Genomic DNA, 65,469 nt, shown 5'->3' on the forward strand with positions numbered 1-65,469 from the left:
CATTTTATTGCAAGAAAACGGTGCCACGTTCGTCCCGGATCAACCTCGCTTCTATCTCCGCTTCGGTAACGCCGTTCGGTAACGTTTAAGATTCAAAAGGCACGTATATTCTGTTCTTGATGCATCGATCTTGTCATATTATGCGTGGTATTGTTATTTATGCCAAAAATATATGTGTGATGCGTAGGAGTTTGAGCAATCGTGTTTAGATCAAGTTTGAAGCGATTTTGAATCACCAAATTCACGTTTTTACTGTTCTGGCAAAAACTGCGATTTTTCGATTCATATTTTGAGAAAACTTTCAACTAGAAAATTGTAGAACTTTTCGACGCCTTCGATTTGATATAAAATTCGAGATTTTTGGACAAAAATTGAGTGAGTTATGATGTTTTTCGTGAGACTGCTCAAACTGTAATTTTCAGAAAATTATGTTATTGATGCGTTTCTTGAAGTTTTATGTTGCAGGCTTCGTTGGGGATCGACGGGCGATTGTTGCTGCGTATAGGTACATTGTTTATGACGTTGAGATAATTTATGGGTGTCTCTGTTGTGTCGTTAGGCACCGAGTTAAATTAAGCGTCGTAGGAAGGAAATTGGTACCCACATCCGATTTGTGTTGTTGTTTGTGGATCTTGACTTTTGGGGGTTAACTTTAATGCTCACTTGGGTTTGATATAATACCTTAGTGTTCTAAGAAGTGTCTCGTGGTGATGTTCATAGTCCGAGGAATCGAGTCTAGAAGATTAAGCAAAAACATGTTCAGAATTTCGTAAGTTTCGACCGACAGTAGCCACACGGACCCGGACACGGACCATGGCACGGGGTCCGTGCCTTTGTTCCCTCAGCAGTGTCTAGGACCCGAGAGTACACGGACCTTCCCACGGACCCATGCACGGGGTCCGTGCCCTTCCTCCTTTGCGATGTCTTTTCTTTCCAGAGTCTACACGGACCCTCATCCGGACCCTGGCACGGGGTCCATGTCTACCCTTCATTCCGAATCCTTTTACCCGAGTCTACACGGACCCCTACACGGATGTAGGCACGGGGTCCGTGTCATTCATAAATTGGGGGAAATTATTATAGCATGTTTGAGGTTTGATGTCAGAGTTTAGTGTAAGGGTTATCAAGGTCGTGTCACGGGAAATTTTAGAATGTTCTAAGAAATGATTGAGCTTGAGAGTAAGTTTGATAAATACGCCTAAATTATGCAAGTTAAGTATGTGAATTCATGTTAGTATGTGCAGCAACGGCCCCGATCGAAGTCCAACGAATCCCTCAACGCCAAGTAAGTATGTAGACGTGCAAGAAAGAACATATTTTAAGTTTTTGAGGTATGCTAAATGTCTTGTGACCAAATTATGAATGGGTTTGGAAGTCGGTGAACGTGGCCGAGGACCTCTCCGCCCCGTTAAATTATGAACGGGTTAGATCATGGTTGAGAAGCGTTAAATTATGAACGGGGACCAACCATCCCGTTAAATTATGAACGGAGATCTCATGTATGTGGCAGTGGATACGTCCCTGTCAGCCCAGTACTGTGGTTTGTCTGATCAGGCGGTTTATTATGTATGGGTCACTTGCTTTGAAACATCCTCTACGCAAAATGATGAAGTTATGTATGGTCAAGCATGCAGCATGTTTATGAAAAGTTTAAGTTATGGCACGTCGAAGTATGTATGTACGTATATTCAAGTTTTAATACGCAAGTTCAAGTTTCAAGCTATGTATGTCCTATTTTAAAGTTGTATGCGATTTTATTATTTAATACTCGTTATCCCAGTTTATACGTGTTGAGTCTTTAGACTCACTAGACTTGATCGATGCAGGTGAGTATGTTGATGAGGAGACTGGAGGTGGTGACCAAGGGGCAGGCTTGGACTGAGTGAGAGGCTAGACCCGAGGACCGCCTACGTTATTTTAAGATTTTAAGCATGAAAACATCTATACTCTGATTTTATGAGTGGATTGTGATACATTTTGAGACAGCTTTTTCTTTTAGCAAATTTTAATTGTGATGGTTGATTTCAAAGATACTTTATGAATGATGAGTGACGACCGTATGGATGTTTCTATTAAAGAAAATTTTTAATTTTTCCGCAAATTTTAAGTATGAAAATACGGTTCGTTACACAATAAGTCCCAGAGACTTCTAAAATTTGAAAAAAAATTAGATTGGCGCAAACCCAAAAAATCGTGTGAGTTGACATTCTTATTTAACTAGAGACATGTGTTCTAAAACTGACCAACATATATGTATTGTATGTATTTAAAGTTTGATTTCTGAAATCTGCATTTATGAAGCACATGAACATTGTGAACTAATGATATGAATATATATTCTGAACATACATTATTCTTGATTTGTGGTCTCTCCTCTTAGGAGAGAGAGCATATAGGAAACTGATATTAGTTAGCCATGAAATTTATAATTCGTTTAGTGCATAATTCTGATACTTGTTTATTCTTGAAAAATAAGAATATTTTTGCATAAATCTAATGTTACTGTTTTTGTCGAAAAAATGATTTTAAAGGCCGGAAGGAATTCTCATGCTTATTAAGTGACGACCATATCACTCGCCCACTAGCATCCTCTCAGATAAGAATGAAGATCGGTTAGAAGATGAAGAAAAAGCTCAGTTCTAGGGATGATAGAGAAAGAGAAGACTGTTGTCAATGTTTAAGTTTCATTTCATTATCGGTTTATTTCAAGTTATATGCTTTCACGCTATAGTTAATGTTTTACATTCCGCTGCTATAAACATTATGTGATATTTTCGGAGTTGTAAAGACAATGTTTTGTATTTATGAAGAAATAGGCTGGTTTGGAAATTATGTACTTCCAGGTTGTTGTTTTTCAATTAAGTGATTGTGAGACAATGCTGGTGTCACATGTGTCAATCTCGAGCATGACATTTAAGTGGTATCAGAGAAACCAAGTTTATAATCCAGTTGGGAAAAATATTGTCGAAATTTCTCGGATAGTGTGTAGAGCGCATATGTTCCCTGATTTAACGGCCCCGCGCTATCCTAAGGTGCACCCGCACCCACAAGCAAAAAATAATTTTTTTTTCATGATGAGCAGGGTACCTAGCGCCTTCACGTTCATAATTATGTCATTTTTCATCTTTTTGAAGCTACCCAATTACAAAATCCTCCAATTCTCAACTTAAAGGAGAATAGAAGAAATCATATTTTCATACAATATCTTACTTGAATTCTATGTAATGATCAATTTCTTATATTTTTGTAGAGCTCATAGCTTTGCGTAGGACACTCGAAATTCGATTCCGTAAAATGTTCTGGAAACCTTGTGAGTTAGGTTATTCATCTATCTCAAAATCTATAAACTTTCTATTTTTGAAAAATTTCTCAAAAAATCTTTTTCGACCCATGTATTGCAACAAAATATTTGAAATTGCTTGCTTGATGTTGCTTTTGGTCTATTTAAACTTATCCTTATCATTTTGGACTATTCTGTTGGTCCCACTTGCGGTAATTTGAGATAATAAATATGAAAATAAAGAATAAACTGGACACCGAGATTTACGTGGAAAAACTCTAAAAATTATTAGGGTAAAAACCACGGGCAAGATGAAAAGAATTCCACTATAATACTTTGTGGTGTACAATCCACTCACTATGTTTCCAAAGAGAACACGCACTCTGTAATACAGGAGAAAAAACAACTCATAAATATTATAGAATTAAACACTTAAATGTTATAAGATGAGAGAAAACTCAAAAAAGAGATGATTTCAGAATGAGGGGAGGGGGCTCTATTTATAGAGCTTTTCGTCCGTGTGAAGACGCATATAAAACGCGTCTTCTGAAAATTTCTCGTCAGATATGCCAACCTGTCAAATATGCCAACCCCCATGTTTTTCAAAAACATGCAAAACATGTTGTCCCTACCTCATTTAATTTTTGCCGACATTTCTCCTACTTGGATATTTGATTGAGAATCAAACACATCTCCACATATCTTTTCAATCTTGACATTCCTTGATGCTTACGTTTTGCTAGGACGCTTGAGGATTTACACAACTCAAACTTTTCAATGTTCACTGACTTGGTCAGAACATCAGCTATGTTGTCCATCGTATGGATCTTCTGCATATCCACAAGGATACATCCGAGCTGAGTAGCCTCGTGGAAACTCGATGGCTCACCGTCCTCTATTAATAGACAATATGCAATATTTCTTTCAGTTACATAATCTGAAAGCCAACCTGATGGTCTTCTGTCTAGAGTTGACTGCCTAACATTGGAAACTTCAGACTCAACATGTTCTTGTTTTTCGTGCTTTGGTACTGCTTCACAACAAGTTTGACCTTCGTCCGTCTTATTTTCCACCTGAAATATAGTAGTTTCTGAATTCAATGTGCCTTTGTCTCCCTTTACTTTATCTTCCTCGAAGATAACATCTCTACCGATGACAAGCTTGTGACAGTATGATCCCACAAGCGAAACCCCTTTACTCCATCAGCCTATCCCAAGAAGATACATTTTCTAGATTTCGAATCCAACTTCGATCTTTCTTTCTCATTGTACAGAACGTACATGATGCGATCCGGGTGAAATGGATGAGCAAGGTTCGGTGCTCCACCGGATCAAATCAAGAATTTATAATGTTGTTTAGGAAAATGAACAAGGTAGATGGCTTCCACTGTGACCTGCAAACAATGAAAGGAACTCGTGAATGGGCGCCGGAGAGGTGTCCGGCGTGACCACTCCGATGCTTAAGTCAGCAGGGTTATCAAGGAAGAGAACTTGAATGATATGTATGAATGCTTGAGAATGAAGAGATTCTAGCCCCCCTAAATGACCACCATACCTGCTATTTGTAGGAGGGAAGGCTAGGGTTACCTTGATACGCGTGCTCACCTACTACTTGTACCCTCGAACGTTGACTACCTGTCTGGTCCCTTTCTTCCCGATAGCTACGTGGGTACTCCAAGAATAAGGGACGTTGACTGCATGTCTGGTCCCTTTCTTCCCGATAGCTTCGTGGGTACTCCAAGAATAAGGGACGTTGACTGCATGTCCAGTCCCTTTCTTCTCAATATTTTCGGGGATACGTTCAGACTAAAGGACGTTGACTTCCCGCCCAGTCCCTTTCTTCCCTATAATCTATAAGATCCTCTAAGGAAGTTACTCGGGTATTGAGCCCTCGGCTTTGACATGAGAACCCGGGTCCTAGTTAATCATCTCGGGTCATGTAGGAAATATCCGGCCCCTTGGTTCTCACAATGACCCGGGCCCTTTCAAGGGTATCACCACCCATCCCTAAAATAGTCGGGCTAGAGTCTCACTCGCTGTCCCGATTAGTCTAAAATAATCTGCGGCGAATAACAGCATCGAAGCCTTCAAATATCCCAGAGATGGGACGAGGTGCCGAGGCCTCATGTCTCTCGGGCTTACCGGAATAATTTATTATCCCACTTACCTGGATGTCCCGATTGTTATGATGACAAGGGTCAGCCTTAATTCCTTCCTGGAGACGCTTCGTATTTCGGGAATGGATAAGTCTGACACCTTGAGAATCGCGTATGTCCTTTCGTCTTCTGATGACTAGTACTATAGCACCTCGATATTCGTAATAACCTCTTCGCATACCTCAATAATAAATGCTACGTGCTTATAAATACAGGAAGGTAATGGGAGGTAAGAAATAACACCTTCGATATGGCAAGCTCGAGTGAATCCACGGTCTGCAGTGGCATATACGTCCCAGCGTCCAATACACTGCATCCTCATCTGGAGGACCTGAAGAGGACCATTGAAGAGTTGGTCCTGTCGAAGGTAATGTCTACTTGGTATAAGATTCAAGATCTTAATACCACGTTCCAGGAGGGATTAGCCTTCACTCGGGCACAAAGAGCGGTGTCGAGGAGGTATAAACGGGAGCTTGAGGTAAACCATGTTGCAGAGCTAGCTACTGATGAAGTCTTACTTCATGCGATGTTGCTGAAGGAATGGCGTCAACTGGAAAAAATTTCATCTTCTGAGTCTTTCAACATCATCCAGCTTCCTGAACTAACCCACTGGATCCACGAGTGGCAGGATGTCGTAGGTGTACTAATAATCGGTGCTAGGCATGAGCGATTCCTTTATTAATAAAATTTATTTATTTGTTTCATTTTCTTCTTCGCACGTTAATCAATGATGAACCGAATATAGTTCGTAAATCTTCGATTGGATCATGAAGACCAAAAATCTCACCTACTTTAAATAAAGCATTAGGGCTCTGTTTGGAATAAAATGCCGGGGCCTTGAATTTCCCGGACTGAAAATAGCGTGCCGAGGTTTTAAACCTCCCGGACTTAAAATAATGTGCCGGGGCCTTAAACCTCCCGGACTTAACATAATGTGCCGGGGCCTTAAACCTCCCGGACTCGAATAAATTGTTATCTTGCTTCCCTGGATGTCACGATCCTTATGATGAAAGGTGTCAGCATTAATTCCTGTCTGAAAATGCTCAGTATTTCAGGAAATGAATAAGTCTGACATTTCGATAATTGCGCACGTCTTTTCATCTTCCAGCACAATTTCCGAGTATGCATCCTAACCCTTTACACGTTCGTAGATCAACGGTGGTTTTTATCCCCTTGCCTCTATAAATAATCATCCGCTTTCCTTGCAATCATTCCAACAACAACTATCTTCCAAAAAGAAAAGTAATGGCCGATGCAAGCAGTTCAAGAGTTCCAGATATGTCCGAGGAATTCATGGACATGGCTGCGGAAAAGCACAAGGCCGCAATAGAAGATGAGGTCTTCGAAAAGATCCTTGTCTTCTGGGAGGCATTGCAAGGATTACAACTGCTCTACAACTGGGGCGAAGCTACCACTCCCGAGCTGTCGGCAAAGTTGGAGAAATACCGGGAATACCTAAACATTCCCGAGACATCGGATCCTTTAGAAGAGGATCGTATCTACAAATTGATGATTCGCAAGGAGAGGAGCATTTTGAATAACATCACGAACACCGAGAGTTACGCGAGGGGGGCTACCAGAGAAGTAAGACGCTGTATGCATCTGTGGAAAGCCCGTGTAGAGGAGGAGTATCTTGCTGTAATGCGCAATAATTCTTTCAAATAAAATCTTATTTGAATTTACCATCTCTGTATTACTTGATTTAACGCATATTCCCCGAGCTGCATAACTCAACTAACAAGATTAACTAATAATACGTAACAACCGGGGGCGTAAGGGTTTCGTATCACAAACAAAAAGGATGCTCGAGCCTTGCATCTCCCGGGTTTTGGATGGAAGGCCGGGGCATCATCATCCTTTCAAGTTTTATGAAAAAAAAATGACCGGGGGGTGCGATATCCCGGGCGTAAAAAACGTTGCTTCATACTAATTGATGCGTTAATGACACGCGTCTCTCTCATCTAACTGTCACCACCGTTTAGCGTTATGAGAATGGTTATTTATGATACCTTAATAGGTTCGACTCAAGTATATCCGCCGGACTTAAAAACAACATGCCGGGGCGCTGAACTTCCCGGGTTTAAAATAATTTGCCAGGGTCTTAAACCGCCCGGGTTGCCAACCAGCATGCCCGAGTCCCGAACTTGTAATCCTAGAAAAGGAATAAACCGGGAGTGAAAATCTTTTGGTTTGTTGACGTGGTGTTGTGATGACATGCATTTTACTAAACTCCTGTCAAGCGCTAAACGTTCCGTATTCCAAGATACATCAGATTTGACGTTTGGATAACCGCTCAGACCCTCCACCTGCCCCGCACAATTTACGAAGGGCATCCTGATCGTACACATGTCTAGATTCGACGGTTTTAATCAACTCTTACCTTTGAATCATAGAGGGGACGATTCGGCTGGCTGAGACTCTTGTACTTCCTCCGCATTTAAAGACGTTCACCTATAAATAAGAGGGGATAGATGCAAAGTGACCCTCAATTCAAAATGTCGAGTTCAAGCGGTTCCAGTGCCTGCAGCAGTACACATGTCCTGGTGACCCCGGAGATGCGTCCTCATGTGGAGGAACTGAAGAGGGAAATTGAGGAACACATATGGGCGAAGGTCATGGCCGTGCGGGACAAGGCTCATGACTTGGATTATACCTACCGCAATCGTTTGGCCACTACTCGAGCGCAAAGAGCCAGAGCGAGGAAGTATATCCGAGAATTCGTAGTAGACCGGGTGACAGATCTGGTTGATGATGAAGTTCTGCTGCATATGATGCTGTGGAAAGAGTGGCATGCCAGTTATTTGTAATAACCCGATCTTTTTAAAACTGAAACCGCCCTTGTGACATTCCTGATCAAAATATGATTCCCGGATCTGGCACCCCCTGAACTTAGAATATATTCCCGGGCTATTAAATCTCTCGACTGTAATAAGCTGCCGAGGTCTTGGACTACTCGGACTTAAAAATCCCCATCCCGGGACTCTAAGTTTTCCGAGCTATGAAACAAACCTGCCGGGTTCTCCCAAACCTCCCGGCTTACCCACACAGCATTATAACGACACGTGTTCGTCCATCCCAACGGCTAGTAACGTTTCATATTCCGAGGAGATAAGCCATCATGACGTCTCAATCCGTGTAACTGTCTTTTCGTTCTGCCCGTCGCGACTTTCGAGGCGCATCAAAACCGCACACGTGTTCACTCAGTTGACGGTTCAGATCGTCCTTCGTCCCTTATATATAGCAACCCAAGGTTTTTTCAAAAATCACTTTCAAATCACCATTGTCGGCGAAGCCCTTGCCAATTCTTCTCTCGCAGTTTCCGGCGTTCGAAGCCTCCCTATTCCGACGATCTCCCGCCATCTCCGCCCTAAATACTCGTAAGTTTCCTCTTTTCATTATGTCTAATTCTACTTCTTCTACTTCCGGGGCCAATGCTCGAGGCTCGTCAGGGTATGAATCCGCCGCACTTCATTCTGATTCGTCTCCTTCTCCTACTTCTCGTCGCCCTTCTACTCAGACTGTCCAAAGACCTATAAGCTTAAAACCCCAATCTTCTTCGAGACCCTCTAAACCTTCTTCTTCGGGCATATCCCGGATCCCCAAAAAAGATAAGGGTAAGGGCAAGGTCCGGGCTTCCGACCGCCCTTTAACCGAGGTCCCCGAGATTCCATGGTTCTCCTCTCTGAGAAGCTCCTTGCGCCCCGGAGCAGAGAAAGAACTTCGAACCCTAGGGGTCATTCCCTCTTTTTATCCTATTCTCATACCCGGATCTTCTGACCGGGCGGATCAACCCCCCTCGGGTTATATTACCTTTTTTCGGGACCAGCTTCGAAATGGTCTTCGATTTCCCATTGCTCCGTTTTACATCGAGGTGGCCAAATTCTTTGGTGTACCTATTAATCAATTTCACCCCAACTCCTTCCGGATCATGGCTTCGGTTTTTATTCTCTTCCGTACGCATGATCTGGTAATAAATTCCAAAGTTCTGCATTACTTCTTTATTTGTAGATTAGGAGATAATGCCTTTTCCCTTTCTGCCCGGCTTAATGCCCGCTTTCTTGATGACATCCCTTCCTCTCAAAAGGGGTGGAAAGGAAGATATTTTTTCATTCGCCTCCCGGGTTCTCTTGATTGTTCAACGAGTTCCTCCCTTCTCTTCCCCCTCAGCCAGAACTTCCTCAGGCGTACAAATCTGAAGAATTTTATATCCAAAGCCTCGCCTTGGTAGAGGGTAGAAAGTTTTCTTCCTCCGTCCTTATTGCCCAAGACCATCTGGTTACTCATCATTTAAGTGCCCGGGTTGAGGATCCGATTGACCAAGTGATTGATGAAGTTGCTGGCTCGGGCCTTCAACCTGGTAACTTCCCTTTACATGTTATGCGATTGTTCCCTTGCTTTATATTTGCATTTGGATTTTACCCTTTCCTGCTCTTTATGCAGATTTAATGGAAGAGGCTTTTGCCAAAAGATGGGCAGCCGAGAAGGCAGCCAAGGAGAAGAAAAGGGCAGCCCGAAAGACTGCTGCTGAAAAGAGAGCGGAGGATGTGGCTGCCCGGGCGAAGGAGACGGCCCGGGTGCAATTTGAACTTAAGAGAGCGGCGCCTGAATCCAAGGAAGATGATGAGGACCTCCTCCCCCTTAGCCAAAGGCCACGAAGAGTCATGACCATACCGGTGGTGACTCTTAGCGAAGATGATCAAGCGGGAGGCCAGGCTTCCTTTCAAGCGATTCAGTCAGACACGCCTCCCCTTCTGCGCGATGACCAGGCGCCCCTCCAAGAACCTTCCCAGGAATCTCTCCAAGGGCCTCTCCAAGAGCCCTTGCAAGGGCCTCTCCTCTCTGTGCCATCTGCTCGGGCTAGTTTCTTTACTGAAAAAGATTCTAGAGTCGTAGCAAACCTCTTCAAGCAGATGCTCCTTCCTATTGATGAGGCCTTCCTCCAGAGTTTGCCGCCGACCCCTCGATACCAGGAGGGCGTAATCAAGCTCCTGGCTGTGAGCTTCTTTTCTCCTTGTTTATCGTTTTTCTTTATTTACTTATCTTGATCCGTCTTCTCTTTTAAATAGGGTGCTCATATGATAATGTCGGCCCACGAAGAAGTGACCTTCTTAACCAATTGGCAGGCTCCCCAACTTCAAGCCATTAGGGAAGCACATGAGCGCCTCCAGGAGGAACTTTCCCGATTGAAGGGACTTTATGCAGAAGAGGTGGCTGCTCTTCGGGGTTCTGTGGAGTCTGCCCAGGCGGAGTTGGCCAAAGCCCGGGACGAACTAAATGAAAGTCATATCAGGGAGGAAACTCTTCAAAGGCATCAATCGATTCTTGAACGTAAGAACGCCTCCCTGATGGATGCCATAGAAGAACAAATGTCCCGGGCTGAAAGAGCAGAGAAGGCCTTAGCCGAGTCTGAGCGCCAGAAAGGGCAACTGCGGACTTCCTTCCTGGAGTCCTCAGAATTCAAGGCGGCAGTTAAGGATCGAGCCTATCCTCTCTTTAAGACCGGCTTCAACAGATGTCTTCAACAATTCAAGGAAGCCGGGCTTATCCCCAAGGATAGGGCCAAATTTCCGGACTTCGGGCTAGCCATTGCGTCCCTTGCAGGAGCGGGGGCGGAAGATAAAGAAGAAGAATCCGGAGAGGACGAAGGAGGAGAGAAACCTGTAGAGGAGGAAGGAGAAGAAAAAGAGCGACCGACGGAGGAGGAAAAAGAGCCGGGCACTGACCCTGTTAATATAGAATAGGATTGTAATTTCTTTCTTATTTTCAAGTTCACTTCCTGTTTTTCGGTCCTCTTAGTAATGCAATATTCTCTTTCCCCTTATCCTTCTTTGCAATTTTCATAAAAACTTAGCATCTGATCTTAATCATGAATAGGATATTCCTGCTTTAATAATTCTTAGAGATTTTCCAAGTGTTGAGAACTTCACTGAGATAGAAACCTAGGCATCGGTCTCCTGTTCTTTAACTGATTATTTGTGATGTAACTATCTTAAACAAAAATTTAAGCCGGGGAACAGGTGCCGGGACTTTGGAATGGTCGAGGTACGGAGCCCCGAGCCAGGGTGTAATGCCCTGGGCTTATGTAGAGCTAAGGTACGGAACCTTAGGCCGGAGAACAGGTCCCGGGACTTTGGAATGGTCGAGGTACGGAGCCCCGAGCCAGGGTGTAATGCCCTGGGCTTATGTAGAGCTAAGGTACGGAACCTTAGGCCGGGGAACAGGTCTCGGGACTTTGAAATGATCGAGGTACGGAGCCCCGAGCCAGGGTGTAATGCCCTGGGCTTATGTAGAGCTAAGGTACGGAGCCTTAGGCCGGGAAACAGGTCCCGGGACTTTGGAATGGTCGAGGTACGGAGCCCCGAGCCAGGGTGTAATGCCCTGGGCTTAATTCTTCTCGGTTGAATGTATCAATAACTTAAAGTAGACAGAAATATGAGAAAAGCGATCCATTATTATTTCTTGAAAAGCGAAAATTACATCTGCGCGTTGGCTAAGGGTAATATTTCTTTAAATGAAGTACATTCCAAGGTCTCTTAAGAAGCTTCCCCTGAGCATCTTCCAGATAAAAAGATCCTGAACTAACTCTCCTAATGATTTTGTAAGGCCCTTCCCATCGAGCTTCCAGCTTGCCCACATCCCCAGCCGGATTGACCTTCTTCATAACCAAGTCCTCTATCTGTAGATCTCGAACTCGGACCTTTTTGTTGTAGGATTTCATGACCCGGCCTCGATATGCTTCCATCCAAATCATGGCTTGATCCCTCTTCTCTTCTAAAAGATCAAGTTCCACTGCACGGCTATCCTCATTATTGCTCGGATAAGATTCTACTCGGGCAGATGTTTGCCCAATTTCAACAGGAAGGATAGCCTCGGATCCATATACCAAGCTGAACGGAGTTTCTTGAGTCGATGCCCGGGGAGTAGTCCTGTATGCCCACAGTACACTGGGTAATTCTTCTACCCAGTCCTTCCCTTTGCCTTGCAATCTGGCCTTTAAGGCTTGCACAATAATTCTGTTTACAACTTCTGTTTGACCATTGGCTTGAGGGTACGCCACAGAAGTAAAAGACTGGGTGATCTTCATTTCCCGGCACCAAGATGTTATATCCTTTCCCTGAAATTGCCTTCCATTATCTGAGATCAATCGCCAGGGTACGCCGAAACGACAGACTATATTCTTCCATAGGAACTTTAGAACCTCTCGCTCGGTGATTTTGGCCAAGGACTCAGCTTCTACCCACTTAGAGAAATAATCAACAGCCACCAGCAAGAATTTTTTCTGAGCCTGGGCGACCGGAAATGGTCCCACTATATCCATACCCCATTGATCAAAGGGACAAGATGCCCAGATAGGCTTCATAGGAGTGGCTGGGCTGTGTTGAAAGTTGGAATGATGTTGGCATCCCTCACAAGTCCGGACTACTCGGGCGGAATCATGGTGAAGAGTCGGCCACCAGAATCCGGCTAGCATCGCTTTTCGAGCCAAAGATGTTCCTCCCAAATGCTCACCACAGCATCCTTCATGAATCTTTTGAAGAACATAAATTACTTCCTTCCCGCTCAAACACTTCAATAATGGTCCCTGGAATGATCTCCGGTATAGAACATTATTTAAGAGAACAAACCTGGGAGCTTTTCTTTTTATCTTCTGTGCTCGAGCTTTCTCCTCGGGCAATTCACCGTCCCGGATGAATTTTATCAGAGGAACCATCCACGAATCTTCTGGTACTGTCAACATCTCTTCCTCTTCGATGGCTAAAACTACTCGGGAAATAAATAGAACTTCCCGGGTTCTATCTTCTGATAAAGAGGCAGCCATTTTTGCTAAGGCATCTGCCTCTCCATTTTCTTCTCGGGGTATTTGCTCAATACTCCAATCCACGAACACTTCTGCCTGGGCTTTGATGAGGTGCAAATATTTGAGCATCCTGTCATCCTTGACTTCATACGCACCCTTTATCTGCTGAGTGATCAACTGTGAATCGGAGTACAATATAATTCTGGCTGCTCCAATCTCCCGGGTAGCTCGGATACCGGCTAGAATCTCTTCATTCTCAAGCATTCATACATATCATTCAAGTTCTCTTCCTTGATAACCCTGCTGACTTAAGCATCGGAGTGGTCACGCCGGACACCCCTCCGGCGCCCATTCACGAGTTCCTTTCATTGTTTGCAGGTCACAGTGGAAGCCATCTACCTTGTTCATTTTCCTAAACAACATTATAAATTCTTGATTTGATCCGGTGGAGCACCGAACCTTGCTCATCCATTTCACCCGGATCGCATCAGTACACATGACTTCCAAATATATGCAAATGAGAATAATATGTCGGCTTCCCGGTCCACATCTCCATCAGCGTCTTTAGATCAATCGCCACTGAAGGAGAACGATTGATAATATAACAAGCGGTTTTGACTACTTCTGTCCTAAATGACTTGTATAGACCCGCAGTCCTCAACATAGCTCTTGTTCTGTCCAACAAGGTTCTGTTCATCCGCTCCGCCACTCCATTCTGTTTAGTGGTGTAAGCCGTCGTGAACTATCTTTTAATGCCTTCATGTTGACAATATGCATCAAACTCGTCATTGGTATATTATCCTCCATTGTCAGTGCTCAAACACTTGATTTTCTTTTGAGAATCAAGTTCAACCCGCGCTTTGAAAGCTTTGAAGACTTAGAAAACATCTGATTTCTTCTTGATTGGATACACCCAACATCTCCTAGAGAAATCATCAATGAACGAGACAAAGTATATCGCTCCTCCTAAAGATACAACCGGTGCTTGCCAAAAATCCAAATGAATCAGTTCCAATATGTTTTTGCTTCTGGCAGTAGAAGTGCCAAACTTTAATCTATGTTGTTTATTGATAACACAATCCTCACAAAAGGGTAGTGACAATTCTGTAAGTCCCAGGAGCAGCTTCCGTTCTGAGAGAATTTTCAACCCTTGTTCTGACATATGCCCGAGCTTTCTATACCATAACACTGTTAATTTTTCTCCTGAACCAATAGATGCAACAGCTAGTTCTGCCTCTTTGTTTGTTTATCCCAAAAGTAAATACAGATTTGCAGCAAATTTTTCCGCCTTCATAACCACAAGCGCACCATTCACAATTTTCGTGATCCCGTTCTCGATACGGATTTTACACTCGATGTCATCCAATTTCCCCAAGGACAAAAGATTTTTCTTCGGTCCTTTCACATGTTGTACCTCTTGTATGGTGCGAATGGTGCCATAAAACATTTCAATATTGATAGTACTGACCCCAACGATTTCCAAGGCATGATCATTTCCTATGAATACAGATCCTCCTGAGCCTGGTTCATAATGATCAAACCATTCTTTCCAAAACGTCATGTGCCACGTCGCTCCTGAATCCATAATCCATGTGTCACAAAATTTATGCCTGCCTTCTGCAATTGTTGTCGTTTCGCTGAATAATATTTCACCACAACCTGAAGTACTGGCCACATTTCCTTGAGAACTTTTCTCGATACTCGTACATTCTTTCTTGAAGTGCTCTTTACCGCCACATTTAAAGCAATAAATATTTTTCTTCCTACTTCTCGACTTTGATCTACCTCGTATTTGGCTCCACTGGAGTCACGATCTGTAAGGTCCAAAATTAAGACGATGTAATCCAACTGCATGTAAATCTAGAAAATATGAAAATAAGTAATTAATTGATTTAGTTGCTAAATTATTTGGGTGTCATGCATGATTTTATGTTAAATATGATTTAATTGCCATTTTTGCATAAAAATGTATTTTTAAGGAAATTTTCAAGTTGCGATCAAAGAACGGTGACCGAGGGCTGAAAAACGTAAAATGTTTTTATTAAATAATTGTTTTTAATAATTTAAAATATGATTGTGGGTTTTCTTATTTTTGGAAAATACGGAGTTTTGAGATGATTTAATACGTCGGGACGTTAATTTTATCGGTGTTGATTTTTCAACAAAAAATACGAATTTTTGGCAACCCGGCTATTTAATTCACAAAATATTTTTACCAAAACTTTACTAATATTTTATCTAATTCTAATTAAAGACTAATGGGATTAATTTTAGGGGCTTAATAGGCCTAAAGCCTTGTTAGTGTTTAATTAAGTTATATAATATGTAATCCTTTCCCATAACCCTACGATTCTTTCAAAGCACACGGCCACTCTTCTGAATTCACCCACCCTACATGGCACACACATGCTTAAAAATTGAAGGAATTTTCGAGAATAGCCAAGGGTGATTCAAGTCAAAGGTCTTGCTTCGTTCTTCGTCATCTTTCTTCTGAATTCACCCACCCTACAAAGGCACGCCTATTCTTCCCTTCAAACCATCATTACATCATATTATATTTTTATGCATGAAAATTTTGGAAAACATGTGACACTTTGAATTATTTTCGTTTTTATGCAATCCATGAAATTCCAAGAATGATTTTGATTCAAATTTTTGTTGTTTACATGTATATACGGGCTGCCATGATATAGGTTATGTTTAGGAATGATTTTACACGGTATTTAGAGTCCTAGATAATCACCTGAACACCACACACGCAATAGAACACAAGCTGGTGCAGCAACTTGCTGTCATGATCAAGGGGGTTTGGTTTTTACGTTTCAGGGGCTAGGGCTTGGCTGGCTCGTTCCAGGGGCTAGCCAAGGTCGTGAGTGAGTCAAGGAGGGAGTCTTGGCCATGCCAGGACTCGCGCTCAAGGGCTGGGAAGGAGTCATAGCACCCCGAGAATCAAGGGAAATCGTGTGCAGGGTTCGGGCTTGTTGCAGGCTTATAGGCATGGTCCAGGGGGGCCTTGGCTGGGTCAGGTCGAGTTTTAGGGTTCTTAGGCGGTGCACAACAAGTTGTTTTGGTGGCTAGGTTCGTTGGTAGGGGCATGGAAGCTTGTTCAAGAGTCCTTGTCCCGTAAGGATTTCTCGGCCAGCTTATGGTAGAGGTGTAGGGGCTCGTTTTTTTGGTTTGGGGTGTTTTCCGTGGGATCCTTGGGTCCAGTAGGGTACTCTAGTGTGTTGGTCAGGTTTTGGATCAACATGGCTTGGGGGTGACTCGATAAATCAAGAGATGGCTCGGGGGCGAAGATTTTATGTCATTAGGGTTTCCTGAACTTAAAAACTTGAAAAATGGCTCACAGGGGTCGAGTCGTGGTTCACAAGGGCTAAAATAATATAAAAAGACTAAATTTAGAATTTAAGAATTTTATATTAAAGTTTGGAATTTTTCGGAATTAAAACGCCTTCAAAAACGTCAAATTACGAATTAATTAAAAGCCTCATTTTTAAGCTAAATAAAATTATGGGAATTTTATTTTAGGCTTAAATAATTATTTGGGACATGTTAGAGTCAAGAAAATTAAGAAAACGTCAAAAACGAAAAATGTCACGTCCTGGGGTAAAACGGTCTTTTCACACTGGAGAATTTGTAAATGTCATGGCAGTGCCCTATTTGCTGTTTTACATGCTAATATTATTATGAAACATGTTTATGAATTTTTATATGTTAAATTATGATTTTTAAATGTCTATGATTTTTATGATTTAAATTGGACATATAAAAGATATGTTGCATGCTTGGTTTCAAAATAAAATGATATTATATGCATGTTTTTTTAAGTGATGAAGTACGTCATGTTGAAAGATGTGAAGGGATTGTCACTACTGAATATGTTGGAAATATCGTGACGGTTATGGTCCCAGTGGGAGCCCGACGATCGTGTTTTCTTGGATACAGATACGGATACGAATACGAATACGAATATGTTAATACGTTGGCCAGGGCCCAGTTGACCATTGAGAGTGTTGCTGGTGTCCCCCGCCGCCCAGTACTGTGGTTTTTTTAGATGGATCCATCGCCCAATACGATCAAGAATACGAGTCACAATCACGATCTGAAATCAACAAACACGAACATGAATACGAATATGAATATGGATACGAATATGGATATGAATATGAAAACTTTTATGTGATATTTTTATGTTTTGGAAAATGTTTATGTTTAAAGCTTATGCATATTAAGAAAAATGGTATTTTAAATACAAGTATTTTTCATTGTTAAATGTTACGTATTACCTGTTATCAAAGATAGGACGTGTTGAGTCTTTAGACTCACTAGGTGTGTTGATGCAGGCGATATAAATAACTATGACATTGGAGGTCTTGACGAGTGACTTACTGGACTGTCGATGCACATAACCCGAGGACTAGCGCTTCTATTTCCGCATTTAAGTTTATGATTTTAAGTTAAAAAATTTTACGACACTTTATTTATGCTTTTGAGAGGTTTAGTATGTGCTATACTTTTCAACATTTAGTGCTTTTCAGGTTTGGTAAAACGCTTTACGATTTATTGTTTGACTATTCCATTTTCATTTTCAAGTACTAGTTGGATGTTTTATTTTAAAAATGGTGAGAAAATATTTTAAAGTATTTATATATGTATATTTTTAATTATGGATATTAAGGAGAGAAGAAAAAAAAATTTCCTAGTACTTTTTAAGAAAACGAATAAGCAGATGTTTCACGATCCATAAATCTTCCTCTTATCATCGGTAAAGCCTCTGAATGCTTCAAGCTTACCAACATATCTTCCTTATTCTTGCGCCGGCTTTCTTCTCTGAGAACCGCAGTTAAGACATCGTCGAATCTTAGAAAGCCCATAAGAATATTGTTGGTTATGTTGATGATAAGTTGATCATATGAATCTAGTAGACTTTGAAGTAGAAGCTCCGTACGTTCATTTTCCCCTATTTTATGCCCCATGGAAGTGAGTTGGGCAATTAGAGTATTTAGTGTGTTGATATGGTCGGTTATCGATGAGGATTCCACCATCCGAAAAGTATAAAACTTCTCTTTAGGAAAATCATGTTGTGTAGCGACTTGACCTCATACATTTTTGTAAGAGTATTCGAGATAACTTTTGCATTTTTAACCTCAGAGATACTTGACAATACTTCGTCTCCTATAGCCAAGTGTAAATTGGCAACATTCATCTCATTCCACTTTCCATTGTCCGTAATTTCCACCGGTCTATCTCCAATAGCCGCCAAGCAATTCTCCTTTCTTAAAACTGCTTGTATCTTTATTTTCCACAGCATAAAATTGCTTCCATTGAACTTTGCTATCTCGTACCTTCCCGCCATTATGTCTACAAAAATTTTAGTAGACTGAACAAAATAATCTCTTGTTAAATAAAAAATCTCAAAAATTATTTTCTGATGTGAAAGATCAGTCCATGCTGCAACCACAGAACATACTCAGAATGTTAAGAAATTTTAAACCAAGGCTCTGATACCACTTATTGGTCCTACTTGCGGTAATTTGAGATAATAAGTATGAAAATAAAGAATAAACTGGACACCGAGATTTACGTGAAAAACCCTAAAAATTATTAGGGTAAAAACCACGGGTAAAATGAAAAGAATTTCACTATAATATTTTATGGTGTACAACCCACTCACTGTGTTTCTAAAGAGAATACGCACTCTCTTAATACATGAGAACAAACACATGACAAATATTATAGAAGTAAGCACTTAAATGCTATAAGATGAGAGAAAACTCGAAGAATGGATGATTTCAAAATGAGGAGAGGGGGCACTATTTATAGAGCTTTTCGTCCGTGTGAAGACGCATATAAAATGCATCTTTTGAAAATTTCTCGTCAAATATGCCAACCCCATGTTTTTCAAAAACATGTTGTCCCTACCTCATTTAATTTCTGCCGACATATTCTAGGTTTTTCCATTTGTTGATTTCAAGAAATGATTTCTTGCACTCTAGAATTCATATCCAGCTATTGGGATGTTTTACGTTGGTCCCATTGTGTTTCATTTCATTTCATCATTTCCTTTCGAAAACAATAAAACAATATTATGTTTATGAAGTGATTTCAATTTATTCAATTATATCTTTGATATACCTTTACTAGAAAAGCATGTTGAATGTATTTATCAATTGGTAGCAATTGGTTTTGGTCAATACTTCTATAAACTTGTGATGTTATATCAATAATTTTCATGTTTTATTTTATTTTTGTATCCACTCATTCCTTCATACCTTAAAAATTAACTAAAGAGCCCGGGCTTGAACTTGAAACACTTAGTGCCCTTGAGTGGCAATACATTTTGGTAAGGCCATCAAAACAAGACATGTCGAAGATGCAATGTCAGTATCAACGAGCAAATTATATGTGCTGATTTAATCCAACTCAACATGGAAGAGTTTGGTGCCATCCTAGAATGTATTGTCTAGCCAAGAACCATATATTGATGTATTACCAGAATATTAGCTAAAGCTTCAATGCTCTGAATCAAGAAATAGCACACCATGGTAAAGCTAAGAAATATAGACCTTCATATCTGCTACTCAGACTTGGAAAGCCATGAAGAGCAACATATAAATTTTCCTAGCCATAATAAACAAAGTAAAAGAAAAAACTGAAGTCAAACTGGAAGAGATCCCAGTAGTACCAGAATCCATAGAGGTCCTCCCTAAGGAACGGGCAGGATCAGTCCCTGATCGAGTTATAGAATTGGAGATTACCCGATCCCATAAACTGCATCTTTATCCAAGACGGCACGACTTCAAGAGTTGATTGACAAGAAATAAATTTGATCAAGTACATCTCCACTGAATCTTCAATTTATTCGTCAAAAAGAAAGACGTTGTTATGAAATTGGGAATCGACTTCCAATAGCTGAATAAACTAATAATTTCCCCTTACCGAGAATCGATAATTTATTTGACCAACTAAAGGAAGGCAAGATATTTTCAAGACTAGATTTGTGATCAAGATACCCATCAACTGAAAAACATGTGCTGACCGAATTTCATATCGATATTACAGCTGCAAGTTGACTGAATTTTTAGATTCACTCAAATCCGAAAAATCATGTAAGTGAGCTTTCTATTTTAGCTCGAGATATATGTTTTGAAACCGACCAGCATATATGTATTGTATGTGTTTAAACTCTGTTTTCTTAAATCTGTATTTCTAAGTTGGCACTAGAACTTTGTCAACTAATGGTAAGAATATATATTTTGAACATATCTGATTCGTGATTCTTGGCCTCACCCCTTAGAGGACAGAACATATAGGAAACTAATATCAGTTAGTCATAAAATTCATAATTTGTTTTGTTCATAATTCTTATTTTAATTTTTATTATTGTAAAATAAGAATATTTTTGTATATATATGTTATTCTTGTTTTTGTTGAAAAATGATTTTAAGAGCTGAGAGGAATTTTCCTGCTTACTGATTAATGACCATATTACTCACCCACTCATCCTTCTGTCAGATAAGAATGAAGAACAGATAGAAGATGAATAACCAGCCCAGTTCTGAGGATGATAAAGAAATAGAAGATTGTTGTCAATTTTTAAATTTCATTTCCATTATCAGTTTATTTCAATTTATAGTTCTCTCCATAGTTAATGTTTTACATTTTATAGTTGTAAAACATTCTGTGATTATTTCTGAGTTTTAAAGACACCGTTTTCTATTTATGAATAAATGGACCGATTTGTAAATTATGTATTTTTATATATAAGCTCGCTTCTTTTATTATCTTTCGTGGTACGACCCCTTTTTAACTTATTTTATTATCATTGTATTGAATTAAATCATCTGTTTATATACCAGCAAAATAATTTGGTCCCAAGAGTTTCTGAAACCATTGATGTCGATATTAATTAAGATTCAATATTTTATAAATTATTTTTAAAAAAAATTGTTGAAAAAATGATTGAATAAAATTAATTAATGAATTTTAATAATTGGTTTTGAAAATCAACGAGCTAGCTAGCATAATTACTCAAAACGAAATGACATGCAGAAACAATTCATATATTATATAATATTAATATAAAATATAAGGCTGAAGAAATACTTAAATGACGAAATTAAGATATATTGTCCATATATAGAAAAGCTAGCTAGCAAGGGTGGAGAGCATCCACGCATAAAGCGAAGGAGGGGAGCTTCTTTTTGGGTTCTAAAGCTTAATATCTCGAGTGCTTTTGTGGAATGAAAGATTGTCATCCCTCTACTCCCCTTCTTCCTATTCTAGTTCACTTTAAAAAAATATATAAATATATCAGTGTTTAAATTTTTTTTCGAAAAAAAAATTGTGTGTGACTATTAACATTTAGTTTGTCACATGTTGGGCAATTAAAGTTTTGCTGCTTTACAAAATAACATAAGCTGACTAAAATAAGGCTAACTGACTATTTTAAAAAAGTCAAGCCGAATTGAATTCAGGAAAGAAATTTATTTTTAAAAAACGACTTGTGGTTATCTCAAGACTAAATTAGTAAGATATTTCAAACCTCATTGAACACAAACTAGAAGAAAACCATCCAACAAAAACGGATTTTATCTGTTATCTTTGTATGAAAAAACTGTTGTGAAAGGAGTATTATTAAAATTTCGTTAAAAATCTTAGTCTTTAAGTCAGGAGAAATGGTTTTTATCTATCTTGAAACCGTTTTATAATTTGACATAAAAGACAACGGTTTTTATCCTTTGTCTTTCTGAGAAATATTTTTTGTTGAAAGCATTGTTGTTAAAAATACGGATAAAAACCGTAGTATTTTTATAATTAATTTTTTTTTTTGTTTTTTTACCTATTAGTTACAAATCTATTTTGAATACAAATTATGGAAACATGTAGATAATAATAATAAGTACCAACTATTATTATAACCAACAAATCAAAACAATAATTATTTGCAATATCAATAAAAAATTTACATAAGTTTTATATAAAAAACTCCTGTAAATGCAAGTATACAGGACAAACAAAATAAAACAAAAATCGTTTTTTCAGTGGCTTCTTTGGAGCATTGTTCGAAATCCGATACTAAAAGATAAAATAAATTCACATTAATTCTTCTTTAACATCTCTCAAAGAAGAAACATTACCTACAGATTTACGAATAAGAAATACGAGAAATATTAGTGAACAAATAATTTTCCAAAACTAGAATACAATTCATTTTTATTTTTATTTTTATTTTACTCGAGATACAATACACATTAAAATTTATACTTCAAGTTCTACAAATATTAATGGGCAGGCAGGGAAGCCTCTTGGTTTTCAACCATCTAAAAATATTGATAGAAAAAGCTGTTAAAAACTAAACTGAAAGAAAAAAGATTTAGGTTTGCATCAACAGGTAGCCATATTGGCATGTCTCTAATGTACTGCATATAGGTTTGTATGACAATTTTCCGAAGTGTTCAATATCAAAATTATCAAATCCAAAAAAGTTTTTGCATGTGAGATCAGTGAAGTTCTGAAGAGTTTAACTCACCATGAAAATGGCCGAGGGAATAAAATTTTTGCACGAGTATTTATTTACTTCATGTCATATACGAAGTAGTTCACACTACAAGAAAATGATTTTCTGCAGCACATCATCCACAACGTGCATTAAAAGCACGCTGCAAATCTTTTTATGTCATCTGACTCGCAATTTATATCTTTTAATAAAGCAATAACAAATATAATAGGGAATGAAAACGAGTAGAACCTTGGTTACTTTTCATATACAAATTTGTCACATGTTGGATCAACAATAAAAAATGGATTAATGACAACCAATCCAAAATATATATGCTTTAAGTTCTAAGAGTTAAAACTTTATCTTTTGTAGAATGTGATATTTGTTGCTTAAAATTTTCAAAATATCTGCAAAATAATAAAAGGAGCCTTGATAAGCATGACAGTTTTAAGAGAGACAACTAACCATGGCTATTGGAATTGTTTTTGAAAGAAAAAATTTATGCATCAAACTTTTTTTAAAAGAATTCCATTTCTTTATTCTCAACTGAGCAGATATGTCACTGTTAAGTGTTTTTTCAAGATTAGTATATTCATGATGCACGACTTTGACAGAACTTCCATTTTTCATCTCGAGCCCTGAGTGGATCAATGAAATTATCTCTTTCACAGTTTGGTTCCGCCTCCTGTAAACTCCACCAGTTTGCAACCAAAGTCGTACCATGTTCAATGCGGTCTGAGGCGAAAAGTAAAAAATGCCCTCTTATTGCTGAAAATAATTGTCGTACCATGTTCAATGCGGTCTGAGGCGAAAAGTAAAAAATGCCCTCTTATTGCTGAAAATAATTGTAAAAGTTCGCAATATCTATTTGTTTTAAACTTGATCAATATATTTATCAAATTAGTATAGTCCAGTTGTTGGATCATTTATTTGTCATTCTACAAAACTGTTAGCACATTTAGTCTGTCGTTGACATTGTTTATCACAAATATTTCGAGAAGCTTATTTTATGCTGATGAGTTGTGAGTGTCATGGGTAACAAAATCTTACAGACTACATAAGTATTCGAGAATAAACCATTCAGTATCATCAAATAATATAAGTATTTGAGAATAAATAATTCAATGTTGTCAAACACTGCAGAATATCACTTGGTTTTATTAACTTGTTGAATAATATCTTATGACCACGAACTTTGATTACAATTAACCGTAGTTAATGTATAAATGCAACTTTGAAGCTCCATGGAATAATTCATCAAACTAGGGTGTCCTAACCATCCAACCGCTATTTTAGTTAAATGTTGACTCTTTAATTTTTTCAAATTCAACAAAACCCAAAACTTTATTGGTATTCTTTAAATTATTCAAATCGAAAAAATCGAGCTTAATCAATTATTAACAAAAATATTCAAACTGATGTTTTTATTTAATATTGAGATAGATTTTTTTATTGTAATATCAACTCAACATATTATAATAATAATAATAATAATAATAATAATAATAATAATAATAATAATAATAATAATAATAATACTAATAATAATTTTGGGTCCTTTCCACGGTGGTGGCCTCTTTGGCCTTACATAAGGCACGACTCTTGTTACAACAATCAACTAATATAGGGAGCGAATTGTACCTTCGAATATTCGAGCAAATTAAGGCTGATTAATTCAAGATTATTCATAAGATAACAAATTTATATTCTTCAATCAGGCTGATTAAATAAGATGAATATTCTCCATACATAATAGTTTTTGGAACCGTTAAGTATCAGTTACTTAATCAAGTCGAATCATAGCCCCACTGTATTACTGTGCAAAACAATTCAGCGAGCCTCATTCCGCGCAGTTACTCTTATTATTGGAATTTTGAGCTAAACTAAGCTGAATAATATTCAAGAGTTTATAATCCAACTGAATTTTCAGAGATTATGGGTAGATTGCTTATTATCTCCCCCTCTAATCATTCTCTCGATCCTAACATGAAAATTTATATGTATATGTTAGATCGTTATCTTATCTTTTATATCAGGAAGGAAATAATGTTTTACTTCAACTGTTTTAGGCCCGGGGCTTAATATACATGGGTACAATATCCCACTTACAAATGCATTAATATCTTAATATCATAATCATCAAATTGCAAATTAGTTATCAGATATAAAAAAGGTGTAATAATTAATGTAGTGGATATATTTTTTTATTTGATTTGACTTCATATCATTGACTAAAATTGTTTAAAAGATGTAGAAAAACAAGGTATATGAGAAAAGAAAATTGCAGTTTTTGATAATGTATATTTGATATTTTACAAATTTTTTTAATGATATCAAATTTCAGTTTTAATTTTCTATTTTTCAATTTATGACAAATTTTTAAAAAAAAATATCAGGAATGATGATGTAATATTACACGTCATTTTCATATCAAGGTCATGTTAACGCTCAATTAGTTTCACATAATACGTTGTAAAAAGACTAAGATTGCACGAAAAACTAAGATAAATGACTAAGAATGAAATCTAATTACATTTATATAATAAAAAGATAAATTTATAAAACCAAAATTGTAATTTACATTAATGATACATGGCAATAGTTGCTCTAGTGCAATAAATATTAGCCACCGAGGTACAATGGTTGCCTATGTCATCTTATAATACAATAACGTACTATACAAACTTTGTGAATTTTTTTCTAATATCAAACTTAATTTTTCACTCGATAGTTAAAATGAATTATATTTTCCCCCATTGTAAGGCCATATATATTTTCAGTTAAAAAAAAAATTGAAAAGGTGTAGATATGAGAAGTTATATTTAAAATAAAAGAAGAATTTTTGAAAATAAATAAAGTGTTGGATCATGACACTATATAGTAGTTTTTGTATGGCACTCGAGTTTAACAAAATAGTAAGAGACTATTTGAATTTGATGTATAATTTTTCAGAAAGTTCATAAATAAACTAAACTGCAACTCATTACAATTTTAAATTCAATTTTAAAAGTAAATATACAGATAAGTACAAAATAAACTAGTCCATGCTTTTTATTTGGGTCCAAAAGGAATAAATTCTTTCTTACTGATAATCAGAGAATATATTCTTTGCTCAGATCTAATATTTCTTATTAATCACTTGCTAACCAGTTTTTCCTAGACAAATAAATACCTTTACCAAAAACCTAAACAAAAAGTCTAATGTGAGACAATATCACGAATATATATTTATAAGACGAATTAATCTGATCTATATTTACAAAGAAAACTAATACTTTTAAAATAAAAGTAATAATTTTTATGAACCATATCGAGTTGGGGATCTGTCTCACAAAATTGACCAATGAAACAGTCTCATAAGAATTTCTATGGAAAAAACTAATGTAAATATTCGCATCAAATAATAAATACTCGATTGAGCTCACAATTTATTACTTAAAATATCTCGATAATAAGATGAAAATCCTCGTAAAAACCAGATATGTTCGTAAATTATAAAATTATCCGTCCTACAGAAACTATATTAATTACAATTATAGAATATATTTCTATTTTTATAAGATGATTAAGACCAATTAATCTAACTTAAATGGTTAAAATGAAAATTAAACCGCCTAATCTTGGCTCATCCCAGCCCAATAGCATGAAAAACATATAATAAATTAATTAGTTTAGCTGTCACGTTATGAAAAGCAAGATAAAGAATTAAAATTCGAAGTTTAACTTTTAGTGGTTCATTATATTGTAAATTAGTGAAAAAGGGGTGGGATTGATATTTGGTATGCTAGCTTGCTTAAATTTTAAGCATATTAATATGCTTTCTTGAATTTATTCCTCAATCTGATTATATATATATATATATATATAGGAGGACCATATTCTTCCCTTTACCAGACTGTATATCTTAAATAGTTTTTTGTTTTCTAATTTAGAAATTAATTTTCATGGAAAAATTTTAATGTATGGAAAACTGAGATAAAAAAGTATCGAGTCGACTCGGTTAAGGCCTTGTAGACTCAGTGGCGATGGGAATACGATTCTAGTAGGACCATTCCATTTTCATGGCTTTCTTTTTTATCCCAAAAGTTCGAAAACGTGAAGTGCTCATTGAAAGCGTTAAAAACACAAAGGATTCCTCCCATTTGTGAGGTTACAATTATTCCTCTCTTTGGTAGGTTTGTAAATATGTTTGGTTAAATCTAACCAATCTTCTATTGATATATTTTCGGTCATATTTTTATGATGGGTGCTGGGATAACAATGGATCGGGTTTTTATGATCCGAGACTCGTATCAATTTTAATCTAAACACGGCATTTAACCTCATACCCAAGGTTTTAACAAGTTTTATCTGTTAATCGAACCAAAACGAAAACAACTTTTTTGGATACAAATGTTAAAACCAAAATCTATTTGTTCGAATTCAGATTATATATGTCAAAATTTGAAATGACATAATAAAATTGAAGTTTAATTAAATTAATAATTTTTTATATTGTTTAGATTATATATTTTATGAATTAAGTGTATTTTTTAAAACTTTTACTTGATTATTATATTGTAATTCATTTCGACCTTATATTTAAATATTTATTAAAAAAATTAACTAAGAAAATAATATGATATATTTTAGAATATATTTTAATTACTAATTTAAATAAATTTTCAAATCTAAATCGGTCAAAATAACTGAATTTTTTTAGTCGAAAATCGAATCGAAGTAAAGATGTTTGAATATCATATATTTCTAAAACTGAAATAATCAAAATAAATTATGTAAAATCAAATCGAACCAATCGATGAACACCTTTATTCATAATATATTCTCTTTCATATTTTTATTTTTATTTACTAGATTTATGAATTAGATAAAAAAAAATAAAGCTATATTTCTTATAACAAAACTAAAATATATTAAATTATCTAGCTTGTAACTATTTTCTCATTAGGGAATTTTACATAGAATTATTCCTTGGCATAAAATATCATTGAAAAATTGATAAATCATTAACACAAACAAAAAAATTACATAAAACATTTTAAATGATCTATTTTAATGAATTGTCATGGAGTAGGTCTCATGTGAGACGGTCTCACGAATATTTATCTATGAGACGGGTCAACTCTACCAATACTCACAATAAAAAGTAATACTCTTAGCATAAAAAGTAATATGTTTTCATTGATAACCCAAATAAGAGATCCGTCTCATAAAATACGACCCGTGAGACCATCCCACACAAGTTTTTTTCATTGTCATTGTTGAGGATCGATATAGAGTTTAGAGGAGGGAAGGGGGCACTAGGGTGAATAAACACTTTCTTTTGTTGGTTGATTTTGCAAAGATTGCTAGAATCCTGTGAGAGATTATAGTTTATCTTGTTCAATATTAAGTCCACAATAAAAAGTGTGGAAACGATCCGATGGAGTACGGTGAAATACAATAAAACAGTAAGCACTAGACACGGGTTATTTATGGAAGTTCGAAGATGAAATCTTCTATGTCTCCCCTTCTTTTGTTTCCAGAAGGTATCACTAAAAAACTTTGGTTTATATAGTACAATACTTGTACATACCCACTTCAGCAGAGCTTATCCTTTTCCTACTGGAACTCTTAGTTTCTCAACACAATAAGACAAATACGAAAAAGTTCTGAAAAGGACTCTTTTACAGATTACAAACTCTTCTCAAATATATGGTAACGTGAATATCTTGTAGATAGAGTAAGAAACAGTCAGCACAATATGATATCAAAAGATCAGATAGCTATTATGAAGCGTGAGCTATTTTTCTGTATATTGAGCTTGAAGATGATTAGAAGTTATGAGTGCTCAAAGCGACGTTCGTATGATATAGAATGTGATGGTTGTTTGGTAATCTATAAACGTCGTTGATCTTGTGTATTTATAGAAGTCTTGAATCCAACGTCTATAAACAAAACGGCTTCTTTGACTACTGATAGAATCAGCTTTATTGCCTTAAAAAGGTTCCTGCCAAAAGACTTCAAAACAATCAGTCTTGTTTCATACCAAAATTGGTAAGACGAATTAAATGACTTTGTTCAATATTAATGAAGCATTTATTACTTGTACTAGGGTCTAGGTAGAGTAACGGTAACATTTAATAAATTCTTTCATTTGTTGGTTGATTTTGCAAAGATTGCTAGAATCCTGTGAGAGATTATAGCTTATCTTGTTCAAGATTAAGTCCACAATAAAAAGTGCAGAAACGATCCGATGGAGTATAGTGAAATACAATAAAACAGTAAGCACTAGACAAGGGTTATTTATGGATGTTCGAAGATGAAATCTTCTACGTCTCCCCTTCCTCTGTTTCCAAAAGGTATTATTAAAAGACTTTGGTTTCTACAGTACAATACTTGTACATACCCACTTCAACAGGGCTTATCCTTTTCCTACTGAAACTCTTTGTTTCTCAACACAATAAGACAAATACGAAAAAGTTCTAAAAAAGACTCTTTTTCAGATTACAAACTCTGCTCAAATATATAGTAACATGAATATCTTGTAGAGAGAGTAAGAAACAGTCAGCACAATATGATCTCAAAAGATCAAATAGCTATTATGAAGCGTGTTCTATTTATTTGTATATTGAGCTTGAAGATGATTAGAAGTTATAAGAGCTCAAAGCGACGTTCGTATGATATAGAATGTGATGGTTGTTTGGTAACCTATAAACTATAGAAGTCTTGAATCCAACGTCTATAAAAAAAAACGGCTTCTTTGACTTCTGATAGAATCAGCTTTATTGCCTAAAAAAGGTTCCTGCAAAAAGACTTCAGAACAATCAGTCTTGTTTCATACCAAAATTGGTAAGACGTATTAAATGACTTTGTTCATTATTAATGAAGCATTTATTACTCGTAGTAGGTAGAGTAACAGTAACATTTAATAAACTCTTTCCTTTGTTGGTTGACTTTGCAAAGATTGCTAGAACCCTGTGCGAGATTTTAGTTTATCTTGTTCAAGAGTAAGTCCACCATAAAAAGTGCGGAAATGATCCGATGGAGTATGGTGAAATACAATAAAACAGTAAGCACTAGACAAGGGTTATTTATGGAAGTTCGAAGATGAAATCTTCTACGTCTCCCCTTCTTCTGTTTCCAGAAGGTATCACTAAAAGACTTTGGTTTATACAGCACAATACTTGTACATACCCACTTCAGCAGGGCTTATCCTTTGCCTACTGAAACTCTTAGTTTCTCAACTCAATAAGAAAAATACGAAAAAGTTCTGAAAAAGACTCTTTTCCAGATTACAAACTCTTCTCAAATATATAGTAATGTGAATATCTTGTAGAGAGAGTAAGAAACAGTCAGCACAATATGATCTCAAAATATCAGATAGCTATTAGAAAGTGTGTGATGTTTTTCTATATATTGAGCTTGAAGATGATTAGAAGTTATGAGTGCTCAAAGCGACGTTCGTATGATATAGAATGTGATGGTTTTTTGCTAACCTATAAACGTCGTTGATCTTGTGTGTTTATAGAAGTCTTGAATCCAACGTCTATAAACAAAACGGCTTCTTTGACATCTGATAGAATCAGCTTTATTGCCTAAAAAAGGTTCCTGGAAAAACACTTCAGAACAATCAGTCTTGTTTCATACCAAAATTGGTAAGACGTATTAAATGACTTTGTTCAGTACTAATGAAGTATTTATTACTCGTACTATATAGAGTAATGGTAACATTTAATATAAGATCGATAGGTTCTGATTTAGTAAAAGTCAAGTTCTACTTCTCTTTGTCTAAGCTGATAAGTCTCGAAAAGTACTACTTTGTTAAGGCGATATGAGAACTTTTGGTTTTATGCTATCTTCTGGTTTTACTAACGTGATCTACTGGTTTTGACTATCTTCACCATAATTAAATTAAGTCTATCAATTTTCCCCTTTGCGGTGATACCAAAACCTAGAAGTTAATATGATGAAGAAAACAATTATATGAAGCTGAGGACTCGCCAAATTCCGATAATGCTGGGATGAAGAAAACGACGGTAACGGTCGGAACAGAATGTGAAAGTGCTAACTAGATGTACCATCTTCAACAAGGCTCGCCTGAATCCACCGATCAGAATGTTGTCTTTGTCTTTTTACTCCAAGTCTTTTAATCATCAACTGTATTTGATGAGACCAACGTCGTTTCTTGGAAAGTTTATCAGAATACTGTAGTGCCAGTGATCACACAACAGTGAAGTACGAAAGGAGCAAGCCGTGGTGCTATATGCGTTATCTGAGGGTTACAACATCAATGTGGAAAGCTCATCAATTCTCAAATCATGATGAGCGTTCATAATAGACACATGGGGCTTTTCTTTCCCACTATTATATCAGAGTTGTGTTTCGTGATGATGAGGAGTGGATGCAACCAATGAAGCCCATTTCTGAACAGGACTTGCAGCGGACATACGTGAAACGACAGTTAGACTTCCCGAATCATGAGGGAGATACAGGTGGATCGAGCACCGCCGCCCCGTGTCGCCCACAGCCCCACAGGCGGTCCCTAAACGAAAAAGTAGATGAGACTCTTGCCTTCATGGCTCATCAAGAACAAGTCAACTCGAATTTCAATGAACATTTCGCCTATGTCGAGTCCATGATGCGCACAATGCTAATCCACGGGGGTGTTGACCCAGGGACCATCCCTCCACCTCCGTCGTTCATTCCTCCGTTCCATTTTCAGTATGACTATCAGCAGCAAGGTGATGCATCGGAAGTGCCACCACCAGAAAATGACGAGGATGAGCCGTGATGATAGGATGAGACTTCACTTATGTTTTTTTTATCTTATATTTCGCTTGTGTATTTTCTTGTGTTGAGAGGTGTAAATGTTTTGGCTCATTTTTTAGACGTGTTTGTTTATATGTTTAATTTTAGCTTTGTTTAATTGCGTATCTTTGTTTTAATTCGGCACTTCTTATTGTGTTCATCTTATTTTTCGCTTATGATCACTATATTGTAGAAATAATACAATTTAGACGATGCAACAATGCAAATGGTACAACAATAGAAATGATATAGTTACAATTAAATAGAAGACTCATCGTCATAATTACAATGATAAAAATGGCTCCCTGTTCCACAATCAGGTGGATTGTTTTTTCTCGTCCCTCTACGCAATCCTACATCTTCAGGATTTTCCTCATTCGAATAACCTGGAAAAGTGATATGTGAAATAACATTCCTATGTGGTCGAATGTCATGCACAAGATGCTGAGGATCAATATTAAGCAAATTTGTAAAACTTTGTATGTTCGGCCAAGACGGAGTTTGGAATCATGTAGACCAAACGAACCAAAGTCAGCAATCCCCGAATCACTAAAAAAACCAGGTTGAGTAGTAGAGTTTCCTGCAATATTTAAATCAGTTGACGGAATAGTAGTAGAGATTCCTGCAAACCCACTTGGTTGCCTAACCATATCACTTCCCCACCCGAATGATGACTGTGTGAAAAAGGAGAAGGCGTACTGAAATTTTGTTGGACATTAAATTGTCCGGCAAAAACATTTTACGGGTATGGTTGAAAACCAACAACATTAACTGTAGGTGATATGGTGTGTACAGTAATTCGATTATACCATTGGAAGTAGCCTTTGTCAGTTTACATCGATCGCCCGTGTCGTACCATTTTAGTAACATACCTCAACCTACTATTCCACAACTCAACTGAATTTTTATGATAATCTCTCCAATTGGTGTTTCGATGACATATTCTCGTGATATTATGCATATCATCATTGTCGACGACATACACTGGATTTGATTGTCGTCTTCGGAATTGTCGCATCACCCGATTAGGACGATTCATCTCCACAATGTGAAAGCAAATAAGGGGACAAACACATCGACATATTTTGTTGTCGTATGTATCAATAATCGTCTTTACATCTATGTCATTATTCTGGTAAACGATTCAATTAAACTGTAAAAAAAAAAATTCAAATGAGAAATTTATTTAATCAAAACAAAAATAATCTTCATTTTATTACTATTAAATATTAAAATTCTATAATACCTCATTATGATTCATACGATCTAGAGAATCCCTTATAATTCTTACTGCATGTGTTGGCGAATGTGTGTAACTAAATCCAATTTTCCACCTACAATTTAACAAAAACAATTACATATCAAAAAATTATAAGATATATATTTGATATTATCACAATAATTTTTAAATAGTACCGTGCACCATATGAAGAAACTGGAATAATAGCATCTGGATCAATGGGATGTACAACTAATGTTAACTCATCTCGGTGGGGGTTAACACATTTAATTCTACTCTATGCCCATATATTCTTATAATAATAAAAATAGATCAACAAAATTAACAAAAACATTATGTTAAATAATCACATTACATTAATTATACCTGCAGGATATATAAAGGTCTAGCCATTGTAGTCTTCTCTATACGTGACGCGTTACGCAACTCACGGTATATAAATGCTATAACTGCACTACCCCAACTATAAGACTTCAAGTTATCAATATCCCGTAGCAGTTGCAAAAATATTAGTCTAGTAGATCTTCCTTGATAGTCAGAGAACATTATTCCTCCAATAATCATTAACGTTACACAACGGGTATATTTCACAATATTTACTTCTGAAGTATCATCATTAATAAAGTTAGACATGCAATGATTGTGTAGTGCTGTCATAGACAAATGACCACCTTTCAAATGTTTTGATGCTAGCGCAAATCCCAACAAATCCAAACAGATGTGTTGTCATTCTTCAACTTTATGTGACACATCTATTACACTGACTGTTTCACCATCAATTGTCAGACCCCAAATTATTGAAACATCTTGTAACGTGACTGTTGCTTCACCACATGTAAAATGAAATGTGTGTGTCTCGCGTCGCGAAGGTTCAATAAGAGCAGTAATCAAATTATTATTAAAAACTTGTGAGCCACATTCTAAACTCCATAGAAACCCATATGATTTAAATATGCAAGTACACGATTGTGTATATAATTATCAGTGTATAGCTTCCAAATCAAATTGTCTGACCTCTTCACTTTGACAATATCATCAACGGTTAATGAAGAAACTGTTGATGACATATGTGTTGCTTGTAAATAGAGAACACTGGGATCTTCTGGACCTCGATTATCTGTCATTCTGAAATAAATTGTCGATCTTCTAAACTTAGTTCTACAGTAAGCAACGATCTCAAAAGTTGTTCGGTGACGAAGGAAGAAATTGTAACGAAGGAAGAAATGGCAGAGAACATGAGAAATGAAAATGGAAGGAAATGAAAATAGAAAGGTAAAAGAAATAAGATGTAGGAGAGAATGAAAAGAGAAACTTGTTCTCTCTACCACCAGCTGGCTCGGAGGGAAGAACGGTTTATGGGTATTGCATATCTAACAGTGGGTGGATTATGCTGAGTCTTGGCCATGATTTTGACTCTAATTTATCTGATCAAGCCGAGGTACATTATTTCCCGACCTAATTCCTGCTATAGTAAACATATATGTTGTGTATGTGATTTTTTACAATGAATAACTAACTCTTTTTCTAATTACTTTGATTGGCACTTGAGATTTAATCATGGATGATAATCACGATACACATCGACCCAAACTATATTTGTATTGATTCGAAACTCGACTTGACTTGAATCATATAACATGTTTCCTGTCTCAGGCAACTTGGAGATCCATCTTATTTGTCCTGGAATAAGAATCCAGGAGTTCGCTAAAATAGCTTCTGAGCTTCGTTTTAGTTCACTTCACTCAAGCCAATCTCTGGCTTATCTTGTATAAACTGGAACTACTGGTATTTTATATGACTCGCGGTTTGTCCTAATTCTAAAAAACTTTAAGATCGTATTGGTACCAACCAGATCATGCATCAAAACGTGGAATGTAAATTTCTTATTCTCCACCTATTTTCTTGGCTCAAATGGGATCAGTTTAGACTTCGTGATGAGAAAACACGCCATGCACAGCCCATCAGCAACTGGTAACATGTCGTTTGATCCCATGATTATACTGAAGTTGTGTTTTATTTTCTTTGGGTTGAATGCATGTACCAACAGCAATCTTACGTAAATAACTCAATTTTCATTTTACTTGTCATTATTGTATTCGTGGTTTTAAAGCCTAATTATCACTCAAAACGGAATTCGAGTGTTGTTTGATGTTTCTGATCGAGGTATTCATTAATCGAGGAGGAGACGATACATCAAATTTTCGAAAATAAATCTGCACGAGTTATAAATATTGATATTTCTCGTACGTGGAGATCATTTCGCATGAACTAACGGCTACAACCAATATTCTTGTTTATCGATAAGCAAGAAGAAAAGCAAATTAAACAAATGCTACTGCCAGCAATCTTGTGTTACTGTATACAGAATTAAACGAAAAGGTCACCCTAAATTGTGTGTGCTTGGAGCGAAACAGAGATTGATTAGACGACCAAATGTGATCATTGGAACTGAACTAAAAGTGACAAACAATCACATGCAGGATAAGAACCATCATGAACTTACAGTTGCAGGATATCAATGCAAATTTTGTTCCTTGTCAAGACGCAATCCTGAAGGAGCAAAATGGCAAATTGAAAACCTTGTCCTGGATCAAGGAAAATCACGAAAATAAGATTGATGATGCCGCATGGATCCCTTGTCCTTGTGCTGCTCCGAGCAATTTCACAGCACTCTAAGCAATACAGTGGTGAGATATGCCCCCTCTGGATATGAAGGATCGATGGGATGATCACAGGCTGCACCAGCTTGACGTATAATTGTGATCTTTCGCCCAGCAATAGATGCAGCACCCTGATCAGCAAAAAACAAACAGAAAAGCATGTCACCTTGTGAGTTGCTCCTGTAACAGATATTTACTCAGGCCATATAAGTGAGTGAACTTCGAAATGTTAGCTTAAAGATGTTCAGTGAGACATGTCTTCTAAATGCGTTCTACATGTAACTTACCTGTAGAATTCGTAAAAACATCCCACTTTGGGTCACTGCTCCAGAACATGAGCAGGTCATCAACAATCCACCCCTTCTTGTTATTTGCATAGCCAGGCAATTAAGATTTCTATACATCCCAGTTGCGCATTGCAATACCTACAAATACAAATCAAATATTCACTAGAGAAGTTAATTCTTTATAAAAAAAAACACTTGGGAGACAATAAAGAAATATTTGCTAATTCTAGTTGCCAAATTAATAGCACGATAAACAAATGCTTCAAAGGTTGTGTTTTTCATGGCATGACTAACCAGGACATAAGTTCTAGAAAACCTACTGCGTTAATGCTATAAACTAATCGGATGGTCCACAAATGCTCTCAAGGAGAAGACCTCATCATAGATTCAAAAGAGAGTGTGTCTGTCAGTTGTCACGACAACATATGGATAACTGCTAAATCCATCAAATGAAGTGTGTTAAAGTACCTGTCTTCGAGGAGCTAATTTAGGTGGATCCAATATGACTATATCCCATGAATCACCTCTGGAGATTGCTCCTTTCATAAAATCTGTAGCATCTCGCCTCAAAAACGATATTTTACTTGGATCAAGGTTATTGAGAACAATGTTCTCCTTGGCAATTTCCAGTGCAGGGGAAGATGAATCCACACCTTCAAGCCAAAGTAATGATCAATTCTTAGTTATGGAGGAAAACTACAGATAAAGTAATGACAGGCTCATTGACCATGTTTGTTCAAACACTCTTAATGGAGATATTTTGGCTTGTAAATCCTGAAAATTATTTTGACTAAATTTATGTAAAAGTGTTGCTGACACATGGATACATTGTTTTTGTCTTTTTTCTTTTTTTTTTTCTTTTTTTCTTTTATGTAAACAATACAAATTTACCAGTTACTCTAAGAGCACCACCAGACGCTGCATTTAGAGCAAAACCTCCGGTATAGCAGCAGATGTCTAGTACTTTCTGGCCTTCTGAAATTGACATTATGTATAGACGGTTCTCACGCTGGTCAGCATAGAAGCCAGTTTTCTGCCCTTCCAACGAGACAAGATAAGAAACACCATTCTCGACAACCTGGCTGAGGCAAAAAAACAAATATTAGAATACTGTCTGATGATATTATATAGAACAAAAATTTCATGACAAAAACAAAGAGTGATTGAGGCCTAATTTAATCTGATCAGGTGTAAGCATTCTCGCATCATAATCATATTTTACCTTTACTGTTCTGGGAGGATTTGATGAATCTATAACTCCTGGATCAGGAAAATCATATCCCTCCTCCTTCAAGATCTCGATTGACGGTCTCCAGGTTATATGGTTGATATTTTTTATTTGGCCGATGTGATGCTTTATTTGTTGCTTGTACTTTTCAACCCATGCAGCAGAGGAAGCAATCACCGCTTCATCTCCAAAAATATCAACAATAAGACCTGACAACCTGCACAAGAATACAGTGAGTACACAACTGATCATAAAAATAAGGTTGTACCAGCTCGATGAAGGAGGAGGGATACGATTTTCCTGTTTAGATACTCTCTCATAGGAATAAACCAAAATATTTAATAATGTAAATAAATTATAGGGTCTCCTTAAAATATCAGATCTACTTCTAAAAAAACGAGTACGGCAGACAAGTATTTGAATTCATAATAAAGGAAATACATATCGCAGAACGTGATATTTCAGAAGGCATACCATCATACCATACAACATGGACTATGTTAAAGTCTTTCGGTGACTACGAGACGGATGGAAAATTGCATACTTTTCTTTTCCAATAGCAAATATGTAATAATAGCTTTATTAACAGTTGGCACTTGGCATGGTGTCACAGCATGTATCACAGCACAATAAAATGTCAAAAGTGGTCAGATTTCTAGTGCATTAATCCCAAACCTATTAAAAACTTGACATATTTTGTAGGAGATTACTACCGATCTCCTTCACTGTTGACTAGACGATATGCATTTGTCTCGGCAGCAGGGAGCCCAAGCAGCTCCCTCAAATTAATAGCAGCACTGATTCTTGTCTCAAGCAATCTATCCACATTCAACACACAAGATGGATCACTGCACCAAATAGAATAATTGACTAATGATGCTATCAAGAAAAAACATTTCAAAAACTAAACAGAACACATAAACTATTGGACAGATACTATGCTGTTTCATCCTCCAGCTGCATGAGCCGAACGCAGAACATGGAAACCGAGTTGTATACGCCCCAGCCAATTGGCTTTTCTGTCCCATCAGCCACCAGCACAGCGTCGCCAGTTTTGGGAGGTGGTCTGCCAATTATCCTATCAACGGCACCACTGTACACCATAGGGTTGCCATCTTTGAATAGTTGTGTCTTTCCCTTTTTCAGCACAACCTTTGCAATACCTACAGATCAATTCCATCAATGAACCTATCATCTGGAAACCCCAACATGATTGGTAAATCCCTAACCATTATATTATAAACCTCATGCCTGCACATAATGGATCATGATACGAATCGGAAACCCAAAGTCATTAATTTGCATACGCAATTAGAGAATAGCACAAAAGTCACCGTCATCCAGGTCTGCAAAGATGCTCCTTTTACAGCGGAGCCGAATTTTGAAAACTGGGATATTTCACAAACAAGAAGTTTGCACAGATGGGAGAAAAATGTTCACATCGTGTTTATTGGGAACTTACTAGAATGAAAAATAGAAAGAAACAAGAGTTATAGACTATTCCCTAGCACTCGTTAGCACCCAATACACGTAAGAACAGCAAAATATCCCCCATTCTAATAGGATGGGTATCATGTGATACAAAAGAAAATAACTTTGATCCCTCTACCAGCTTCAGTCCTTTAACACAAGGTAACGAAGCATTCAAAACGTCGTAAAGCATGGAATAAAACTTAACCAAAATGATATATTCAAATTTTAAACACCAAATTGTGATGTGGTGAATTCTTTCAGTGATAAAAATAGATAAAATCCAACTGATCCTGTACAACATCAGTGTAAAATCCAGCCTCTTCTAAGTAGGTATTGCGACCAGAAGTCCCAAAATCTTGAAGAAAGAAATTAGTTGAAACTCATTCGTGAGATTTAAAGACCCGAGTCATTATCTTTGTCGCCTACTGTTTAAGCAAGTGACTTGAAAATAAATCCAGTAATCTCTCTCTCAAACAAAAAGAACCCATATACTTTTAGGGTGGTTGGAAGCGATTTCTTGAAGAGTAACGCCGGTGCCCGTGCCAATTGCCGGAACTGCCGCAAAAGATAGAGCCCTTGACATCAAGAACCGACAACCAAGCACCATTTTCTTCTTTCTCGATCAACTATCGAAGAAACTAACGCATAATTTTCACGTAACTCTGTTCATTCACTGCGTCCCATGGTGTGATGGTACTGTTGTTTATCTTCAGTATTTTCTTCCTATGTTTTTTTTTTCTCCAATTTTTTTTTCTCGACAGTTGATAGTTTTACGATCCTATACAGTGGACTGACATTGTTCCTTCTCGTTTATGGGCAATGGCCCAAAGCGAATCTCGCACTTCATTTTCGGCCCTTCACATGTCATTTATTTTAATTCTAGAATTATTTCCTATTTCAAAATAAACTATTTTAAATGATATTACAATTTATTTATTACTTCTCAACGGTTCGGTTTTAAGTTTTAACCCATTTTCAATATAACACTAGTCACCGAAGCACACGTTTTACGTGTATCATGAATATATGAGGTTAATATATTAGGCATTCATGATATTACAACAATATGACATCAAAATATTTTATACTTGATCCACGAAGGCAAGGGATTCCAAAGCTTAAATAAATATGTCAAGCTCAATTTGTTATCTCACATGATATAGGTGTTGATCATAAAAAATAATATCATCTCATTTGAAATAATGATAAACTTCAATGTAAAAGAAGTAAACAAATAGTAAAAAGATTGTCCATAAAATATGAGAATATCATGAAACTAAAATTTATTGAATATAAAAACCTAAAATTGTCTTCTACATTCAGATAATAAATTGAACAAAAAACAATTAAAGTTGTAGTTATCTTTAAGCATTTTATACCTAAGATAAACCTTCTCTGGTTTAACGTATTAAAAAATATTCATTTTATCGAATCATACCATAGTACAACATAAACATATAAAATAAATAGAACAATCTATTAAAGCGTGTTATAGAAAATTGATATGACAGAACAAAATATAAACTATTGCAAATATTTCGCTAAATACATGACAAATTAATTAGAAATTGGAAAACTCCTTTTATTTGGCAAAAACCCGAAATATTGTAAGTAGATCACTTGACAAAGATGAAGAATACAAATTGCACCAATAGTGGTGGAAATATTGTAAGTAGATAACTTGACAAAAGACAAAGATTTTCCTAAAAAAACTAACGTATAATATTTGAAACTTAGCTAAATTACGGAAAAAAAAACACTACCAAGAACATCATCTTTATAAAGAATCCAACTTTACACTAAATATTTGTAGCTTTTAAGAAAGAAAGCCATGAGAACCCATTAACTACATATTCAGCCAAAAACATTTGGAGGATCAACTTTGATGAATCCAATACACAAACACATGTAGTTGAACATCAATAGAGAGAAAGAAATAAAAACCTACATAAATAAAAGAAATAAATTGACAGTATTGTCGTGAAAGCACATTTTATTATAAATTAAGTACAAGAAGCAGATATAAAAACATCAATTGTGCAAATACCTGAGCATCAAATATTTTTTTTCAATCGTGAACTTAAAAATAAATCATGCATAATCATGCTTTTTTAAAAAAAAAAATCACCTGTTTAAAAATGAGCAATATGAATAAAAAGTGTAGAAGTAACGGTTTTTATCTAAAAACTTAAATTATTAAACTTCAGATCTTTAAAAGAGGGAAAAAAAAAAAGAAAACAATTAAAATAATTAGTTCCAACATCAACCAAAATTCTATAGCCTCCAAATATTTTTCGAGAAAAAAATGAGTTCCAGTCCAAAAATATGTACGTGTGTTTCAGCATGCTATAATTTGAGCAGAGGTCGATCCATGTTTAAAGAATGAATTTTAACTGTGAATGTTGATGACATAATTATTACAGGATGCCAATGCTACTATAGTTCAACAGTTTATTGATCTTCTCGGCAAAAGATTCTCCATCAAAGATCTTGGTGCTTTAACTTACTTTCTTGATGTTGAAGTTGTCTCTACTTCCACTGGTTTACTTCTCTCTCAGCGAAAATATATCATCGACCTTCTCACTCGCGCAAATATGATAGGAGCCAAATCCATCTCCACACCCATTGCCACTGAGCCAACACTTACAGCTCTTTCCGGCACCGCTTTATCAGATCCTTCTGAATATAGAACAATTGTTGGCAGTCTCCAATACTTATGCCTCACTCGCCTTGATATTGCGTAAGCTGTCAATAAGTTGTCTCAGTTCATGCACCGACCAACTACCGATCATTGGACAGCTGTCAAACGCTTACTTCGCTATCTTTCTGGTACAACTTATCTTGGTATTGCTTTGCATCGTGACACATCTCTCTCTCTCTCTTCATGCCTTCTCCGATGCTGACTGGGCCGGTAATAAGGATGACTGTACCTCCACCAGTGCTTACATTGTTTATCTTGGTCGCAATCCCATATCTTGGTCCTCCAAGAAACAACGTACAGTTGCCCGCTCCTCCACTGAAGCCGAATATCGTTCAGTTGCCTCTACAGCTGCTGAGCTACGATGGATTTGTTCTCTTTTAACTGAGCTTGGCATCTGTCTTCCTGTTGCTCCAGTTATCTACTGTGACAATGTTGGTGCAACCCATCTTTGCTCCAATCCTGTCTTCCACTCTCGAATGAAGCATGTTGCAATAGATTATCACTTTATCCGGGACCAAGTACAAAGTGGAGTTTTACGTGTCTCTCATGTGTCCTCAGAAGATCAAGTAGCCGATGTCCTGACCAAGCCTCTTCCCCGCACTCACTTTCAACTTTTAAAGGACAAGATTGGACTCTCTGTCCGAGCTCCATCTTGAGGGGGCATATTAGAGGAATTATTTTATTACTTATGTTTAATTATCTCGTGTATCTTCTATTTATGATTTGTAGATGCCTATACTATTATCATATCTCATAGATTAGGTAATTAGCCATAGTTAGAATATTTAATTGATTTGAATGAGATTTGGTCCACAACCCAATCTCTTGTACGTGTATATATTCTTCACCATTATTCAATGAGAATACAAGTCATTATTTCAAATCTCTTTAGATTTAATTATGAAAGTAGATTACTTGTAATGTCTCTTGTCCTAGTTCGTAACCTCAAATTTTTTTCAGTAAATTATATTTTTCAGCAACTTGTATTGATTCTCAAACATAGATGTTATGTAAATCATAAAAAAATTAATAAATAAGAGTTTCACTCCAGTATGCAAAGCTAAAAAAATACCGTATTTTGATACAAATTTTATTCCTTCAAATTACATCAGTACAGTTATTCCACATTGGTCCACAACTGATATATATTAAAATGTTAGGATTTCCATTGTCTCTTGGCTCGGAGATGTAACTTTTGGAACCAAAACATATCTTCTATTGTTAAAGATATATACAAAATAACCTCTAAATTTTCATGAGATGCTTTGAGTTTTTGATTAATTAAGATATAACAACTCCATAAATTTAATCTATGCAATTATTAGCAACCAACATGAACGAAAGAGTAAAACAGAGCAGTGAGTGTAACAAAAATAATTAGCACAAAAAATAATATTAATGAGAAGAGGGAAAGATGAAAACTTCTTGGAAATTATCCAATAATTGCTGAAAACAGTATGACTCCTCAACAATTACAGAAAATACAATATGGGGGTCAAGTCATTTGATTGAGACTTATTACCACATAAAAGAGTGATATTTATTTGTGATTAATTGTTAAATAGATGCTATTTCCAAAACTTAACTTTATAATTTGGATGAAATACAGCTAATTGGATGAGAGTAAATTTACGGTGCTTATAAAAAAGAATCTAAGAACACCGAATAATTAATATGAAAAAATATGACAGAATAAAGAATTGCACAAAAAATAAAACCTTGATTAGAATAAAAAATTTGGAAAACATTCCTAAGAGGAAAATCGAAACTAACATTCATAAGGGAGAAATCGAAACTAACATTCAGCAAGTGTGTTTTTTTTCCGAGATTATGGAATTCAAACGATTAAAAAAAAATTGGAAAGAAATAATAAAGGATAAAAACATTACAGAATAAAGGAAAAATTCTAACCTCCAAAAATTTGATGGGTTTGAAGCGGGATCGAGATCGATCAAATTTTCAGAGACGATGACTTTCGAAGAAGAGAAATTCGTCACTTTGGGTGGGAAGTTTGAAATGAGTAAATTCGAGTGATGTGTTTATGAAGAAGGTGGTTTAAAATAAAGACCAAAAATTATTTAGTTATTTTAACATGTTCAACTGATTTTCATCACTGGATAAGAATATCACACCACATTATTGTAAACACATTCCAGGGACTAAGCCAAAGTATCGCGGATAGAATAAGAAAGTATATTTTCTGCAGCAGCTTTATTCATCAAAGATTTTGATAATCCGTAGTGTTGTGGGGGTATATTTTATTTATATTGGAAGAAAAACCGGAATACGATGGGGAATTAGAAAACAAACCAATACACCCTTAATTTCTATGTGTTGCTTAAATGAATAAACAGAATGGATAAGCATGATAAACAGAAACAGAGAAAGACGGCGGCGCGCAGAGTGGAGTTGACCGACAATTTGAGATGACAATATCTGAGCCCAAATGACTAAAAAGAATGGATAAATCCTTAGATGCTACCGTGTGGTCAGATTCAAAGTTATCAAGATTTTCTATCAAAACATTGGCATAAAAATGAATGCAAATCAAATAAGATACATGTTCCAAATTTTCCAGAAACTGATCGGATTTTCGATGTCTTCAACGTGCTGTTGTTTTTGTTGTTATCTGCACGACAATTGTTTGTGTCCTTTCAGAAATTTTAGTAGAATTTTTGTAGTTGCTAAAGGGATTTAACTTAGGTTTGAAAAATGAAGAAAGGGGAGTGGAGTTTTAGTGAAACATCTACTCATTTAAGAGTGCGGAAATATTTTTTTTTAAAAGCTCTCATTTTGAAAATAAACATTTAAATAGATTGCATGTATACAATCCTACATAGAAATCATCATTTAAGAATTTCCATAAGCAATTACCAATAAAATCTAGCGGAGTAATAATGAGTAAAATTCTAACTTCCAACAATAAAATAAACAGCGTAAAAATTCTCATATCCTCTCTAGAATCATAAATGTGCGGAAAAATCATAGGTCCTCGGGTCGTGTCACCGCACCAAGTCTGCCTACTCAGAGTTTGGCACCTCCAGTGTCACGTACCGTATTTTCATACTTAAAAATTTGCGGAAAAATTAAAAATTTTCTTAAATGTAAACATCCATACGGTCGTCACTCAACGTTCATAAAAATAAATCTCAAAATCATCTGTCACCAATAAAATTTTGCTAAAAGAAACTGTCTCAAAATATTTCGCATCCAGATATTTAAAAATCAGAGTATTTTGAAACTTTGCATAAAACGTAAGCATTGCGGTCCTCGGGTCTAGCCTTCCACTCAGTCCAAGCCTAGCCCCTTGGTCGCCACCTCCTGTCTCCCTAATATAGTCACCTGCATCGATCAAGTCTAGTGAGTCTAAAGACTCAACACGTATAAACTGGGATAACGAGTACTACGTAATAAAATCCCAGGCAACTTTAAAAACAGGACATACATAACTTGAGGCTTGAACTTGCATAATAAACTTGGACATACGTACGTATATAACTAGACGCGCCATCAACATAAACTTTCATAAACATACTGCATGCTTGAACATACGTAACTTCATCATTTTCGTAGGGGATGTTTCAAAGCAAGTGACCCATACATAATAAACGCCTGATCAGACAAACCACAGTACTGGGCTGACAGGACGTATCCACTGCCACATACATGAGATCCCCGTTCATAATTTAACGGGCTGGTTGGTCCCCGTTCATAATTTAACGCTTTCCAACCATGATCTAACCCATTCATAATTTAACGGGGTAGATAGGTCCTCGGCCACGTTCACCGACTTCCAAACACATTCATAATTTGGTCACAAGACATTTAGCATACCCCAAAAACTTAAAATATTTTTTTGCACGTCATACATACTTACTTGGCGTTGAGGGATTCGTTGGACTTCGATCGGGGCCGTTGCTGCACATACTAACATGAATTCACATACGTAACTTGCATAACTTAGACGTAGGTAATCATGCTTACTTACGAGTTCGTTCAATTACCTAGGATGTTCTAAAATTCCCATGGCTCGATCTTGTAAATCATTGCACTAGACCAAGACATCGAACCTCAAACATGTTATAATTTTATTCCCAAAATATGAAGGACACGGACCCCGTGCCTACATCCGTGTAGGGGTCCGTGTAGGCTCGTGTGAAAAGGTTCGGAAAGAAGGGTGGACATGGACCCCGTGTCAGGGTCCGTGTGGGGGTCCATGTAGACTCTGGAAAAAGACACCAAGGAGAAACAAAGGCACGGACCCCGTGTCAGGGTCTGTGTACGGGTCCATGTACCTACTGCGATCGCGAACTTACGGAAATTATGTACATGCTTCGCTCAACTTTCTAGACTCGGTTGCACGGACTATGAATCGACACCCCGAGACCCATCCTAGCATACTATAACATCAAATCGCTTCCGTGCAACATTCCAAGCAACGATGTTCACCCTATGGTACATACAAGTCAAAAACGTGGTAATGGACACCAACTCGATTCCTACAACTACTAAATTGCTCGAGTGCCTATCGACACTAAACGACGTATCAATTAACATCCCAACATCATACTAATCATACCTAGACGCAGCAACGATCACCCGTCGATCCCCAACGAAGCCTGCAACATAAAAACGTCAAGAACACAATTTTCGTAATATTCGCAGTTTGAGCAGTCCCACGAAAGACGTCATAACTCACTAAATTTTCATCCAAAAATCTCGAATTTTATATCAAATCGAAGGCATCGAAAAGTTCTACAATTTTGTATTTGAAAGTTTTCTCAAAATCCCGACAGAAAAGTCACAGTTTTAACCAGAACAGTAAAAACGTAAATTTCAGATCTAACAAGGGTTTCAAAAGCGATTTAAACATGGTTGCTCAAACTTCTACACCACATACACATGGTGTTACGCATAAATAACAACGCACGCATAATATGACATGATCGATGCATCAAGAACAGAATATACGTGCCTTTTGATATTTAAAAATACCGTAACGACGATACCGAAGCGGAGATGGCGTGAGGATTGATCCGGGACGATCGTGGAACGATTTTCTTTGAAGAAAACTCGACGAAACTATGCTGGAAATTCAGAGGGAAGTACCCTAGGTTTTCACTTTTAAAAATAATAAAAATCTGAATGAATAGGTGTGTGTGTGTGTGTGTTAAGGGTTTCTAGTGTGTGTAAAAACGTGTAAGTGTGTGTGGGTGTATAAAATGTGTGTGTGTTTTACTTAGGGATAAATTAGTGCTAAATTAACTAATTAAAATACTAATTAAAAGTTTACACACACTACTTTAATCAAACTCCTTATATAAAATAATTACACACTAATTTTAAAAGTTCTAAACTCTTAAATTGATGAATACATAAATAAAACTTTAAAATGCTAAGCTAAATAAATTATTTAAAATGCCCACCTTAACTTAAAATAAAATACCACATTAAAATTGCCAACATCGTCACCGGTCTTTTCCTCGATCCCGCTTCGAATAATCGCCTAAAACACGAAACTCGAAAAACATTATAACGTGCATCACATAAACGTAATTAATTTAAAATAATGCATTTTCATAAATTATGCATGGCTAAAACTTATTTAAAATTAATTAAATGATTTAATAATCAAATAAATGCACGGGTTATACGTGTACTGAATTTGGGCACTACATCCAGTCCCCTCATCATTTAGCTCACCTGCATCACACACGCCTAGTGAGTCTAAAGACTCAACACACCTGCACCGTTAATAGCAAATACATATACATAGCACACAGCAGTGAAAAATACCATACTCAACCTATCTTTCATGAACTTTAAAACGTAACATAAATGTGCCGTGTAAATCATTACGTGTCAAAACAGCTCATCGTTAATCATTATTCATCGTTTATCATTTATCGTTCACCATTAATCATTCATCATTTATCATTGGTGAATTCAGTTCATTAGAAGTGACTATCGTACATCATCATCATTTACGATGGATCCATCATACATAAAATCGCGGTACCGGGCGGCTGTCGGACATCAGTGACAGGATTACCTATCCACTATGCCTAGGCCTCATCATCATCATCATCATTTACATATACTTCGATAGCCACAACTAATTCCCATCATTCAAAACATCATCATTTACATCACTGATAAAAATCGTGCACCAATGCAATTTTTCTTTACATTCAAGCATGCAACGTATATTTTCATAAAATCTTAAAATCGTGAATCATGATGCATGAATATTTAAAATATCATAAATTTGTGCTTAGGGTGCTGCCATAACCAAAATCTCACCTCGGGTACAAAATGACCATTTTGCCCCTGGAAACCCAAAAATTATCGTTTTAACCCTGAATCTCTAAAATTGACCCGAAACTTACCAAACTCCTTAAAATATCCCAAAACATTTTTTTAAAAGCATTCCTAGACATAAACTCGAGCCAAAATCAGAACTTAACCGATTCGTTTTAAAACTTGGGCCGGAGCCTCGGTTTTAACTCGAATCAACACGAAACTCAACCAGAATTTTTCCCACACTCGTTTCCACTCTTAAAGCACCCATTACAGCCCTTAAATACTTCACATTAAACTCCTAATCCTCGGCCAAACTCACTATCCCCTCAATAATTGGCCACCCCACTTGCACCATTATTTCTCCAACACATGGCTCCACCCATTCATTCCTTCGGTCCACCCTTCTACCACCAAATTTCATCCTTTATGACTCACCAAGGACCTCCATTAACCTCATAAACCAAGCTTAACCGATGCATTTTGCTGCTGCACGAATCCAATTACAGAAAAGAATTAAACCTCCCCTACACACTCGATCGTGCTACCCTCCCAATGATCGAGCTCCTCCCTCAACCACACACCCATGGTTCACTCCTAGCATCTTACTAGACTCATACTGGACTTAAAAGGATCACGGTTACAGCCTCACGCAGCCTAGAATCTACCAACAGCCGCAAGTCTCCAAGGAAGCACTACCCGCGGCGGTTTTCTACTATACCCGATCGGTTGGCTTTGTGGGCAGTTCCAGCAATGTTTGAGCCGTCCTTAGCAATGTCTCAGACCCACCAGGGTCTGTTCTAGGCCTTGGATCGACCCTTGCATCGCCAGCCCCTCCACTTTGTTCGAACCATCTCCAACAATGACACCATCATCCCCAAACCCATCGGCCTATGCACACAATGAGCCTTACTCGACCAAGGCTAGCCACCAACCCTTAAGCCCTTCAATTCTAGATGTTTCAGACTCCCTTGCAACCAAAACCCCGCAGCCCCTTGCACGGTACATGAAAAACGTGAGCGTTATGCAAGGAATACATCATTTCATGCCAAACCTTATGCACCAATGAAGATACTATGGAGATCGGTAGATTCACATGCATAAACATACATTTGACATAAATATGGCGTGAATGATACATAAAAGAGAATACATGCGTGCCTTGATGATATTTGCGCGAGAAGATCGAAGAACGTGCGTCGGGAAGTTGCCGGGGAATTTATTTTGCAAGAACAAAGAGATGGCCGATGCTACCTTGGAGTGTGGGTGCCGAAACCGAGAGTATGAAGAGTGAAAGGGGAGGTGTCGGCTGATAGGTGTTTTAAGATTAGGTTAAGAGGGTGATTAAGGGTTATTTAAATAGTAATTTAGTAAATAATGGGCCCTAAATTGCCAATTAAAAGTTTAAAAATAGTTTTAAGCCCAATAAGCTTAAAAGTAGGCCCATTAAATCCAAACGCACTCCCGGAAAATATTTCTAGTTGGAAAGTTTTTGAAAATATTAGCCGAACCATTAAAAAGTCTCCCGATTCGATAAAATTTGCGTATCGTAAAAAAATAAAGTCATGCGGGTAAAATACCCAGTAAAATCCCATTATTTGAAAATTCCACTTAAAACACCATATATTAATTTATAAAAATTAATCATGTATTAAAATAATTTTCCTGAAAATTTTCCGATCTCTGATCCTCGTCCGAACGTGAAATGCACCTAGAAACCCTAATGCGTGAACTTTTAAAATTTCATGAATTAAATCCTATCATGCATGAATTACGCATAAAATGCATAAAAATAATTAAGCACATATTTAAAAATAAAAATTCTAGATTGCATGAACTTTACATAAATCATGAATTAAACACAAATTCATGAAATAAACATGCATTTAATGCTTTAAAACAATTTGATAAAATAACAAAGAAATTTAATAATTTGCATGCATGTGGTTCACGTGGACTTTCTGATTTTCGGGACGTTACAATCTCCCCCCTCTTAAATTGAATTTCGTCCTCGAAATTCGCTTATCCTAGATAATCACAAAGTTTAGACTTAGTTCTATTATCCCAAATGGTCCATGCTTCCGCGTCGCTACATTGATAAAATAAAAAAAATCTTAAGATGTCCTTATGTCTCCTCGATCCTAATTATATTAGCATTTATACAGTTCGACTTAAGAAACCTTAGTACCAAAATTTACTGGTCGACTTCTATTCTCGGTAAAACACTTAAAAGTCAAACCTTACCTCAATCCATAATAATATTAGCCTAAGATCCTTGAACTGGATCTTTATCTTACGACACTAAACTTACGTAACTCAACTATTTACAAGTACATCCCAAATATAAAATTGTCGCAAACTTAAATTTCGGGTAGTAATAATCCATAAACCCAAAAGATACAATATTGATCTCCTACCTAATAATAAAACCCTTCTAGTATCAATTACATACTCAAACTATTTCCTTCTCAATTGTAATATAGCAAATGTCTAAGACCTTTGGACTTTTCTCCTTTAGACAAATGTCGCATCCTTACGTATCCTCAATGCTTAATTAATACCAGCGTAAAAATTTAATAATTTATCTCATGTTAATGTTGGCCTAACTCTAATAAATCAACTTCACTTGTAACCCATAGAATTCTAGAATTCTCATCTCAAGATTTTAGATTTCTAGTCGATAAAAATCTTAATATTCATTCATTGATAACTTATGTTGAACACCGCAAATTCCTTTTTTTGTTTTTATTTCACCCAAAATTTTCCGTACAAACACCTATTTCATTAACTTAATTTCAAGCTCACGCAACACAAATAGTATTATGTAACATAATTCCAATACACATATCCGCTTAACCCCAAGTTTCTTAATGACTTTCAAAATTCCTCAAGGCAAGGTGTCTACCTCACAATCACACCCAAATTTCTAGAAAAATTAAATTCCAACAAAGGTATAATTTTAACTCTTAAGATCACGATTATAAATTATGATACATCAAACTTAAGTTCCCAAAATTTTGTTAGCTCCATGTCTATTCTTATAACTTAACTAACTGATCAACTTCACATTAAATTGTCATCACTTTAAATTTTAATTTGCCCAACATTATTTCACTAACACTTAAATTTTCGATCCCAAGATTGATTCATCCTACAACGTCCTTGATTACCATTTCCTATAACATTATAACCCAGATATCTCAAGGTTCCAAATATCACTTCAAAGCTAAATCATCAAAAATTCCGATCATTTACATCATTCGCTTCTCACTTACTACTAAACAAATCTCCAAATTTCTTAAAAATTGCAAAATTAATTCTTACTTTCCTCGAATATTATCAAATTTGTCCTAAATCTCGAGAATCCAACGATTACCCCTAAGTTCTTGGCGCTCTTAATTCCACCTCATAAGTTTCGCGTAACCTAAATTTCAGAAAATTTAGTTTATTAAACCCAAAATCAATTCCTATAGCCTTGAAAATTTACTTATTTAACCCAAGTGTTCCTCAAAGGTTCGAACTTAATCCTCCAAAATTTTCGGAATTTCCAATATGGCCCTTAAAGTTCTCGAAAATTATATTTTTGGCCCTACGACTCTTAGAAATTTGCATCTTTGTCCCCATAAAATTTTTGACTTAGTCTCATTAAACCTAAAAATTCTCGAAACTCAGAATTTAATCCAAAATTCGGTAAATTCGAAAATAGTCTCTTAGGATTTTTTTTATTTTTTGCACTTAGGTCCTCAATTATTGGTTATTACCATTAGGTCCTTAATATTCTCAATCCATGCAATTCAATCCTTAAATCCAACTAGGTAGAGCATGCATCCTAAATAAATTCTCATAATCAATCTTACATTTTCATACTTACTTAAAATCCTCAAATTGTATATTTATAATCCTAAAGATTGTCGTAGTCTTTGAATCGTTATTGCTTATATTAAATCCTCAAAACTTACTCGACTAGCAACCACGAACCATCAATAATTTCTTAAAAATTCTACAAGTCCCAAAAGCATTCATAATTTTCAAGATTAACTTATGACCCATAAGGAGGACATCAGTACTACTGACCTAAAAATCAATATAGTCAAATCATTATCAACCTCTCCTAAATCCTAATATTCGAATTCTTAGACACGTCCAATTCCAAACGTAACCAACATCCAATTTAATCTGGTCTTTTTTTTTTAAACAGTAAATCCTTAAATCACAAAAGCAGTTAAACATATACCGTAGATCGTCATAAAGCGTATATAATGTTAACATGCAGGTGATAAGAGTAAATCATTTAAAACATTTAAATCATAAAAGCTTACAGACTTGAGGCTTGAAAACTGAGTGGCAGAAGCTGGCGGTGGCACAATCCTATACAGGAACCTCGCTCTGATACTAACTGAAACATCTACTCATTTAAAAGTGCGGAAATATTTTTTTTAAAGCTCTCATTTTGAAAATAAACATTTAAATAGATTGCATGCATACAATCCTACATAGAAATCATCATTTAAGAATTTCCATAAGCAATTACCAATAAAATCTAGCGGAGTAATAATGAGTAAAATCCTAACATCCAACAATAAAATAAACAGCGTAAAAATTCTCATATCCTCTCCAAAACATAGAATCATAAATGTGCGGAAAAATCGTAGGTCCTCGGGTCGTGTCACCGCACCAGGTCTGCCTACTCAAAGTTTGGCACCTCCAGTCCCCTCATCATTTAGCTCACCTGCATCACACACGCCTAGTGAGTCTAAAGACTCAACACACCTGCACTGTTAATAGCAAATACATATACATAGCACACAGCAGTGAAAAATACCATACTCAACCTATCTTTCATGAACTTTAAAACGTAACATAAATGTGCCGTGTAAATCATGACGTGTCAAAACAGCTCATCGTTAATCATTATTCATCGTTTATCATTTATCGTTCACCATTCATCATTCATCATTTAACATTTGTGAATTCAGTTCATTAGAGGTGACTATCGTACATCATCATCATTTACGATGGATCCATCATACATAAAACCGCAGTACCGGGCGGCTGTCGGACATCAGTGACAGGATTACCTATCCACTATGCCTAGGCCTCATCATCATCATCATCATTTACATATACATCTTAAATATTTACATATACATCGATAGCCACAACTAATTCCCATCATTCAAAACATCATCATTTACATCACTGATAAAAATCGTGCACCAATGCAATTTTTCTTTAAATTCAAGCATGCAACGTATATTTTCATAAAATCTTAAAATCGTGAATCATGATGCATGAATATTTAAAATATCATAAATTTGTGCTTAGGGTGCTGCCATAACCAAAATCTCACCTCGGGTGCAAAATGACCATTTTGCCCCTAGAAACCCAAAAATTATCGTTTTAACCCTGAATCTCTAAAATTGACCCGAAACTTACCAAACTCCTTAAAATATCCCAAAACATTTTTTTTAAAGCATTCCTAGACATAAACTCGAGCCAAAATCAGAACTTAACCGATTCGTTTTAAAACTTGGGCCGGATCCTCGGTTTTAACTCGAATCAACACGAAACTCAACCGAATTTTTCTCACACTCGTTTCCACTCTTAAAGCACCCATTACAGCCCTTAAATACTTCACATTAAACTCCTAATCCTCGGCCAAACTCACTATCCCCTCAATAATTGGCCACCCCACTTGCACCATTATTTCTCCAACACATGGCTCCATCCATTCATTCCTTCGGTCCACCCTTCTACCACCAAATTTCATCCTTTATGACTCACCAAGGACCTCCATTAACCTCATAAACCAAGCTTAACCGATGCATTTTGCTGCTGCACGAAGCCAATTACAGAAAAGAATTAAACCTCCCCTACACACTCGATCGTGCTACCCTCCCAATGATCGAGCTCCTCCCTCAACCACGCACCCATGGTTCACTCCTAGCATCTTACTAGACTCATACTGGACGTAAAAGGATCACGGTTACAGCCTCACGCAGCCTAGAATCTACCAACAGCCGCAAGTCTCCAAGGAAGCACTACCCACGGCGGTTTTCTACTATACCCGATCGGTTGGCTTTGTGGGCAGTTCCAGCAATGTTTGAGCCGTCCTAAGCAATGTCTCAGACCCACCAGGGTCTGTTCTAGGCATTGGATCGACCCTTGCATTGCCAGCCCCTCCACTTTGTTCGAACCATCTCCAACAATGACACCATCATCCCCAAACCCATCGGCCTATGCACACAATGAGCCTTACTCGACCAAGGCTAGCCACCAACCCTTAAGCCCTTCAATTCTAGATGTTTCAGACTCCCTTGCAACCAAAACCCCGCAGCCCCTTGTGGTGTGCTGTCGTTGACTCACCAAATTAATTCCTGCCCTTTGAAATAAAAAAACGAGTGTAATGGTGAGTAGGGTCGAATCCACAGGGAACAATAGATTTATTTCTTTTGATAATAAAAATAAAAAGGGGGGATTTGTTTTGATAATTACTAAATAAAATAATCTAAACTAAAATTACCAAGCAAGAAAGAATGTTGAATCTAGAATTGAAAATTAATCAACGATAATAAATTGAAGAATTTAATACGAGAAAAATACTGATTCAAGGGGAGTCCACTATTAATTATCTCACTGTTCATCGGTTAACCAATCATTTATTCATGTTATTCCAAACAATTAACCTTAGAATTATAGGGATAGCCGCTAAAATCCTTGCGCTTTCCTAATTTAATTGACCAAACCCAGCATCCAGTCAAAACTTATCAATAATTAACTGGGCACTATAGCGTTCCATATTAATTAAAAATAGCATTATCATTTTGAGAAAACAGTTAATCCTAAATCTAACAACCGAGATAGCTGCAATTGAAAGATCTAGTTCTGTCGATTTATTTAAATTACACATGTTATGATAGACAACACATCTAACCTATTGCTACTCACGTACCAATCGTTCATGACAATTACGGATCACTGAATTCATGGTTAACATTAGAAAATCATACATCAAAATAAATTGTCAGATTAATTGACGTATAACATTCGTATAATTAAATCATAAATCAACGAATACTTAGGCAAACAAAAACAATAAATTAAAGTGCAAAAAACCTCACAGTAATAAAATTAAACAGTAGACTATCCCTTGAATCAGACTAATAAAATTAGCCGCGCATAGTTTGATCTACAATCTCCATGAAATTTAAATAAAGAAAAATAAACAAAAGTATGAAAACTAAATTCAAAGGAAAATTGACACCACCAAAAATCCTTTTGCCTTCCACGTGAGTTGTTAGTGTTTGGATGGTTGGAGGAAGAATTCTAAGACTGCGCCCCTTGTACTCTACGTGGAGTGGAGGTTTTTATTGGTTGGGTCTAAAAAATAAACTAAAAGCCCACTAACTCCAAATTAACCCTAATTAATTCCTAAAATATCAAATAATAGATAATATTTTATCTAGATTTTCCCTCCTTGCAATTTTTGGCAGCTGAAGTATCGTCATTAGGCGTGGCCACGCCTTATTCCAGGACCTCTTCTGGTTTGGTCATTCTCTTTCAAACTCATTTTGGAAACTTCAAATGTTATAAACATCACCTTTTCAGCTCAAATTTGCTCCAAGACCGTAAAAGATCCTCCTACAATTAAATTACACAAAAATATATCAAATAAACATATCGGAGGTTGAAATAACGGGAAATATGAAAATAAAAATACTAACTATTACGAGCCTATCAAAATCTCCCACACCTAAACGATGCTTGTCCTCAAGCATAAAATAGATCAACTCATTATCTCAATTTTTCGTCATCCTTCCGCTTCCTCTACTTATCCAAAACATTTTTTTCATGCAACAAGACATTTTAATTTCAGAGCATCTCACAAAATAACATCATGAACAATTACTGCAATCAGAATATGTAGAAATTAAAATGCATGGGATTTAACAACTCCTCACAAGATTCGCTCATTCCGCTCATTAGTGTCTAGGATATATATCAACAAACTTTCACGTCAAATGAATTGAAAAGTTTTACCATAGGCTTGAAAATATATCACATCCTTCCACTAAATGAATGAATTAAAATACACAAACAAAAAGGGCTATAAATGGGTTGTAATGTGGCTAGGGGTAAGGTAGGATAAAAGGAAACAATGAGCTATGGAATTGGAGAAATCATATGCATTTTTCACAAAAACAATTGCATCCAAATAATAACATCTTCAACCTCGTAATAACATCAAGAGCGAAATTTTTTTTTCTTCGTTGTTCTTATTTTCCTTCTCACTCCCCTTTTTTTTCATTATAAATATTTTTTTCTTTTTTCCTTTTTTTTTTCATAAGGAGTTTTTTTTTCCGAGACAACGATTTCGAGCATTAATCATTCGATCTCAACAATTTGCACTTTCTTGGCTCAAAGCGATGCTAAATGCGAAAATTTTACATGATTCTCCAATTCAAGGTTCAAAAAAGGGGGATAACCAACAAAAAGGATTTATCACGGCTTGTAATGTGGTTATTTTTTATTCAAAGAAAAAGGCTAAGGCTCAAACTTGGTTCACTAGGGGTCTATGAATCAGGGTAGGCTCAAAGAACGGCTTAGATGATGCGAAAGAAAATGGTTTAAACCTAATGCCCTTATCATTTTGTCTATGCACCTAATCCACCATAAACTTTTGACAAAGACATGTATAACAATGCAAGTTCTAGAAAAATTAACAATGCAATGACAACACACGATCAAGAAGAAATTGGAGCATGATATCATGATTGCTCATAGGCTCAAAGCTCACCAAAGAAAAAATATAGCAATTTTGTTAAATCCCACACACTTGTCCTCTCTAACTATCATCAAGAGCAACTTATTCATAATGCAAAAATGAGAATGCAAAAACAATTTGCACGCAAAGAAAAAATCATTTTTTTTATTTATTCGCATCGGAGGCAATCAAGATTCAGAAAAAAGAGATAACAAATGAACTAGATGCTAGGAACTAACAACGTCACTATTTTTTTTTACTTTTATGCAAAAAATGAGAAGAAAAAAGAAATTAAAACGAGAAATAAGGCAATATACCCTCCCACACCTAAATGTGGCAATGTCCTCAATGACACAAAATTAGATGCACAACATAGACAGTAAAAGCAAGCAAAGGAAGTTAGAGAACTCCCCTGAAAATTGTTGGGCATCATAGAGCAAGGTGTCCTATTGTTGTGGTGGACGCTGCTGTGAGAGAGAGAAAGAAAAAAATTAGGTTAATTTTTTTTTTATTAAATTTTTTTTTAACAGTAGATGCGTTTCAACAAGGCGTGGCCACGCCTTGTTCGAAGACCTTTGTTGTAAACAAAAATTTTTTTATTTATTTTTTTTTATAAATCAGGAGAGGTGTTTCAACAAGGCGTGGCCACGCCTTGTGCGAAGACCTCTGCTGTAAAATTTTTTTAAAACAAATAATAGTAGATGTGTTTCAACAAGGCGTGCCCACGCCATGTGCCAATACCTCTACTGGAACAAAATAAAAAATATCAAGAACTAAAATTTGGGTTGCCTCCCAAAAGCGCAATTTTTTTAAGTCGTTATGCTCGACATTCATTCTTTCTTGTTGCTCATGGTGGTTCATAAATGGTCAATTTGTCCACTTTATTCCGCTTGAATTTTTTCATAGCAAATTTCAACAAATGCTTGTGTTCTTTGAATTTCTTGGAAATCTCTATCCCTTGGATATTTCCTCCCTTTTTTATGAGTACATGCTTGGGTCGATCTGGAGGAAGTTTTTGCGTAATTTTAGATATCTTTGAAGCAGAGAGAGAAAATATAGTATTAGAATTTTCAACATGTCTTTCAATAATCTCATCTAAATCATTCTTATCCACAAATTTTGAATTTTCTTGTGACAAGTGATTAGCGATATAAAGAGTATTAATAGTGATTTCACTAAGAGGATGTTTCATGGTATCATAAATATTAAACTTTGCAATCTCACCATCAAATTCCATAGTAATGGTACCACTATTAACATTTATGACAGATTTTGAAGTTTTCAAAAATGGTCTTCCTAGCAAAATTTGACTGTTTAAATCATCATTTTCCATGTCAAGCACATAAAAGTCAGCAGGAAAAACCAAATTTTCAACTTTCACAAGAACATCTTCAATTACACCTCTAGGATAAACAGTGGACCTATCAGCCAATTGAATCACAATGCCGGTTTCAGTCAGAGGTCCAAGTTCCAAATAATTATAAACAGAATAAGGCATGACATTGATAGAAGCACCTAAATCCAACATAGCCTTTTCAAGTCTAATATCGCCAATAGTACAAGGGATAGAAAACATACCTGGATCACTGCATTTGATAGGAATAGTTTTTTGAATAACAACAGAAACATGTTCTCCTATCTTTTCCTTTTTACACCCCTTCAACTTATGTCTCTTTTTTGTAGTACACAATTCTTTTAAAATTTTAGCACAACGAGGTACTGGTTTAATAACATCTAATGAAGGAATATTTACCTTGCCTCTACAAAGAGTGTCATTCAACTCCTTAATACTTTCACATTTCCTGTTCAATGCAAGAGGGAATGGGGGAATAGGTTTATACTCAATTAGAGGAGAAAACTTACCTTTCGGAGCATCATCTTGATTGATTATTTTATCCTCAACCTTTATCTCATTCTCTTCCTTATGCTTGATTGATGCTTGTACCCCAATTTCTTGAGCATCCAATTCTTTACGATTTCTCAAAGTAATTGCACTCACATTCTCTCTTGGAATCACCACTGTCTGAGAAGGTATATTACCTAAATTTTTTGCTTCCAACTTGTGAATTGAGGTCGCCAACTGTTCCACTTGAGTGCTCAAATTCTGAATGCTAGCCCTCGTTTCCTGTTGAAATTTTTGAGTGTTCTCAGCTAAGGCCTTCACAATTTCATCTAGGGACATACTTGAGTTAGAGGCTTGCGCAGGTGATGGATATTTGTGAAAAATTTGTTGTGGATATCCTTGTTGACCTCCTTGATTCCTGTAGCTGAAATTTGGGTGATCTTTCCATCCTGGATTGTAGCTATTAGAATACGGATCATACCGGTGTTGAGGTTGTCCAGGAAATCCACCGATTGCATTAACCTGCTGCGTTGGATCTTCCTGTAATGTAGGGCACGTGTCCGTCGAATGTCCAACCAACGCACATGTGCCACAAGCTTTGGCCTGTTGTACCTGCCCTACAACCAAATTTTCCAAAAGAGATGTCAAAGAATCTAACTTTGGATCGATAGGAGTAACACTTACCTCATTGACTTGTCGTGGAGGGTTATCTTGTCTAGTTCCAAACTGTTGTGCATTGGCGGCCATGTTGGAGATTAGAGCTCGTGCATCTTGAGGCGTTTTATTTACCAATGCACCTCCACTTGCAGCATCAATCATGTTCCTATCAAAAAGTGAGAGACCCTCGTAGAAATATTGGACTAGGAGCTATTCTGGAATCTGATGTTGAGGGCAACTGGCGCATAACTGCTTAAATCTCTCCCAATATTCATATAATGTCTCTCTTTGTAACTGTCTAATCCCACAAATGTCCTTCCTGATGTTGGCTGCTCGCGAAGCTGGGAAGAACTTCTCCAAAAATTGTTGTTTCATATTGTCCCAAGTTGTTATGGATCCAGAAGGTAAATAGTAGAGACAATCCTTAGCCTTGTCGGCTAGAGAGAATGGAAAAGCTCGCAGTGAAATTTGTTCCTCTGTGATCCCTTGAGGTTTCATGGCTGTGCAAACAATATGAAACTCTTTCAGATGTTTATGGGGATCTTCACCTGCAAGACCATGAAAAGTAGGCAATAAATGAATCAAGCCAGATTTTAATTCAAAAGTAGCATCAGTAGTAGGGAATTGAATTCATAATGGTTGTTGAATAACATTAGGGTTAGCTAACTCCCTGAGTGTTCTTTGAGCTTGTCCTGCCATTTCTTCTTGGTCACTTTCACTTCTTTCAATCTCAAGATCAATGTCAGATTCTTTTTCTGTATCGTCTGAGTCCAATGATACGTCCAAATAAGGAGATGATGATGATGGTTGCTTTTCACTTCTTAATCTTGCTTCTTTTCTCAATCTCTTAGCTGTCTTCTCGATTTCTGGATTGTATTCGACTTCACCTGTACGAGAAGAACGAGGCATAAAAAATAGAAAATAATCAAAAGAAATTAACCTTACACCGTTCCCCGGCAACGGCGCCAAAATTTGGTGTGCTGTCGTTGACCACCAAATTAATTCCTACCCTTTGAAATAAAAAAAAAGAGTGTAATGGTGAGTAGGGTCGAATCCACGGGGAACAGTAGATTTATTTCTTTTGATAATAAAAATAATAAGGGGGGATTTGTTTTGATAATTACTAAATAAAATAATCTAAACTAAAATTACCCAGCAAGAAAGAATGTTGAATCTAGAATTGAAAATTAATCAACGATAATAAATTGAAGAATTTAATACGAGAAAAATACTGATTCAAGGGGAGTCCACTATTTAATTATCTCACTGTTCATCAGTTAACCAATCATTTATTCATGTTATTCCAAACAATTAACCTTAGAATTATAGGGATAGCCGCTAAAATCCTTGCGCTTTCCTAATTTAATTGACCAAACCCAGCATCCAGTCAAAACTTATCAATAATTAACTGGGCACGATAGTGTTCCATATTAATTAAAAATAGCATTATCGTTTTGAGAAAACAGTTAATCCTAAATCTAACAACCGAGATAGCTGCAATTGAAAGATCTAGTTCCGTCGATTTATTTAAATTACACATGTTATGATAGCACAACACATCTAACCTATTGCTACTCACGTACCAATCGTTCATGACAATTACGGATCACTGAATTCATGGTTAGCATTAGAAAATCATACATCAAAATAAATTTTCAGATTAATTGACGTATAACATTCTTATAATTAAATCATAAATCAACGAATACTTAGGCAAACAAAAACAATAAATTAAAGTGCAAAAAACCTCACAGTAATAAAATTAAACAGTAGACTATCCCTTGAATCAGACTAATAAAATTAGCCGCGCATAGTTTGATCTACAATCTCCATGAAAGTTAAATAAAGAAAAATAAACAAAAGTATGAAAACTAAATTCAAAGGAAAATTGACACCACCAAAAATCCTTTTGCCTTCCGCGTGAGTTGTTAGTGATTGGATGGTTGGAGGAAGAATTCTAAGGCTGATCCCCTTGTACTCTACGTGGAGTGGAGGTTTTTATTGGTTGGGTCTAAAAAATAAACTAAAAGCCCACTAACTCCAAATTAACCCTAATTAATTCCTAAAATATCAAATAATAGATAATATTTTATCTAGATTTTCCCTCCTTGCAATTTTTGGCAGCTGAAGTATCGTCATAAAGCGTGGCCACGCCTTATTCCAGGACCTCTTCTGGTTTGGTCATTCTCTTTCAAACTCATTTTGGAAACTTCAAATGTGATAAACATCACCTTTTTAGCTCAAATCTGCTCCAAGACCGTAAAAGATCCTCCTACAATTAAATTACACAAAAATATATCAAACAAACATATCGGAGGTTGAAATAACGGGAAATATGAAAATAAAAATACTAACTATTACGAGCCTATCACCTTGCACGGTACATGAAAAACGTGAGCGTTATGAAAGGAATACATCATTTCATGCCAAACCTTATGCACCAATGAAGATACTATGGAGATCGGTAGATTCACATGCATAAACATAAATTTGACATAAATATGGCGTGAATGATACATAAAAGAGAATACATGCGCGCCTTGATGATATTGCGCGAGAAGATCGAAGAACGAGCGTCGGGAAGTTGCCGGGGAATTTATTTTGCAAGAACAAAGAGATGGCCGATGCTACCTTGGAGTGTGGGTGCCGAAACCGAGAGTATGAAGAGTGAAAGGGGAGGTGTCGGCTGATAGGTGTTTTAGGATTAGGTTAAGAGGGTGATTAAGGGTTATTTAAATAGTAATTTAGTAAATAATGGGCCCTAAATTGCCAATTAAAAGTTTAAAAATAGTTTTAAGCCCAATAAGCTTAAAAATAGACCCATTAAATCCAAACTCACTCGCGAAAAATATTTCTAGTTGGAAAGTTTTTGAAAATATTAGCCGAACCATTAAAAAGTCTCCCGATTCGATAAAATTTGCGTATCGTAAAAAAATAAAGTCATGCGGGTAAAATACCCAGTAAAATCCCATTATTTGAAAATTCCACTTAAAACATCATATATTAATTTATAAAAATTAATCATGTATTAAAATAATTTTCCTGAAAATTTTCCGATCTCCGATCCTCGTCCGAACGTGAAATGCACCTAGAAACCCTAATGCGTGAACTTTTAAAATTTCATGAATTAAATCCTATCATGCATGAATTATGCATAAAATGCATAAAAATAATTAAGCACATATTTAAAAATAAAAATTCTAGATTGCATGAACTTTACATAAATCATGAATTAAACACAAATTCATGGAATAAACATGCATTTAATGCTTTAAAACAATTTGATAAAATAACAAAGAAATTTAATAATTTGCATGCATGTGGTTCACGTGGACTTTCCGATTTTCGGGACGTTACATTTAGTCTATCTCTTAGTTTGAGAGTTCGGAGGGAAGAATATAATATGATGAGGTTGGAAATCTGAAAAAACGTGGAGAGTAGAGTGAGGGTATTTCTGGGAATTTCAAAAACAGACCAAGACACCAATTAGTTACTCTAAGATGCTTAGCTTTAATAAATAGTAAAATATAATATACCGACGTTGTTACTTTGAATTTTTATAATCATTTATGAAATGCTTTTGTTGTGATCGTTTGGGTTAACAACTGATTAAGTTATTATTGATCTAAATCAGCATGTGAAAGTGCAAAAATAGCTTGAACTGATTCTACGTATATTTTGTCAAAAGATTAATATAGATCAAAAGTGTGTCTGTGTAAGAACTGATTGTGTAAAAATAAATAAATAAATGTTTTAAAAGTTCGACGACCAAATTTTCTACGTCTCTCATTCTCTCCAAAAGTAGGTGTAATCCATATGTTGTTGAGTTGTTCTTTCCCTCTCTTTTTGTTTGAATTCCGTGGACGGTTTTCTTCATTGCGGTTATTCTCTTGTATAAAAGTGGGATTTCACTCTACTGCTGCAAGGTGCAAGACAACATGAATTATTTTGTGGGCCAACAAATGTAAAATAAAATTAGCCATCTTTTATCAATTCAAACTTTATATATGAGCAGTTTTCTAAAGACTATGCTTGTTGACGATCCAAATGATATAATATGGAACAAATATTTTGATTCATAGGAATGACATTTTAAAATAAGGCATTATTTATCATTTTGTTATAATTCTTCAATATAAATGCAGCAATCTCGGTCTATCTAGTTCTTTAAAAATCATATAATTCATAAATTATCAAGGTTGACAATTTTAATTTTATGCACTAAAGGTCCGGCTGCGCTGACTTGATTTATGCCAAAAAAAACGTACATAAAATATGTGGGCTCTGACTTGTATTGTAGTTAATAATAATAATATGTTGTGAAAAAGTAAACATTTATGGTAAAAAGTAAAAATCTCAAACTCTCAAAATTTACCAAACTACACACTATATAATGTTTTTCTCTCTACTCAATTGTGAATTTCTTCACAAATGGTGAGGCTATTTATAGAACTTCTTTACAAATAATCCAAAATTAAAATGCATCATTACCTACATCATCACACACTAATTTTCAATATTCACAACTCTTATTTTCAACATTCAAATATTCAATACACACATTTTAAATATTATTTTTCTACACTCCCCCTTGTGATGATAAGCATAATGATTGTATTCATTACGTATCTTTATATTGACTCGTTAAAAACCTTACTAGGAAAAATCCATTGGGATAAAACCATAGTAAGGGAAAAAGAGTGCAGTCACGTAAACTCTCCTTCATGTTGACATGAACAATTCTTCACGAATTTCGTAGATTGCGCATCCCAATATTATATTGTGTATTCTGAATATTGTCGTAGGAAGTGCCTTTGTGAAGAGATCTGATGAGTTTTCACTTGATTGAATGTGACGAACATCAATACATTTATTCTTTTCAAGCTCCTTTGTGTATGCAAAGAATTTAGGAGGAATATATTTAGTACTGTCGCTTTTTATGTATCTTTCTTTCATTTGAGCAACACATGCAGCATTATCTTCATATAGTATCACATGCTTCTCGTCGAATGATAATCCGCATGAGATTTGGATATGTTGGGTCATTGATTTTAACCACACACATTCACGACTTGCTTCATGTAGTGCAATAATCTCGGCATGATTTGATGAAATTGTTACGAGCGTTTGTTTCTGTGAACGCCAAGAAATTGCAATTCCTCCACGAGTAAATACATATCCATTTTGGGAACGTGTCTTGTGTGGATCAGATAAGTATCCAACATCGGCATAACCAATTATACTTGGATTAGCATATTTTGAATACAAAAGTCCCAAGTCTGTCGTTCCTCGTAGATAACAGAATATATGTTTAATTCTGTTCCAGTGTCTCTTTGTTGGATATGTGCTAAATATTGCCAACAAATTTACGGCAAAAGATATATCAGGCCTTGTACAATTTGTAAGATACATAAGGGCACCGATAGCACTTAGATATGGTACTTCTGGACCAAGAATATCTTCATCATCTTCACATGGACAGAATAGATCATTTTCTATGTTTAATGATCTAACATCCATTGGAGTACTTAAAGGATTTGATTTATCCATATTAAAACGTTTAAGGATCTTTTCTGTATAATTTGTCTGGTGAACAAACATTCTACATTCTTTTTGTTCAATTTGTAAACCCAGACAATACTTGATTTTTCCAAGATCCTTCATTTCAAATTCTTCCTTCAAATATGACACAACTTCTTGAATTTCTTTATTTGTTCCAATGATGTTTAAATCATCAACATATACAGCAATAATTATGCATCCGGATGTTGTTTTCTTAATAAAAACACAAGGGCATATTGAATTATTTACATATCCTTTTTTCATCAAGTGATCACTTAGTCGATTAAACAACATTCGACTGGATTGCTTTAACCCATATAATGATCTTTTTAGTTTCACAGAATAACATTATCTGGGTTTTGAACTTTGTGCTTCAGGAATCTTAAATCCTTCAGAGATTTTCATATATATATTACTATCAAGTGATCCATATAAGTAAGCTGTAACAACATCCATAAGACGCATTTCTATATTTTCAGATACCGCCAAGCTAATCAAATACCGAAACGTAATTGCATCTATCATGGGAGAATACGTTTCTTCATAATCAATTTCAAGCCTTTGAGAAAAACCTTGTGCAACAAATCGAGCTTTATATCTTACTATTTCATTTTTCTCATTTCGCTTTCGAATAAAATCTCATTTGTATCCAAAAGGTTTTACACCTTCAGTTGTAAGGACTATAGGTCCAAAACCATTACGTTTATTTAGAGAATCCAATTCAACCTGGATGGCTTCTTTCTATTTTATCCAATCCTGCCGATTTTTACATTCACCAAAAGATTTTGGTTCATGATCTTCATTATCATTTATGATGTCGATTGCCACATTATAAGAAAATATATCATCAATTTCTTCTATATCTTTTCGGTTCCATATTTTTCCAGTATTAATGTAATTGATAGATATTTCACGATTCTGGTTAGTTTGTGTTTCTGACAGAACATTTTCATCATCATGTGTTTCTTCAAGAACATCATTCTCTATTTTGTGATTATCATGTGTTTCTTCAGGAACATCATTTTCTCTTTTGTGATCATCGTGTTTCTCTATGAATTTTCTTTTTCGAGGATTTTTATCCTTGGATTTGACTGTCCTTCCATGATTCAGGCGTTTAATGACATCATGAGTATCTTCAATTTGTTTTTTCGGAATTTCAATTCGAGCAGGGGAATTTGCAGCATGTATATATGATTTAATTACCCCTTTTGTGTATGCAAATGCATCTG

General features: G+C 36.1%; 2 protein-coding genes and 1 non-coding gene across 6 annotated transcripts; 1 reads left to right on the top strand and 2 right to left on the bottom strand.

Annotated features, from left to right (window-relative positions):
- Positions 1–35,077: 35,077 nt before the first annotated feature.
- LOC140838866 (uncharacterized) lies at positions 35,078–39,185 on the bottom strand. Of its 4 annotated transcripts, none has more exons than XM_073205473.1 (8): positions 38,906–39,185; positions 37,878–38,103; positions 37,654–37,788; positions 36,935–37,157; positions 36,604–36,790; positions 36,181–36,365; positions 35,713–35,850; positions 35,078–35,556 (listed from the first exon to the last, which is right to left on the bottom strand). In XM_073205473.1, exons 1-8 carry the CDS (start codon positions 39,018–39,020, stop codon positions 35,428–35,430), a joined length of 1,338 nt encoding a protein of 445 aa, XP_073061574.1. In that variant the 5' UTR covers positions 39,021–39,185; the 3' UTR covers positions 35,078–35,427. The 4 variants fall into 4 exon arrangements, with proteins under 4 accessions (XP_073061574.1, XP_073061577.1, XP_073061575.1 ...); XM_073205476.1 differs by having other exon boundaries at positions 37,883–38,103; positions 38,192–39,185; XM_073205474.1 differs by having other exon boundaries at positions 38,192–39,185.
- Positions 39,186–57,025: 17,840 nt separating this feature from the next.
- Positions 57,026–58,840, bottom strand: LOC140839002 (uncharacterized). The gene has a single exon (XM_073205629.1). The coding sequence runs from the start codon at positions 58,838–58,840 to the stop codon at positions 57,026–57,028; it is 1,815 nt and encodes a 604-aa protein (XP_073061730.1).
- A 58-nt stretch (positions 58,841–58,898) lies between these two features.
- Positions 58,899–59,005, top strand: LOC140840337 (small nucleolar RNA R71). Its single transcript, XR_012119923.1, has one exon. It is a non-coding gene; the product is annotated as a small nucleolar RNA R71 (small nucleolar RNA).
- Positions 59,006–65,469: the final 6,464 nt, after the last annotated feature.

This window comes from Primulina eburnea, chromosome 8 (genome assembly GCF_022965805.1).
Source record: "Primulina eburnea isolate SZY01 chromosome 8, ASM2296580v1, whole genome shotgun sequence".
NCBI classification, from domain to species: Eukaryota; Viridiplantae; Streptophyta; class Magnoliopsida; order Lamiales; family Gesneriaceae; genus Primulina; species Primulina eburnea.

Coding starts and splice junctions, on each gene's coding strand:
- LOC140839002 (XM_073205629.1), bottom strand. CDS start 58,840: ATGATTGATGCTGCAAGTGGAGGTGCATTGGTAAATAAAACGCCTCAA.
- LOC140838866 (XM_073205473.1), bottom strand. CDS start 39,020: ATGGTGCTTGGTTGTCGGTTCTTGATGTCAAGGGCTCTATCTTTTGCG. Junction 38,104..38,905: donor CGCTTCCAACCACCCTAAAA/GTATATGGGTTC, acceptor ATTGATCTGTAG/GTATTGCAAAGGTTGTGCTG. Junction 36,791..36,934: donor ATCCTCCCAGAACAGTAAAG/GTAAAATATGAT, acceptor TGCCTCAGCCAG/GTTGTCGAGAATGGTGTTTC.